The sequence below is a fragment of the Vicugna pacos genome, unplaced genomic scaffold (genome assembly GCF_048564905.1).
Source record: "Vicugna pacos unplaced genomic scaffold, VicPac4 scaffold_19, whole genome shotgun sequence".
Classification (NCBI taxonomy): Eukaryota; Metazoa; Chordata; class Mammalia; order Artiodactyla; family Camelidae; genus Vicugna; species Vicugna pacos.
The window spans coordinates 30274095-30346183 of NW_027328740.1; the positions used below are offsets into that span (position 1 = coordinate 30274095).

The 72089-nt window shown below is 33.7% G+C and overlaps 1 long non-coding RNA gene across 3 annotated transcripts; it reads left to right on the forward strand.

The window, feature by feature from the left end:
* The first annotated feature begins 5925 nt into the window (after nt 1-5925).
* On the forward strand, nt 5926-42562 carry LOC140693055 (uncharacterized). 3 transcript variants are annotated; one of them, XR_012068706.1, is made up of 4 exons: nt 5926-6035; nt 7512-7768; nt 16311-16381; nt 42290-42562. It is a non-coding gene; the product is annotated as an uncharacterized lncRNA (long non-coding RNA). The 3 variants fall into 3 exon arrangements; XR_012068707.1 differs by lacking the exon at nt 5926-6035 and adding an exon at nt 6050-6322; XR_012068708.1 differs by lacking the exon at nt 5926-6035 and adding an exon at nt 6307-6573.
* The last annotated feature ends 29527 nt before the right edge of the window (nt 42563-72089 follow it).

Genomic DNA, 72089 nt, shown 5'->3' on the forward strand with positions numbered 1-72089 from the left:
GAAGGAGTGTTCCAACTCCATTGCTCTGATGCTGTTATCCAGTTTTCCCAACACCAGTTGGTGAAGAGATGGAATTTTCTCTGTCATATTCTTGGCTACTCTGTCAAATATTAATTGAACATAGGCCTGTAGATTTACTCCTAGGCTCTCTATTCTGTTGCATTTGTCCATATGCCTGTTTCTGTACCAATATCATGTCGTTTTGATTATTGTAGCTCTGCAAAAGTGTATGGAGTCCAGGCGGGTTATTCCTCCAGCCTATTTCTTTGTCTTCAATATTGTTTTGGAAATTATGGATTTTTTTTTGATTATATATAAGTCATATAATCATTTGTTTCATTCCTAAAAAGAAATGTTTTGCATAATTTGATAGGAACTCCGATTAAGTCTGTGGATTGCCTTGGGCAGTATGGCCATTTAAACAATAGTATTTCTTCAATTATTAGACCATTGGGTATCTTTTCAATTCTTCAAATCTTTCTTGATTACCTTAATCAATGTTTTCTTGTTTTCTATGTATAAGTCATTTGCTTCCTTGGTCAGAGTTTTGATTAAACATTTTATAGTTTTGGGTGAAGTTATAAAAGGGGATGTTTCTATACTTTGTTTTCCTGTTGATTCAATGGTAGTGTAAAGAAATCTAAATGGTTTGTACATTACTCTGTCTACCTTTCCCATTTCCTTTTATTGCCTAAGTTATATTTTGTGAAGCCTTTACAATTTTCTATATATAGTGTCATGTCTGAATATCGTGACAATTTTACCTCTTCTTTCCCAGTCTGAATTTTTATTTCTTTTTCTTGCCTGATCGTTGTGGGTAAGAATTCCAAGACTATATTGAATTGAAAGTGTGAGAATGGGCATCCTTGTCTTGTCTCAGTTTTTTGTGGGAAGTTTTCCAGTTTTTCACCATTGAGTATTTTGCTGGCTATAAGTTTGTGGTAAATAGTTTTCATTATGTTGAAATATGGTCCCTCTATGCCCACTGTGATAAGAACTTTTATTGCAAATAGTGTTAAATTATATCAAATGCTTTTTCTGCATCTACTGAGATGATCATATCGTTTTTGTCTTCTCTTTTTTTGATATGGTGTTTCATAATTTATTAATTGATTTGCATATGTTAAACCATCCTTGTGTTCCTGGGATGAACCCAACTTGTTCATGGTGAATGATCTTTTTTTTAAATGCTGTTGGATTCTGTTTGTTAATAATTTCTTAAGGACATTTACATCTATGTTTATCAATGATATTGGCCTATAGTATTCTTCTTGGGGTAGTGTCTTTGGTTTTCTTATCGGTTTGATTTTGACCTTATGGTGTGAGATTGGGAGTACTCCTCCATATCAATCTTTTGGAAGAATTTGAGTTGGAATTGTATGGATTTTTCCTTCTATGTTTGGTCAATTTCCTCAGTGAAGCTATTTGGGTCTGAATTTCGTTTGCAGAGATTTTTTATTTAATTGATAATTCTATTCCAGTTTTGGTGATCTGTCTATTCAAATGGTTAATCTCTTCTTGATGCAATATTGCTGGGATGAATGTTTCCAAAAACTTCTCCATTTCTTCCTGGTTATCCAGTTTGTTTCCATACAGTTGCTTATGGTATTCCCTTATGATGTATTGTAAATTTGTTGTACACTTTGTAGTTTCTCCATTTTCATTTCTTATATTATTTTTGTTCTCTCTCTTTTCTTGCTGGTGAGCCTGTCCAGAGATTTGTCTATTTTGTTTACTACTTCAAAAAAGAGTTTGATTGATTTTTTTTCTATTTTTTAACTTTATTTTATTCTTCCTCCCTTCATCTTTATTTTTTCCTTCTTTCTGCTGACTTTTGGTTTTGTTTGCTCTTCTTTTCTTGATTAGTTTACATAGAAAATTAGATTATTTATTACAAAATGTTCTTCTACTTTTAGGAGGGTCTTGTCACTCTGAACTTCCCTCTTAAGAGTGCTGTTACTGTATTCCATAGACTTTGTGTAGTGTTTTGTCATATTTCTCAAGATATTTTTTAATTTATTCTTTTATTTCATCACCTACCCCCCTTGTTTTAGTACCATGTTTTTAATCTGGATGCTGTTATTTTCCTCCCTGGTTTTCCGTGATTGATTTCTAGTTTCATGCTATTATACTCAGAAAAGCTGCTTGAAATTATTATTATCTTCTTAAATTTGTTGAGGCTTCTTCAGTGCCTGAGTTCATAATCTTTCCTAGAAAATGTTCCATGTGCACAGGAAAAGGATGTATATTCTCTTTTGGGGAGAAGTACTGTTTTGAAAATGTCAACCATCTCTAATTATTTTATAATGACTTTTAGTATCTTTGTTCCCTTATTAATTTTCTGTGTGAAAGACCAGTCCAGTGGTGGTAATGGGAAGCTGTAGTCTCCTACTGTGATTGTGTTCCCAGGGATTTCTCTCTTTTTATCTATTAATATTTGCTTTTCTTTTAGGTGCTCCTATATTGAGTGCATATATCATAATGAGTATAATATCCTCATGTTGTATTACTTCTTTAATCATTATGTCATGTCCTTGTTTATCTTTCTCTATGGCCTTTCTTGTAAATTCTATTTTGTGTGAAGTCAGTACTGCTAGTCCTGCTTTCCTGTCAAGTGCATTTGCATGGAATATAATTTTCCATCTTCTGATTTTCAATTGATGTGTGTTCCTCTTACTAATGTGGGTCTCTTGTATGCTTCATAATGTAGGGTCTTGTTATATTATCCCATCTGACAATATATATCTTTTTATTGAAGCACTAAGTCCATTAACATTTGTGATAATTATTGATAGACTGGTGTTTATTTCCATTATGAACTTCATTTCCCAGGTGATTTGGTATTTCCTTTTTGTTAATTTTTTTTCTCCTTGTGGCTTGATAAGTTTTCTTTTACTATTTTGGTTTCTTTTTTCTTTGTGACTTCATTGTTAGTATTTGATTTATGGTTACATTGTTTTGTATTTATATTGACCCGTACTATATCTGTTTATTTTAGCTGAAAAGAACACAAACTCAAATCCATCCTACAGAGAACAGAAACAAGAAGAAAACTCCCTGTATTGTCCTGTTTCACTCTGTGACACTTAAAAATTTTAATGTCCTGTTTTACAACATAATATTTATTCTGTTGTAAGTCATTGAATCTATTGCCTTTCTAATTATGCCTTTCTCTTCTTTATAGTGTCCTGCTTCTATTTTATTTAGAGTAGATCTTTCATTATTTCTTTTTCTCTTGCTAAATTCTTTTAGTATTTGCTTGTGTGCAAGTTATTTATCTCTCCTTCAATTCTCAAAGATAGCCTTGCTTCATAAAGTATCTTAGAACCCAGTTTTATTTTATTGATGACTTTGAATATGTCTTGTCACTGCCTTCTGCCTGCTGTATTTGTGTAGGAAACTAGTTTACAAATTTTATATATATAATTATATATATTTATGTAAAGAGCACCTAGAAATGAAGTTAATATATAAGGTGAAAACCTATACATAAAAAAACAGAAAACATTGATGAAGAAATTAAAATTTATCCAAAGAAATGAAAAGATCTCTTATGTTAACGATGTGAAACAATGTGGTTGAAACAACCATACTACCCAAAGGAATCTACATTTAGTGTGATTCATATCAAAATACCCATGAGAATTTTCCATTAAATAGATCAAATAATTTCAAAATTTATATATAATCACAAAGACCATAAGTTGACAAAATAATTTTGAATAAGAGTATTAAATTTAATGGTGTAAAGTTCTCTGATGTTAAACACTCCTACAAAGCTTTAGTAATTAAAACAACATGTTACTGGCTCAAAAACAGACACCAATCAAAAGAAGAGAATAGATCAACCAGATATAATTCCTCACACCTATGATCAGTTAACCCATGGTAAAGTAAGCAAGAGTACAAAATGAAGACATTCTCCTCAATAATTAGTGCTGGAGAGATTGAACATGTAAAAGATTGATTAGAATATTTCCTCACATTGTATACAATCCATGAGCAAAGAATATCATTCTATTTATTTTGTTTTCTTTTATTTCTTGCACCTGAAATTTATAGATCTATGTTAAGATCTTTTATTTCACATACCAAATGCATTCCTATATTATTCTATTTGATATAAGTTAACACACAATTGTTTTCCTAATTTCTCTTTCTGATAATGTGTTGTTACTATACAAAAATGCAATGAATATTTGTATATTGATTTTGTATTCTGCAAGTTTACTGAGTTTGTTGGTTATTTCTAACAGTCACTGGAGGTGTCTATGGAGTTTTCTATCTATGCATAATTATGTCATCTGTAAAAATTCACTGCTTTTTTACAAGTAGGATGACTTTTATATTTTTCTTGACTGATTGTTCTGGCTAGGACTTCTAGTAATGTAATTTAGGACTTGTGTAAGTGAGCTAGTTTTTCTTATTACTGGACCAGAGTAAAACATTCCTGTATGCTAATATTGAAATTGATGTTAGTCATGGTTTTTTCATATATGGCTTTTATTATGTTTAGTTACATTCTTTGTAGAGCAAATTTGTAAAGAATATTTTTATAAAATAGTTATGATCAGATCTGTCAATAATTTTCCTACATTTTTTGAGATTGTTATTTTTGAGTTCTTTGTTTTTTAAGGGATGATATCACATATATTGATTTGTGTATGTTAAATAATATTTATGTATCAGGACTAAACACAACTTAACTATAGTTTATAATACTTGTAATATGCCATGAATTCAGGTTGCTAATATTTATTTAGAATGGATTTATAGATACTGAAGGAAAAATTTTCTTTGTAGCTTGAGTGTACATTTATTTATTTAAAAATTTTATCACTCATTTTGAATTTGGCTTCAGTTTAACGGAATTTATTACTAAATAAAAATATAAAGTTTTGTAGAACAGCATTTACTTCAGTTTACTGATACAGAACATAGCTATTATTTACAATTAGTGAACAAAACACTTGCCTTAAAATGCCGTATTATACTAACAATGCCAACTGTTTCAGAACTGAGAAATGTACTGCTACCTAAAATGAATTGCCTGGTCTTTTTCACCCCAAACCACATATACTGTTGTTTCTTTGTTTTTGATTGTTTATTTCTTTGCCCCTTAATGGAGGCACTGCTTATTGAACCAAGGATCTTGTGCATAAATGTATTTATCAACATCATTTTGGAACACATAACAGAACCCACAAGAGTATGGATAATAAACATGACAAAAAATTTATTTCTTCTAGCGACTGAAAAACCTCTGAGTGAAAGAATGGCAAACATAAACATTTGTAAATATACAATAATATGTTCTCTTTTGTAATTTTAAAGTAGAATATTAAATTACATTTTTTTTACTTATAGCAATGAAATGAAATTTAAAACAAAAATTCCCCCCTTTGGGATTTCTTAAATTTGATTGCTTATTTTAACCTAATTTTATTTCATAAATATTTACCATTTATTTATAAACATACCAAATAAACAGATATTTATTCTGCTAATATTTTGAATATAGAGTTATTTATTGTAAAGTACACAGATAAATACATACTTCCATTTCCAAATCAAATTATTTTTCACCTTAATTACAACTGATCATGAAAGTGTTATAAATTTTATGTAGAGGTTTTAAACAGTTTTCACTGTAAATTCCAAAATTTAAAATTATTTTATATATTTTCTGCATTATTTATACTCTGTTCCCCAATCTGGTGTAAATTTATGTACAAAAGGATGGATATTGGTTTTATTTCATAGACCCCAAAATTAAATTATTAAAAAGATTTTGTGTGGATAATATTTGCAGATCACACTATAAAAATAAACATCCTACATGTTTCATTTTAACTGGATAAATGAGAAGTAAACACTGACTGAACATTACACTTGAGTTGCTAGGAGACCAGTCGTTTTGTGATGTCACAGCTACTCAGGTTGAGAACCATTGTGATGGCCTAGCAGTTTATCTGTGCAGGCCTACCAAAGCAGCATTTGAAGATGCAGTGCTCAAAATCATGCAGAATAAAAAGGTAGCTGTAGATAAAGTTACTTTAGATGGCATATTTTTCTTCAGAAATTCAAGTTGTGTCTCATAAAGATGGACCAATTGGTTCAGGAAACCCCGGTAGATCTCTATTGTGTAATCAAACATTCCTTGTGGACTTGGACTTGAAGACTATGATTGAAGAAAATGCTGTTCAGTATTTGTCTGAAAGATCCTTGATTAAAAGACCATGTTACATACATTGTGTCTCTGAACCAGATGAAGATAATGATTTTCGTTCTCTGTCATTTCCAAGAAAACTCTGGAAAAAAGGTGCAAGTGACAAACTTAAATCCATCTGGTGGGGTGATAATGGACCTTCCATAGTGATTGATGAAGATGTCTTTAAGAAGGAAGTTTTGGAAAGAAAGCCCCCTTTCAGAATATTTCAAATTCGAAGTATGAAAAGTTTAGTTAGACAGCTTAACCTTTATGGGTTTGGTAAAGTGCAGCAGAATTTTCAAAGATCTGCTTGTCTAGTTGACTTTCTGGCAAAAGAAAAAGAAGTCTCTGTTTTAAGAAAGGTATACAGAAATTTTAGATACCACTTGGTAACTTATATATAAAATTTTATTCTGTACATCATCCTATGGTAATATAAATGTTAAGATAGATTTTGAAAATTGTATTAAACTACTAAGGCTAAAATACTTTATTTTTTCTAAAAAATGAGGACAGTACCTTAAGAAGTCAAAATTATGAGAAACTTTGCTTGAAACTCTGAATCTTAACAGAAATCAAAATAAAGGTATTAATGCTGCTTTTAAAACGTGGCATAAACCATTACTGCAAATACTACGTTCTTAAATTTGATGACTATTCTATTTAAATGTGTAGTTTCCAAACAAGAAACTTAAAAATATCGTCAGCAATGTTCATATTTTGATGATATTATCTTTGCATTGTAAACGTGAAATCTGAGGATTTACAGGTTAGGCTAATTTTTGGCTTGTATTTTGATTTAAAATATTACTAAAAATTTTCACCTTTGGTTGTAGCTGCAGTTCTATCATAATCCAAATTTTAAATGAGGCTGTCCCCAGATTTTACTTAGAGTAAATAGAAGAGTTGGGATTAAAAATGATTCTCTGGTATCTTCATTGGCTGAAGATTTCAAAAAGAATCACTTTAAAGCAGGGGGTAATGTGGATAATCATAATTCTGGTTTTGTGGCTAACGCTAGTGGAGAAAGTGCTTTTTAACCTACTGCAAATTTTAACATGCCTCTAATAAGAAGGCCCTCTACCACCCAGATAATTGGTGATACAACTACCCTTATCAGAGGTGATTTTTCTCCTCCATCATCAAGGTCAGTTAGACCAACAGAACAAATTGCAGTGGATCAACGTGCTATTTTAAATGAGTTGACCACTGTCCACTGGCACTATCAATGCAGCTAAACTGAAGCAAATGGCCGTGTTGTGAACTTCATTACAACTAAATATTCTACTTCTCTGTACAGCATATTGTCTCCCATACAGAGCAATTATTTTGGACTGATGGTGGAGCCTTATACTTTTCCAAATACATATCACAACATATCTGCCAATGAAGGTCGTTTTTATAAACTTCAACCTGGGAGCAACCCACGGATTCTAGTGCCAGTGATAGCTGATACATCAGCTACCTCTCTTTCAAGGCCAACTCATCAGCCATCTTCAGTTTATGAACGTCATCCTAATTACAACTGATCTACCACAGGATTACCATATTATACAGGTAACAAAGATTAAAATGATGTTGAAAAATGTCGACAAATATCTGCCAATTTCTTGTTTGAACGATAAACATAGATGTGTAGCTGTATTTTCGTTTTATTTTTTAATAGAATTAAGAGTTAAATGGGGAGTAAGTTACCATTTAAAAAAAAGAGATATTTGATATGATCATTTTATGAAACAATATGGGAGTAAATTTAAATAATTTCTTGTAAGGAAGAAGAGAAAATGGAAGAATTTGGAATAAGACTAAAACATGGAGAGTGGGAAAAGTACTAAATGGTTTCTGGTTCATACTGGAAAGTATTAAAAGTGTTAAGTTAGGATAGGTTGGAACAGGAGATAAATGCAGGTATCGGCCCAGGGATCATGGTCTCTATTATGTCATCCCTGGAATCATAAAGGTCACATGATGTAGTCTCAGATGGCACATTCAGCACGTGGTAGAATTTAAGAAGTAATTTTATCAATGGTCTTCTTTGCGCTGTTCTCAAAGCATTCGAATGGGTGCTTTCATTCCCTGCCCTCAAGATTCTACACTATATTTTCTAGTCAATAATTTATATTGCTTTTCTGTTCCAGCCAAAGGCCAGCTTACATCCTCAGGGTGGCACTTAATGCTTTTCCAACTCTAAGCCCACAAACTCAACTTAGTTTAGTCAGTTCTTTATAAATTGGCATCTGACTACCTTGGCATATCTTAATGTTTCACTGTATCTGGAGATACATCCAGGCAAATGCTTGTCAACTATTTTAGCTCCAACCTCACCACTTTTGCTCCAGCTCATCCTTGGAAGTTGTGTGTCCTCCTTTTACCTACTTACACTTTTCCAGTCTCAGCACAGAAACCACCTCCTCCAGATGTTTTCTGTCTATCCCACTTTCCTTGTCTAACTTGTATACCAGCAAAGTAAGCACAGCACATGCCAAAGGATGAATTTTACTATTTAGTGAACGAAAAATACATGTTGACTTTAAGCAAAATCTACTTTCCTGAAACAACAAAACTCTCATGGTTTTCAAAATATTTCGTTATGGTCTTTACTCTTCACCACAAACTAGTTCTTTTCATAGTCCAAGGACTAGTAACTCAAGAGAGTAAGTGGAAGTAGGTACAGGAGAAAAAGTATTATTTTCTTCTTAATTCATGCTCCAGAGGCCTAAAGCATTCCATTCCCATTTGCTGGAATTTTTCCTGTCTCTTCATCACCCACCCACCCCAAAATAGCTGATTCTCTTCCCCTTACCAATAACTATACTGACTTCTAATTAATTTACTTCTTAGAATCAGAAATTTACACAGAAGAGACAGTGCCATTGCAAATATTTAATGTATGTTTATACACCCCACATAAATTGTGCCCCTTCTAACTTTCACACAGGAAGCATCTTAGAGGTACTAGCCCGTTGGTTGGAGTGGTCATATTCAGTAACCCAATTGCAATCTAAAATGTGTGGAGTAGGAGGAAGTGAGGGTAGTGGAATTAAAGATTTATCTAACTGCAAGAACACCAAATTTCTGCAGATATTAGAAATATAAAATATTCATGGAAGACTCTGACTTTTTCCCATTATTTTAAAATTAAAGGTGAAGCATTTTCAGAATGTGAAATGCCCTGAAATGCTGGAAAAATTGTAGGCAAGTTCAGGGAGCCTAAGGCTTCTGCTCATAATCATGCAGTCAGTGTCAGCTGATAAGACTGAAATGGCAAGATTCAGTCCTGAAAATGCGTCACCAGTTGTGAAGAAAGCCTTTGATAATCTGGAGAAAAGGCAAATGGGCCAGGGTAAGCTGTAGCAACATCCCACCAATATGAAATTTACCAAGAGAAGAAAATAGCCCACTTGCAGCAGGAGAACTTTGTCTGGACAGCAGTGGTTTTTTCCTACAACAGAAATTTCAAGCTTTTAAGTTTGTGAGCTCAACTCTGATGGTGGCTATGTTTTTGCTTACATTAGCAGTCTGGGGTTCAGATGGGCTGGTTCAGCAGCTAGTTTCCAGCTCTCTTATCAGACAGTGGTTCTTACCACGATCATATTAACAAGGTTCTATAATGAAAAGTGAAAAGCTACAGTTTACTTTCAAAATTAGAAATCCTAAATAAGAATATTGTTTATTTGTCCATCTGTAGTATTCTACCTTGCAAAAGCTAGACTATTGGCAAAAGTAGAAAAGTAGTCTGGTGTTTGAAAACTATTATCTGAGACCTGCCCACTGAATTCTTCCCACTAAGTACAACAAATATGTCTACCATTGTGTGTGTGTGTGTGAAAATGGATTGTTAAGCAGCAACTGTTTGTCTTATTTGAGTCATCAGTGAATTATTCCTCTGCATCTAGCAGAATCTCTGTGAGTTAAGAGTTTCATTGAGCCACCAGATTTCCTTCCAATCAGGGATAGGTAGTTTTTATTTCTCCCAGTATACTAATTGTTACCTGTTCATTGAATCCCAAGATGATATTAGGGCCATTATAATGAACCCTTGAATTGGACTGAGGTATATACATTTTCCTGTCCCCAGAGCCCAGCACAGGACTGTGTCTCCTTTTTAATTTAAGCTTATGTCTAATTTTTTTTGTCTTATTCTCATTGTTGACACAATTTATTATGGCTTTGAACAGCCGTTGTCTTATTTATAGCAACTGAGCCACTGACTTATTCCCGTTCAACTAGAAATTGCAATAACCTTTCTTTCCTTGGACTACCTGGAATAGAGTGAGCGTAGTCATCATTTTGAAAGCAGTCCTCAGTCCTAATAATGCAGAACCTTTACAGTTCTTTGCCCAGCACTTGAGCGAGAATGTTTCTTGTGGATCTCAGGGATTATCCTCACATCCCCTGTTGCAACCATGAGAAAACACCACATTGTTATCCAAAATCAAGTCTTAGTCAGTATTGCATTCCCATTGCAAAACAGTTAAGAATTGTAGGAGTTCTGAGATTTTACCATGCTGAGATTTTTAGCAACCCAGCAGGTTCCTTTATTACAGATGCTGTCGTGGAGATGAGACTTTCGGTCAGAGACAGTGAACTTTATCACTCACAGCAAAAGCAGCCAGGGTTACCATTTGTTTCCATTCTCTAATCTTAGATGAATATACAGAGTGATATTTTGTTGCCTACAGAAGCAGTGGGCTTTTAACATGAAGAAAGTTTAAGGCATGACAAAACACTAATTTTATTAGTATCTTTATGTATAATTTATTAGAATCACTTATTTATTAGTATTTTTACCTAGGATAAGTATATCATGACTCAAGATTTCTTGCTGCAAAAACAATCATGAGAAATGACATGGGAAAAAATGACCATTGGTTTTCCATTTTTTCTTCCACTTTTTTTTGAGATATAATTGGCATAAAACATTGTGTAAGTTTAGGTGCACAGGATAGTGATTTGATTTACAAGTATCATGAAATAAATATCATAGCAACTTTAGGGAGAATTCATTATCTCTTTTAGATACAATTTGAAAGAAATACAACTTGTCTTTTGGTTGTGATGAGAAACATTATGGTCTACTCTCTTAACAACATTCATTTAGCACATAAAGCACTATTAGTTGTAATTTTCATTTTACTATGGGACATCCTTACAACACGTTTATTTTATGGCTGGAGGTTTGTAGATTTTGAGTGCATTAATCAAATTCTCCTTTCCCAACCTCTGCCTCTGTTGACTGCAAGTCTAATTTTTTTCTATAAAAATGTTTCCTTGTTTTTGAAGTGTACTTTAATCTAAACACTGTGTTGGTTTCTCTTACACAACATACTGTTTGCAGTTTTTAATACATTTCAAGCTGCTCACCAGAATATACCTAGTTATGACTTGTTGCTATGTAAAGAAGTTTTATTGTTAATTACTAATACCCATACAGTATATTTCTTGTCCCTGACTCATTTAATTTGCAATTGGAAAATTTTCTCTCTTAATTTCCCTCAACTTTTTCTTTTCCTTACCCCATTTCCCTCCTTCTTGTGAACAACCTGTTGCTTTCTATAACTATAACTCCTTTTCTGTGTTGTTATGTTCATTTGTTTTAAATTCCACATATGAATAAAATCATTCAGCATTTGTCATTCTGTTTCTGACTTATTTCACTTAGCATATTACCCTCTTGATCTACGAATTTGTTGCAAATGACAAGAAATTATTCTTTTTAGAGCTGAGTAATAACTCATTGTATTTTTATGTGTGTGTGTGCATATATATAGTGCATATAAATATATATTGTGTGTATGTATATATAAATATTGATAAATCTGCATTTAAGTTGGGTAGATATATATACTATAAACACACATGTTCTTTATCAATCATCTATTGATGAGCAATAAATATGCTTCTATATCCTGTCTATTGTGAATAATGTTGCAGTAAATATAGGTTTGAATTTATCTTTTCTAATTAGTGTTATCATTTTCTTGAAATAATTATCCAGATATGGAAATGTTGGTATATATTTCATTTTTAATTTTCAGATATATCTCCATGTTGTTTTCCACAGTGGCAGCACATATTTACATTCACTCCAGCAGTGCATCATGGTTGTTTTTCTTACATCCTCATGAACACTTATGTTTGTTATCTTTTTGATAATAGTCATTCTGACAGGAGTGACAGAAAATCTCATTGTGTTCTGGACTTGCATTTTTCTGATGGTTAGTGATGTTGATCGGTTTCATATGCCTGTTGGTTGCCTTTCCCCCACTCTATATTCAATTTTTGTAATGGGATAAATGACCATAAGTGTCTGATTTCATTTTGAAGCATTCTTTGTGTTCCATTATTCTGTTTGTTCTGTGCCACTACCATATTCTTTTAATTCTGTAGCTTTTAATTGTAGTTTAAAATGAGGGACAGTGATACACCCTCTTAGTTCTTTGTCAAAGCGTTTGTGTTTTTAGTTTGTTTTCTTTTCTTTCTTTTTTTAATTGATTTCAACTATTTTGTGTTTACATGTAAATTTTAGATTTATTTATTGTAAATTCTGAAAATGCCCTTGGTATTTTGATAGGCACTGAATTTAATTTGTTTATTTTCTTGGCTAGTACTGTCATTTAAAGAATTTATTTTCTCATCTACCAACACAGTATATCCTTTCATCTGTTTGCATTATCTTCAATTTCTTTTGTAAATATTATACAGTTATCTGAGAACAGGTCTTTTAACTCCTTGGTTGGAAACATTTCTTGATTTTTTTTTGTTTTTTGTAATCCAGCTGTAAAAGTGATATTTCTCTCACTTTCTCTATCTATTAGCTTGTTGTTAGTGTGTAGAAATGCAAGTTTTCTGTATGTTAATTTTACATTCGGAAATTTTACCAAATGCGTTGATAACTCTTAGAAATTTTGTGGCACCATTTTTAGGATTTCTGTTTAAAGTATTTCATCTGCAAACAGATACTTTTACTCCTTTTCTTAATTAGTTATATTTTATTTACTTTTATTTTGGATAGCTATGGCTAGAATTTCCAGTACTATACTGAATAAAAGTGGTAAGAATGAGCATTCTTGTCTTCTTCCTTCTCTTATTGGGGATGCTTTCAGCTTTTAATCAGTGAGTGTCATGTTAGCTGAGTTCTTGTCATATATGACCTTAACTATGTTGAGGTATGTTTCTTTATACCCACTTTGAGGAGAAATATATTCTTAAAAAGATACCAAATTTATCAAAACATTTTATGACTCTATTGATGTGACCATATAATTTTTATTCTTCAGGTTGTTAGTGTGGTGTATCATACTGATTAATTTGTGGGTATTTAATCAATTTTGCATCCCTAGAAAAAAATGGACTTATTCATATTGTATAATCCTCTGAAAATATTGTTTGATTTGCTAACAATTTAGTGATGATTTTGCATCTATGCTTATCAGTAGTATTTAATCTCTAATTTTTTGAGGTATTTGTTCCAGTTTTACTAGTGGTGTGATACAGAAATGTGGGGTAGAAAGCCTTCCTTCCTCTCGAAATTTTTGGAATACTCTGTGAAGTATAGGTGAAACCTCTTCTCAAAATGTTTGGCAGAAATCACCTGAGAATCTGTGTAGGCCTGTAATTTTGTTTCTTGGAAGATTTGGTTTAATTACATATTCAATTTCATTAGTGATAATCTGTTCATATTTTCTTTCTCATTCCATTCTGGAGATTAGTTCTTTCTAAGAAATTGTCCATTTCTTCTAGGCTTTCCATTTTATTGGCATATAATTTGTTGTATCATCTTATGATGCTTTGTATTTCTTTGAAATAAGATGTAACTTCTCATTCATCTCTGAGCTTATTAATCTGTAACTATCTTTTTTGCTCTTGTGTCTGGTTAAAGTTTATCAACTTTATTTATCTTTCAAAAGGCATTATTTAGTTTGATTATATGTTTCTATTTTAATCTTTATTTTATTTAATTATGTTCTGTCCTTTCAGCTGTCTTTCCTTCTAGCAAAAAGTTTGTTTATTATTTTCTACAACATTTGCTGGTAACTATATTTTATAAGAGAGAGATATTTCCTATTTGTATAAGTGGGATTATTTTGCTATAAGCATCCCTATTAATACTGCTTGTGCTATACCCCATGGATTTTGTTTTGATTGTCATGTTTTATATATATTTTTTCTTTCAATTATTCAGCAATCCATTTGTTGTTAATATTGCATGATTTATCCTCCACACTTTAGTATTTTTCTCAGGTTTTTTCTTTTAGCAAATTTTCATTCTCACAGAATCCATACGTTTCTTCAAAAAACAAGGAGAATAATACTAAAATTTATACATAAATCTGAAAGACCCACATTTTCTAAAAGTATTTCGAAAAATGAACAAAACTGTGGGCATTACCCTCCCTGACTTTATAACATACTACAAAGCTACAGCAATCAATACATCAAAATATGGTACTTAAAGAAACACATAGATCAGTAGAACAAAATAAAGAGTCCAAAAATAAACCCGCACACCTAAGGTCAATTAGTCTACAATGAAGAAGGCAAGAGTATACAATGGAAAAAAGGCAGTCTCTTCAACAAGTAGTTCTGAGAAAAGTAGACAGTACATGTAAAATGAAGATGTAAGAGCACTTCCTTCCAAAGTATAAAAAATGAGGTAAAAATGGATTAATTTCCCAAATGTAAACACAAATTTATACAATTTCTGACCAAGAACAGGAGCAGAAGTGACTCTGAGATAAATCATAGCAATGTTTATTTTTGATTTGTCTTCAAATTTCAAGCATAAAGGAAAACTAACAATTACAGTTTTTAGTTTACTGAGGAAAAAATAGATGTATTATGTGACACAGGGATTCTAATTCTTGTATATGTGTGATGTGCAAAACCTTTTCCAGAGCAAAGGAAACCTTCAACAAGACATGATATCAGACAGAATAGAAGGAAAAATTTCAGACAATGAGACCAACAAGATGTTAATATTCATAATATATATATAGCATATTAGACAAAATATTTAATAAACAAAGACCCCAACTTAAAAACAGTTGAAGGATCTTCATGGAAACTTTTCAAAAACAGACATGTGGATGATTTTCATGCACATAAAAAGAAACATATTGTTGCTATTCATTAGGAAATTAAAAATCAAAACCAGAATGAAACATAATCTCACAACAACCAAAACGGCTTTTAATAAAAACTCTACAAATGACAAATATTAATAAGAATATCAATAAGAGGGAACCCAGGTGCACTGTTGGTGGAAATATAAATTGATGCATCCACTATTATAAAAGTGTGGACAGTGCTAAGGAAACTAGAAATAGAAACATTATATGTAGCCACAATTCCAGTTTTTGTTATAAATCTGATAAAAATGAAAACATTAACTTTAAAGGATAAATTACCCACAGAGTTCTTAACATCATCATTTATAGTAGCCAAGGATAGAAGCACAACTCAACTGCCTATCAACAGATGATTGGCTCAAGTAGATGTGAGATATAGATAACATAATAAATACTAAGTCATTGTCATATTAAAAAATAAAACTCTACAATTTGGAAATATGTGAGTGGACCCAGAGATTATTGCACATAGTAAAATAAGTCATACAGAGAAAAACACACTATGTTGTCACTTAAATGAGGAAAATAAAGATATAAGAGAAATAATCATAAAAAAACAGAAACAGAATCACGTATATATGTGTAGTGTACCAAGTAGTGGTTTCCTGTGGGGACAGGGAAGAACGATGGAGAAGACAGAAATGTGCAAGATACTGGTAATAAATTAGAAAACCAAAAGGGCTATATTTACAGCACAGAGAAATATTTTAATAATTTAATTGATTTTAAAGATGTTATATGGATATATTATAGTAAAATGTGTATGTGGGTGTAAAAAACATTGAAGAAAAACCCCAGGAAAAACAAAATATTTTGTAGTTCTATGATATTAAGGGATGTGATTTGTTCACTTTCTTTACTGTTCTTATAATGTCCTTAGTAGAATTTAAGCTTTCATTTGAAAAAGTATATACTTTTAAAAGTGACATAAGTTTAAATTATTTTTGTCTCTCCCCTTACATCTACAGTCAGTAAAGCATTCACATCTGAAGAAAAATAACTACAACACAAAGCAATAATCCAGAAGGCATGTGAACAGGTAAAGTTTGATGGACTAAAATACACAAATGAGGCTGAACTAAGGGAAGAGCAGATTTGGTGTCTGCAACCAAGGCCCACTGACTAAGATATCTTAGTCCACAAGTTCAGAGAACCCAGTAGAAACAGAGTCACAGTGGTTCGCACAGATTCGACCTCCAACTTCACCAGTGCTCATGGTCACATGTAATTAGGAGGGACCCACAATGGAGACAGAATTTCCATCCTTCAGACGCTCAGACATTCATGACACTGTCCCTACTCCCCATTCACAGTGGTGGAGACATGTTACCTTGCAATACTGGACATGGCAAAGGCACTTGCCTGATTCCAAATACCCACCTGTCTTTACATGTTTCCTCACTGAGTACACTGAGTTTCAAGGGATATCAAATAAAAGGAAGGGTTCACAGTCCCAGTGACAAGAGTGGCATTAACTACCAGAGAAGTCTAAGAAGTGACAATGAAAACATATCTTTATCCAGAAAATAGTGACTGCAAAGTGCCAGATTGAAATATTATCACAGGTAGCTCAGGTAAGTAAAACAAAATCTGTGCAATTTTGCAAACAACCAGAAAACAAAAACAAGGACTCCAACTCAAAATCTGTTATTTAGTGTCATCAGAGAAATAACTTATCAAGACCATGACAAATCACAGTAACATTATAGGGCGTGCACACACACAGATAGACACACAAAGTCACCGACACAGACACAGTCAAACACGCACATGCAACTGCACACACACACACACACACACAATGTCAACCCTGCAGCAAACAAACTTAAAGTCATGGTATATTGCCACATTACTAATAGAGAATCCAAATAGGTGTCATACAGAATCTCAATACAAAAAACAAAACTAAGAAAGCAGTTTAGTGAGCTCAGGAATAAATGAAATGATGATAAGGAATACATTATCAAAGAGACTGAATCTATAAAATAACCAAATAGTATTGGAGGACCAGGAGAATTTAATAAATGAGATGAAGAAAGCAACAGAAAGCATTGGAAGTAGACTGTCTTTGTGGAAGAGAGATTAGCAAACTCACCAATACAAAACTAGAAATGATAGGAGAGGGCAGAGATTCAAGATATTAAAAAGTGAGGGAATTCTACAATAGCCATCAGACTTCTTCAGGAAGTACACATTAGACTGGAATCCTGGAGGGAGAAGAAATTTAGAAGGCAGCTAATGGTTTATTTAAAGAAGTAATAGTTGATAACTTTCCGAACCTGTGTAAGAAGCTGATATACATGTCCGTGAGCCAACACCAATAACTATAAGAAAAAGGGACCTCCTTCAAGATATGTCATATGCAAATTGGCAAGTCAATGACAGAGTAAAATTTTAAAAGCATCCAAAAAAGTTATGATAATCTACAAATGAACCCCCATTAGGCTATCAGCAGATTTCTGAGAAGAAAACATAGGCCAAGGGTAAATAAAATTACATTTTCAAATACTAAAATACAAAATGTCTCACCCATTAATACTTACACAATTATCACTTAGAGATACAGTGAAAATAAAGACTTTAACAGACAAACAATACCTGAATGAGGTAAAATAAACAACCGAGATAACTTATAATAGGTGTAAAAAAGAAGCTTTCCAAGAAATATAAAATGGCAAAAATATGCAAAACATTGACCAAAATGCTAAGGAGAGACCACGAGAAATTTGCAACTGTTTCTTTGGGTATGTTTTTAAATGCTACTATAATATATGGATTAAAGAGAGAAAAATAGGAAATCAGTTGCAATAAATATAGATACTTCAAACTGGTTACATGTTCATAGCAGTAAAAGAAATAAATTGAAACAGTAATCATAAAAGGTAAAGATTAAAAATAAAATAATATTTAAGGAAGCTTCTATCAGCTGATAAAGGACTAAATTACACATGAGATGTTTTATTTTTAATTGAAGTACAGTAGATGTAGTATATTGTGTAGTTTCAGAAGTAAAGCATAGTTATTTTTACCAGTTTGTAGATTTTATTGCATTATGAATTATTAAAATGATTGTAACATACAATTATTTTAAGCCATTGTGTATAATTCCCTGACCTATGCAGATTATTCTTGTTGCTTCTCTCCTTTATTTATACTAGTTTGTATCTGTCAATGTCCTACCATTAAATTCTCTTTTCCTTCCGCTTTGGTAAACATAAATATTTTCCCATATCTTTGAGCCTGCTTAAGTCTTGTCTATCTAATCTCTTTACCTCTCCATCATGTCTCTGTCTATTTATCCATGTATCTATCTATCTATCTATCTATCTATCTATCTATCTATTTATCTATCTACCATGTATGTATGTATCTGTCCATCTATTTATCTGTCATCTATCAAAAGATAGCTATAGATTGATGTAAACTGATAATTGTTATTCTTTATATTCCACATATAAATTATGTTATATTCTTTTGTCTTTTTCTAAGTTACTTCACTAAGCACAATATTTACTAGGTTCATTCATGATGCTGAAATAACATAGTGTTATACTTTTTCATCACTGAGTAATATTCTATGGCATATTTATAGAAACATCATATCTTCTTAAGTCCATAGTCTACTGTGGACTCTTGGATTGCTTCCCTGTCTTGTATATTATAAACACTGCTATTGGGAACATTGGTTCCTCTCAATTTAGGGTGTTTCCCCAGATTTTTTTCTATGAGAGGCATTACTGGGTCATATGGTAGTTAACTTTTTAGGTTTTAAAGAAATCTGAATACTGTTTTCCATAGAAGTTGTAGCAATTTACATTCCTGCCAAGAGTATACAAGAGATTTGTTACCACAACATCATCTCCAACACTTACTATTTGTAGACTTTTTGATAATAGCCGTTTGACCTATGTGAAGTGATAACTCATTTCAGTTTTGATTTGCAATTACCTAATAATTAGTTATGTTGAGCAATTTTATCACTTGCCTGTTACTCATCTGTAAGTTTTCTTTGGAAAAATATTAACTCAGGTACTCTGCTCTTGTTATTGATTGGGTTTTTGTTTTTCACCTTGTGTTGTGTAATCTAAATACATCTTACATCTATTAACATACATCTATTAACCCCTGGTCACTTGCATTGTTTGCAAATATGTTCTCCTATTACACAGGCAGTGTTTTCACTTCATTGATATTGTCCTTAGCTGTGCAGAAATTTTCAAGTTTGTTTAGGTCCCACTTGCTTATTTTTGCTTTTATTTCTTTTGCCTTAGGAGATTGATATAAGAAAATATTCCTATGATATATATCCAATAGGGTTTCACCTACATTCCCTTCTAGACGTTTTATAATATCAGGTCTTATATTTAGGTCCTTAATATACTTGGAGTTTATTTTTGTATATGATGTCAGGGAATGCTCTCATTTCACTGTTTTACATGTAGATGTCCAGCTATCCCAACACCATCCATTGATGAGACTGTCTTTTCTCCATTGTGTACTCTTGCCTCTTTTATCATAGATTCATTGCTCATAGGTGTGTGGAATTATTTCTAGGCTCTCTATCTGTTTCTAATTGATTATATCTCTGTGCCAATGCCATACTGTTTTTATTACTGTAGGTTTGTAGTATAGTAAGGTGTCCGGGAGGGTTATACCTCCAGATATGTTGTTTTCCTCAAGATCATTTTGGCAATTTTTAATGGTTTCATGTAAAACTTAGAGTTATTTAATTTCTGGTTCTGTAGAAAATACTACAGCTTCGTAACAAGAATTGCACTTGATCTGTAGGTTTCTTTCTGTAGTACGGCCATGTTAACAAGACATCTTTCAATCCAAGAGCACAAGACATCTTTCCATTTCTTTGAAACATTTCAATCCAAGAGCACAAGACATCTTTCCATTTCTTTGAAACATTTTTAATTTCTTTGTCAATGTTGTGTAATTTTCAGTGTGTAAATATTTCACATATGTTGCTACATTTAATCCAAAATATTCTGGGGAATGGGGTTTTAAACATTATTGCTTTCAATGTCCATTTTATGGTATCTCTTCATTAATGTGTAGAAATGCAAGAGACTTTTTTACGTTAATCTTGTACCCTGCTCCCTTAATGAAATTATTTATTGTTCATAATAGTCAGTGTGGAGCCCTTAGGACACTCTATGTAGATTTTTATGCCATCAGTACTGGTGAAAATTTGGCCTCTTTTTCCATTTTGCATTTCTTTTACTTTTTTTCTTTTCCTCTTCCTTTCTTGTATTAGTGTGGAACACAAGTGGTGACAGTAGGAGCCCTTGTCTTGTTCCCGAATTTACCCAGAAGGCTTTCAGCCTTTCCCCTGAGTATTTTAAATTGTTATAAATGGCCTTTAGTATGTGGAGAGATGTTCCCATTTTACTCACTTTCATGAGAGTTCTGAAGGTTAATGTATGTTGAATTTTCATGTGCTTTTTCTTCGTGTATTGACATGGTCTTGTGAATATTGTCCTTCCTTTATTAGATAATTGTCATACTGATTGAATTGTGTATGTTGAACCATCCTTGTGTCTCTGGAAGGAATCCAACTGATCATAATGTATAATCTTTTCTATGTATTGCTGGATTAATTTGTTGATGTTTTTTGAGGATTTTTGAATATATATTCATCTAGGATATTGGATTTTCATTTTCATTTTTTTTTTGGTATTTTCTTTGACTGGTTTTGTTATCAGTGTAATGGTGGCCTCATAGAATAACTTTGGGAATTTTCCTTCTATCTTCATTTTTTAAAATAGTTGGGGGGAAAGTGGTTTTAGGGAATGCATCCAGGCATTTTGTTCAAGGGGTGTTTTTAAAATTACAGATTTTATTTAACTTATACTGATTGCTCTTTTCAAGTTCTCAGTTTTCCCTTACTTCACTGTTGGCAGGCTGTACATTTCTAGAAAATTGTGCATTTCTTTTAGGTAGTCCAGTTTGATGTCATGTAAAAGCTCATAGTGCTTTCATAACCTTTTTTTTTTTGTATTTCTGAAATATCAGATGTTATTTCTACTCTTTCATTTCTTATTTTGTTTTGGTCCAGTCTCTGTATTTCTTGATAAGCCTGGCTAAATGCTTACATGTTTGTTAAATTTTTAAGAAAAATTAAAGATGTTGATGATATGAATTGTAATTTATTTTTCAACTTTTACTTTATTTATTTTCAACTTAATCATTAAAGATTTCTCTTTCTATTGCCTTTGGGTTTTGTTTCTTTTATTTCTTGTTATTTTTGGTGGTATGCTTTGTCCTTTCTATGAGGTTTTTCTTGTTCCTTGTAGAAGCCCTGGCTTCTTCTCAACTTCCCTCTTAGATTTGTCTTTGCTGCAACCCATACATTTTATGAAGCTGTGTTGTCATTGTAATTTGTCTCCAGGTATGATTTTATTACCTCTTTGATTTCATCATTGAACATGTTTTATTTTATTTTTTTAAAGGATGTGGTTTGACCTCATGTTTGTGCTTTTCCTATTCTTCTTTCTACAGTTGATTCATAGTTTCATACTTTTGTGTATGTAAAAATACTTGCTGTAATCTATATTTGCTTAAAGTTCCTGAGGCTCATTTCATGACATAATGTGTGGTTAATTCCTTAGACAACATCCTGTGCACACTTGAAAAGTTTATGTGTTCTGCTTTTCTGATGCAGTGTCTAACATTTCAGTTAGGTTCAAATGATCTAATATGCTATTAAGACCTCTGTTTTCTTACAGATATTCTTTCTGGATGATCTGGCCATCATTATAATAAGGTCTTAAACTCATCTGCTATTATTGTTTTATAATGAATTAATTCTTTGTTGTCTACTAAAATTTCTTTTTATACATAGGATCTATGGTGTTGGGTCCATATATAATTTAATGAGTGTAATACCCTATTTTTTTATTGATCTCTTTTTCTTTATATAATCTCATGTTTCTTTCATTTTGGCCCTTATTTTAAAATGTATTTCCTATGAGTTGAGCATTGCAATCTGCACTTTCTTGTCATTTCCAGGGAATATCATTTCCATTTATTTCCAGACTATGTTTATCTTCCACCATAAAGTGAGACTTTTTTGGGGGGGAGGCAAAGATGTTAGAGCAGAAGGATGCCCGTAGCTCACCCTTTCACACAAATGCACCAAGACTCACATCCACAGACCCACTCAGCTAACCAGAGGACCTGCAAAACTCTGCCAGAACATTGTCCTCTTCAATAGATAAAGGTGCGAAAAATCTGGTAGGAGAAATGAAGAAAGAAAGAAGAAAAGGCAAAACATAGTGGGACAGATCCCATGGGGAGGGAGCAGCAAAGAAGGACTGGTGCTCATTCACTGTATCTCCCCTCTACAACTTAGAGTTTGGCAGGACAGAAGGGGAGCCTCCAAGGTTTGACCTTTACAAAGTATAATTTGACTGACAATTCTAAGTTAACAGGCACAGAGGATCACTCTGAAACACAGCCAAAAATGCACCCCAGATGCAGGGGGCAGGGCCTTGCTGTCCGAGCTGGGAGGAAGATGGGGATGGCTGCACTGAGGCATCCCAGTGGAATGGAAAAGGCTTTGTGCCATTGCTGTGGGTGCAAAGGGCAGAACAACCTGGGCCTTCCATAAAACGACAGGGCAGATGTGCCCTTTTGGGGGGAAGGGTACTATCCCCATCTCTGGAAATCTGCAAAAAGTTCTAGGTGAAGAGAGTTGGGGCTAAGACACAGCCACCATAACCTCTGGTGTTTTGCACCCAGGTGACAGTGGGGGCAAAACCTGCATCTACACCTAAGAACCTAGATGCCTCAAGAGCCAGATGGAGACTTGCCTACAGCCTGAAGCAGATAGGATACTACTGTCCTGGTTTCTCAGAGATCTTGTCCACCAAGACAAACAAGGAGCTGGATTTTGGCCCAGAACAGGGACAGGGCAGATACTCAGTCTACCCTGAGCCCACTTCTGTTGTGCAAACCCGAGGCAGAAAGTACAGTGTCACAGTGCAGCAGAGTGACCAGCACCCTGAGGGTGCATGTGGCCCCCTACATTTTGGGCTGGAATGCAGCCCCTGACCATGGTGTTGGGAAAGGTTGTGATGCCCAATCCTGCCTTGTCAGTCTGCAACATCTGACTGCAGCATCAGGCAGGGCAGTGATAAGCCAGCCCATAGTAAAGAGAGCTGAACCTGACCCAGTGTTGGGTTTAGGAGCTATCTGCTTGTCGACATGCCCTGGGAGCACCACAGATGGGGGCTCCAATGGAGGGTCTCAGGAAACAGCAGGCTGAGATTCCAAAACAGGATGAATACAGAAAAATTTCACAGTCTCCAGGAGGACACTGACCACCCCCATGTTTTAATCTGTTTTACCTATTCCATTTTCCATTACCCTCCTAATTTTTACTTCTTATGCAATTATATATACCCCCATTTAAATCCCTTTGAAATTTTTAAAAATATTTTTATTATTATTATTTATCAGATTTCTGCTTCAACTTGCTTTTCTATTATTCATTATACAATGTCTTCAAAGCTTTTGTTCTCCCTTCTTTAAAATTCTTCATCTCTCTCTCTCTTTTTTCCATTTTCTAACTTGTATTACTACATAGGTATTAGGTAGATAAACTCTTTTAGGACCGCAGTAGATGACTGATACTCCATAAATCACAGTGCCAGAGAGGTAGGTGCAAGATGAAGAAGCTGAGAAACCATTCACAATTAAAAGAACAAGAGATATCCCCTGAATTAATGATCAGTGAAATAGACATCAATATCCTACAAGATCAAAATTTCAAAAAAATAGTGATCTTATTATTGAAGGAAATTAAAGATAGTGTTTCGAGATATAAAATATGTTTAAAATGAAATGAAAGGTATAAAGAAGAGCCGAGTAGAATTAGTAAACACATTGACTGAGATGAGGAATGATATAAAAGCATCATAAAGCTGACTAGACAATGCAGAGGAAAGAATTAGTGACTTAGAAGACAGGACAATAGAAAGCACACAATCAGAATAGCTACAAGAGAAACAATGAGAAACAAATGAAAAATGCATGAGATCTATGGGATATTATAAAGCATGCCAATCTTGGTATGATAGAAGTCCAAGAAGGGGAGGAAAGATCAAAGGTGATTGCAAAGCCATTTGAAGAATTCATGACTGAGAACTTCCCAAACATAAAGAAGGAATCAGATACTCAGGTACAGTAAGCTCAGAGTGTCCAAAACAGGAAGAACACAAATATACCCACACCAAGACATATAATTAAGATAGCCAGAGCCAAGGATAAAGAAATGATCCTAAAGGCAGCAGGAAAATAGCAAAGAGTGAGATACAAGGGAATCCCCATAACTCTCCCAGCTAATTTCACTACACAAGTACTACAGGCCAGAAGGGGGTGGAAAGATATATTCAAAGGCCTGAGTGAAAAAAGATATACCCTAAGATACTTTAATAAGCAAGTCTATCCTTTTTGGTATAAGGAGACATAAAGAATTTCACAGACAAGAAAATGCTTCAAGAGTTTAGCAACACTAGACCCATGCTAGAAGAAATATTGAAAAGTCTACTCTAAATAGAAAAGAAGCAGGATGCTTCAGAAATGTGAAATTCACAGCTGGAAACGTGATAACTCATGAATTACAAATAAAATATGCACAAAATTTTAAAATAAGATATCCAAATCATTGAGAGTCGGAGAGGGAAGCAGGAAAATAGAACATTTTTTTTTTTAGTCTTTAAAAATTCTTTTGTCTTTGGTTAAATGGGATTGAGATCATGTTACTATCAGTTTAATAAAAGCAGTTATAATAATGGTCTAAAAGACTTATAATGAAGGGTGACAACAAGACTAAAACATATCAGGGAGTCACTAAAACAAAATAAAATTCATGAAAATACAAAGGAAAATGACCAAACCATAAAAGGAAGGTGATATGAACAAAGAGGAAATAACAAATCAACAGCAAAGATAAGGTAAAAATGGCAATAAACAGAAACCTATCATTGATTACTGTAAATGTTAATGGAATAAATGCTCCAGTAGAAAGTCAAAGAGTGGCATGCTGTATAATGAAGCACGAACCTTCAATATGCTGCATACAAGAGAACCACTTCAGATAGAAGGACACATATACATTGAGAGTGAAAGGATGGAACAGGGAATTACATTCAAATAGGAAATCCAAAAAAGCAGGTGTTACAGTACTGATTTCAGACAAAATATTCTTTAAAACAAAGGCCATAAAGAAAGATAAAAAAGGACATTTTATAATGATTGAAGGAGTGATTAAAAAATGAGAATAGCCCACTCGTTAATACATATGCATGAAAAAAAGGAGCACCTAAGTACATAAAATTATTACTTACAGATATAAAGGGGGATAGTGATGGGAATCTAATCATAGTTGGAGAATTCAACACTGCATTAACATCACTGGAAAGATCACTGAGACAGAAAATGAATAAGGCATCAGAGAAGGTAAATAATACAGTAGAAATATTACACTTGGTGGATATTTTCAGAGCATTGCAACCACAAAAAATAGAATATACAGCCTTTTCAAGTGCACATGGGGCATTTTCCAGGATTCATGATATACTTGGGCACAAAAGAAACCTCAGCAATTTTAAGAAGATAGAAATTATCTCAAGCATCTTTACAGACCACAAACCCATGAAGCTAGAAATCAACAACAGAGAAACAAAGGGGAACAAAAGGAAAACACGGAGATTAAAAAATATGTTAATAAAAAACCAATGGGTCAATGAAGAAATCATAGCTGAAATGAAAAATACTTTGAGACAGAAGAAAATGAAAGCAATACCACACATAATTTATGGGTCACATCAAAAGCAGTGCTCAGAGGGGTGTTTACAGCAATACAGGCCTTCCACAAAAAGAAGAACAATTTCAAAAAAAATTTAAACCACCAGCAGAATGCACTGGAAAAAGAAGAACAAAAAACAACAAAAGGCAGCAGAAAGAAGGAAATCATAAATATTGGGGAGGAAATAAATAAAATAGAGATTAAAAACACCATAGAAAAATATCGACAAATCCAAAAGCTGGTTTTTCAAAAAAGTAAGTAAATTCAACAAATCTCTGTCCAAACTCGAAAAGAAGGAAAGAGAGAGACCACAAATTAGCAAAACAAGGAAGGAGAATAGAGAAATAACAACAAATAAAAAATACAGAATATCATACGAAAGTATTATTAAAAGTATATGGATAACCTAGACGAGATGGAAAAGTTTCTGGAAACATACTGTCCACCAACACTGAATCAAGAAGAAACTGACCCCTTGAACAAGCAGAGCACTAGAAATGAAATCAAAATAGCAATATGAAAGCTCCCTACAAATAAAACTCCAGGACAGGACGGATTCACTGCAGAATTCTACCAAACATACAAAGAAGAACTCATACCAGTCCTTCTCAAACTCTTCCAGAAGATTGAAAAGTAAGGAATACTCCCAAAGTCATTCTATGAAGCCACAATCACCCTGATACCACAACCAGGCAAAGACACTACCAAAAAAGAGGATTCTAGATCAATATCACTGATGAACACAGATGCAAAACTCCTCACAAAAATTGTAGCAAATAGAATCCAACAACACAGATGAAAGGTTATACATCATGACCAATTGGGGATTATGCCAGGGACACAGGGGTGGTTCAACATATGCAAATCAATCAGTGTAATACAGCACATCAACAAGAGAAAGGAACAAAACCACATGATCTTCTCAATAGATGCAGGAAAATTATTTGATAAAATTCAACACTCAAGTTTGATAAAAAATCTCACCAACATATCTCAGCATCATGAAAGCTAAAGATAAACCTACAGCCAGCATAGTACTGAATGGTGAGAAAATTAAACCTTCCCACCAAAATCTGAGACAAGACAAGGATGCACACTATCACCACTCCAACTCAATATAATCATGGAATTCCTAGCCACAGCAGTCAAACAAGAGAGAGAAGTAAAAGGGATGCAAATTGGAAAGGAAGAGGTAAAATTCTCAGTATATGCAAATAATATGTTACTATATAGAGAAAACCCTGCAAGATCCAACCAAAAACTACTACAGCTGAACGGAGAATTCAGCAAGGTAGCAGTTTACAAGATTAAGGTTCAAAAATCAGTGGCATTTCTTTACACTAACGATTCAGATAATGCTAAAGAGCTACAGTAAAAATGACAGCACTGTATTGGTAGGAAAACAGACATATAGGCCAGTGGAACATTATAGGGAGCCTAGAAATGAACCCACAAACTTTTAGTCAATTAATCTTTGACAAAGGAGGCAAGAAAATACAATGGAATTGAGACAGTCCCTTCAGGAAATGGTGTTGGGAAAACTGGACAGCAGCAGGAATATCAATGAAGCTAGAACACTCCCAATGAAGCTAGAACACCATACACAAAAATAAACTCAGAATGGGTCAAAGACTTAAACATAAGACAAGATACAAGAAACCACCTAGAGGAAAATATAGGCAAAACGTTATCTAACTTACGTCTCCAAAATTTTCTTGCAGGTGAAATAAAAACAAGAATAAACATGTGAGACGTAATGAAACTTACAAGTTTCGGCACAGTTAGAAATCGGAAGTGAAACAAAAAGACCACCTACGTAATGGGAAAATAATTTGCATATGAAACCTATAAAGGCTTGATCTCCAAAGTATATAAGCAGTTCATCCAACTGAATAAGAAAAAATAAACAACATAATACAAAAATGGGCAGAAAACCTAAACAAGCGATTCTCCAAGGAAGACATACAAATGACCAAAAGACACATCAGAAAATGCTCAATATCTCTGATTATCAGAGAAATGCAAATCAAAACTACAGTGAGGTATCACCACACACTACTCAGAATGGCCATCATTCAAAAATCCACAGATGACAAATGCTGGAGGAGCTGTGGATAAAAGGGAACAGTCCTTCACTGCTGGTGGCAATGCAGTATGGTGAAGCCACTGTGGAAAACAGGATGGAGATTCTTCAAAAGCCAAGGAATAGACTTATCATATGACACAGGAATCCCGCTCCTGGGCATAAATCCAGAAAAAACCCTATTGTAGGATGACACCTGCACCCCAATGTTCATAGCCAGCATTATTTACAATAGCCAAGATGTGGAAAAGTCCAAAATGTCCATCAACAGTTTATTGAATAAAGACGAGGTGGTATATTTATACAATGGAATGCTATTCAGGCTTATAAACTGACAGCATAATGCCATTATCAGCAACATGGATGCTCCTGGAGAAAATCAGTCTAAGTGAAGTAACCCATATATAGAAAGAGAAATACCATATGAGATGGCTCATCAGTGGAAACTAAAAACAAAACAAAACAAAAAACAAAAAAAAACAGAAATTCAAAACAGAAATAGACTCATAAATATAGAATACAATGTTTTGGTTGCCAAGGGGGCACGGGGCAGGGAGAGATAGACTGGGAATTCAAAATTGTAGAATTGATAAACAGGATTGTACTATATAGCACAGGGAAATATATAAAACATCTTACGGCAGCTCACTGAGGAAAAAATGGGAAAACAAATGTGTTATGTTCATTGTAACTGAAAGATTGTGCTCTTCGCTGGAATTTGAGTCAACTTTGTAAAATGAATATAAACGAATAAAAAAAGTTAAAAATAGAAGAAAACATGATCCTAAATATTACAGGTGTAAATATAAATTAGAGAGCATAAACACTATGCAAAAGAGTAGTAAAACACCAGATTTTGTTTTATGTTTTCTTTTTAAGGTAAGCAAAATCAAAAAACCTCTAGCCAGGTGCACCAAGAAGAAAAGAGAGATGCTCCAAAGAAATAAAATAAGAAATAAAAAGAGAAATAATAATTGTTACCTCAGATATACAAAAAAAGGATCATTTTGTCAACACATACATGCCAATAACCTGGACAACTTAGAAGAAATAGGCAAATGTCTAGAAAGAGACAGAGATAAGGAGAAACAAATAATTTGAACAAACTAATTACTAGAAGAAAGTTAGAATCTTCATTTAAAAAAATCGTTAAACATTAGTGCAGATATAAACAGCTGTCGTGGAGTACTGTACAAACATACAAAACAGGACTTATACTGTTCAAACTATTCAAACATAGTGAAGATGTGGGAAACTCCCAAATTAATTCAATGAAGACTTCATCAATGTGATAGCAAAGCCAACAAAGTACAGGCAAAGAGAATTTCAAGCCAATATATTTGATTGATTTAGTTGCAAAAGTTCTACCAAATATCATTAGCAAACTGCATGCAACAATAGCTAAAATGAATCATGCACTATGATCAACTTGGATTTATTGCAGGGTCACAAGAGAGGTTCAACATACACAAATCAGTTTGATACACCAAATTAACAAAAGAAAAAGTGAAAATGATGTGGTCACCCCAATAAATCCATAAAAAGCATTTCAAAAAATTCAACATTTATTCATTAAAACAACAACAACAGCAACAACAACAACAGCAACAACAACAACAACAACAGCAACAACAACAACAGAAACCTCTTACAAAAGTAGGATTCAGGAAATAAATCTCAACATAACTAAAGTCATTAATTACAGACCCACAGAAAATATAATATGTAAAAGTGAAAAACTGAAAGCCAAAATAAGAAATAAGACAAGGATGCCCACTCTCAAGATTTCTATTAAACACAGTATGGGATGCCCTAGCAACAACAATTGGAATAGAAAAAAATGTATTCAAATTGGATTGAATGTAGTACAACAGTCATTATTTTAGATGACATAATAATCTATATAGAGAACTCTAAAGATTCTCCACATCAGAACAACTAAAACTAATAAAGACATTTACCAATGTTGCATGATTCATGATTAATATAAAATACTGTCACATTTCTTTAACAATGAAATATTCCATAATTTAAAAAACCATATGAAATCAGATGAAAAATGAAAAACCTATTAAAAATCAAGATAAAAAATCATTAGGACACTGATAAAGAAAATTGAAGATGATGAAAGAAATGGAAAGAAATCTCAAGGTCCTAGCTTAGAGGAAATAATATTGCTATAATATACATACTACAAAAATGTCTACAGATATAAAGTGATTCAGATCGAAATACATGATATTTTCCATAGAAATAAAAACAGTCCTAAGACTTGTAAGGAACTGCAAGAGAACCAGAACTGCAAAAGGAACAATGTGGGAAAAGAACAAAGTTGGAAGCATAACCCATAACCCTCCCAGATCTCAGACAATATTACAAAAATACAGTAATCAAAACAGCACAATACTGGAAAACAAACATCTATATCACTGGAACGGAACACAGAGGTAGAAATAAAACATCACACCCATGGTCAACTAAACAATGACAAAGGAAACAAAAATATAAAATGCCTAAAAGACAGTCTTCAGCAAGTGATGTTGAGGCAATTAGACAGCTACATGTAAATCAATGAAATTTGAACACTCCCTCATACAGTACAAAAATAAACTCAAAATGATTTAATTATCTGAATCTAACACATGACACAATAAATCTCCTGGAAACTAACATAAGGAAAACAATAGATAAATTGTACTGAGATTTTCTTATCTCACTCTCCCAAGCTGAAAACAATAAAAGCAAAATAATCAAATTAGTCTGAATTAAAATTAAAAGCTTATACACAACAAAATAAACAGAATGAAAACATGAAATTCCAAATGGGAGAAAACATTTGGAAAAAATGCAATCAACAAGAGGCTAATTTCTAAAATACACACATCGTTTATAAAACTCCATTTCAAAAATCTACAAACAACCCAGCCAGAAAATGAGCAGAAGACAATTCTCCAAAGAAGACACACAGATGACCAACAGGAACATAAAAACATGCTCATATTTCTAATCATTATACAAAGGAAAGACAAAAATAAAATAATGTTTTACCTCACACTAGTGAGAAGGGTTGTCATCAAAATGTCTACAAATAATAAAGACTGTGGAGGTTGTAGAGAATAAGGGACTCTCCAACGCTGTTGGTGGGAATGAAAATTAGTGCAACCACTTTGGAAACAGTACAGAAGTTCCTTTTAATAATAAAAATAGACCTATCTTATGACACAGTAATCCCACTCCTGGGCATATAAAACATAAACCCTGAAAACAACGAATCCTAGGGTAAAACAAAAGAAGTACACTTGACTTAATTTGATTTTTCATATGTCTCCTCTGGCAGGGGAAGCAGAAGCAAAATTAACAAAAGATGATTGTATCAGTCTAAACAGATTTACACTGCAGAAGAAATGATCAATAAAATGAACAGTCAACCAAGACAATGGGAGAAAATATATGCAAGTGATATTTTCCTATCAAGTGTTAATATCCAAAATATATGGCAAACTCATACACCACAACAAAATAAAGACCAAACAATTCAATTAAAAAAAGTCCATAGGTACTGAATAGATAGATCTGAATCAATTTTCTGTAGAAAACATACAGTTTGCTAAATGACACATGAAAATATGTTCAGAGTTATAAATTATTAGGAAAGTCATAAACCAAAAATGAGACAACACCTCACACTTGTCAGAAGGCTCCCAACAAAAGGAAAAGAAATAGATATTGGTGAGATTGTGGAGAAAAGGGAACACCATGGAAACTGTTGATAGGAATGCAAAGTATTGATTCCATAACATATAAACATCAAATTTTCTTCATCCAGTTTTCTGTCAAGGGATGTTTGGTTCGTAGGCCCCTGTCTGAAGGCTCTAGAGAATAAGCCCATGGGCTGAACTAATAAACAAGCTGTGAGGAGTGTTACATATCCAGGCTGGAAAAGAAATGGCCTATTCAATGTATCCTGTATGGTTGGCTGGATAGCCTATGCTGGATAAGATACTTATAGGAGGACAACGTAAGACAGGCAGAGCCGGATAAGAGATGGCCTACTTAATGAAGTTCTGTGATGAACTTTAAAACAATCCTTGATCATTTAACATCCTATGCTTACTGCAGGAGCATGGGGACATAAATAGCTTACGATTATTAACATTGTTATAACTTAGATGATATGTGAGGCATTGTGCATGATGTATATAAACCCTTTTCCTAAGAATCAATAAACAGAGAACTGCTTCGCTTATCTCCACACAGTTTTTGTGTGTATATTATATCGTGCCTCTGACAGGTTTAATTTAATTTGTTGGGAGTAACTTAAAAAGATGTTGCATTATATACAATACTCTTTCTGCACCTATTGAGATGATTATGTGAGTTTTATTTCTCATTCTATTAGTGTGGCATGTCATCTTTATTGATTTGAATATTTTGAAGTTTCCTTAAACCCAGGGATAAATCCCTTTACTCATGTATGTGTATGATACATTAAAAGTTTTATTGAATCCATTTTGTTTGTGTTTTCTTGAGAATTTTGGCTTATATGTTCATGAGGGTTATATTATATCTATTGCATATAATGTCCTTTCTAGCATTTTATGCAAATATAGCTGGCATCATAAATCTAGTTTGGAAACTTTCACCCCATCAAATTCTTGGAAGATTTGGGGAAGAATTGGTGAAAAATTGTCTTCAAATATATGACAGAATATACCGGTAAAGACTTTTTGTAAATATTTTCTGGTTTCAGAGGTTTGGATTACTGATTTGCTCATACACAGTTTTGCTATATTTAACTTTCTAATTACTTCTTGATTCAGTATTGGAAGACATATTTCTGGGAATTTGTCTTTTGTTCTAGGTCATTCAAATTGTTATCTAGTGGTCATTTTTTATGATGCTATGCATCTCTACAACATCAGTGTTAATATCTTCTCTTCTATTTCAAATTTTATTTGTCTTTATTTTCTTAGCCAACCTAAACTTTTGTCCAGTTTATGTTTAAAAGAATCACACTTAGGTATATTTTTTGTTATCTTTTCAATTATTTCTCTTGTTATTTGCCTTACTCTCATTCATTCAATTTTCTTCTTCATTCTTTCTGTTTTCTCCTAGGTTCTTGATGTGTAAAGTTAAGTAGTGTGAATCTTTGTATTACATTCATTATTAAATATTATTTATTTATTTATTTATTTATTTATTTATTTATTTAATTTGTCTATTTATTTACGTATTTATTTTCTTATTTACTTATATATTCATTTATTTATCATTGAACTACTTCCATTTACAACGTGTCAATCTGTGGTGCATAAAACAGTGACCCACTTCATGCATATGTTTGCATGCCTATTAAATTTAACTTCACGATATTTAACATACTGCCCTGTGTCATACAATAGACATTTTGAAAATATTTATTTTTATATATAGTGGATAACATTTATAAATCTACAGCTCCCAAGTATATCCTATCCTTGACCATTTCGGCAGTTACCATAAGATTATTATGTAGATCTGCAAGTGTGTTTCATAGTTGTAGATGAAATCATAGTGTTCTCATCCAAATTTTTTTTTTAGGTTTCTCCATGTGTCATGCCATGTATAATTTTTCTTTCTCTTTCTGGCTTACTTCAATTAGAATGACACATTTTGGGAGATATATTTTGCTGCAAATGTCATTGTTTTATCAATTTTTATGGCAGAATATTATTCCATTTTGTAAATAAGGCATAAATTCTGTATACTGTCATCTGTTGATGGACATTTAGGGTGCTTCCATGTCATGGCTTTTGTATATAGCACTGCTAAGAACATTTGTGTGCAGGTGACATTTTGAATTAGGGTCCTCTTTTATATATACCCAGGAGTTGGATTGCTGGATAAGTTAAATATATTTTTATTCTTTTGAGGAATACCCATCCTGGTTTCCACAATGACTTCAACAAACTACATTCCTACCAACAGTGTAAGAGGGTTCCATTTCATCATAGCTTCCCCAGCATTTATTGTTTTTGGACTTTTTATTGACGGCCATTGTGACTAATGTGAGGTGATAATTCATTATAGTTTTGAATTGCCCTTCTCTGATAATGAGAGTTAGCAATTTTTTTTTCATATTTCTATGTGGCATTTGTATGTCTCTAATGGATAATGTATTGTTTAGGGCTTCTGTGCATTTTCAGATTGGGTTTCTTTTTTTTTTGTATTATTATTAGGTTGTATGAACTCTATATTTTGGAAATTTAGCCTTTGTCAGTTGCATCATTTCTAAATATTTTCCTTAATCCTGTAGTTAGTCATTTTGCTTTGTTTATGGTTCCCTTTGCTGTGCAAAAGCTTATAAGTTTAATTAGGTCCAATTTTAATAATTTTGCTCTTACATCCATTACTTGGGTAGACTGTACTAGGAGATCATTGCTGAGATTTATCTCAGAGTGTTTTGCCTATGTTTTCTTCTTGGAGATTTACTCTGTCTTGCCTTACATTTAAGTATTCAAGCCATTTTGAGTTTATTCTTGTGTATGGAGCGAAGGAGTGTTCTAACTCCATTGCCCTGCTTGCTGCTATCCTGTTTTCCCAACACCAGTTGGTGAAGAGATGGTCTTTTCTCAGTCATATTCTTGGCTACTCTGTCAAAGATTAATTGAACATAGGCCTGTAGATTTATTCCTAGTCTCTCAATTCTGTTGCATTGGCCATATGTCTGTTTCTGTACCAATATCATGTCGTTTTCATTATTGTAGGTCTGCAATAGTGTATGGAGACCAGGAGGGTTATTCCTCCAGCCTCTTTCTTTGTCTTCAATATTGTTTGGAAAATTATAGATCTTTAGTGTATCTATATAATTCTTATGATCATTTGTTTCAGTCCTAAAAAGAAATGTTTTGAATAATTTGATAAGAACTGAGATTAAGTCTGTGGATTGCCTTGGGCAGTATGGCCATTTTAACAATATTATTTCTTCCATTACAAGACCATTGGTTATCTTTTCAATTCTTAAAATCCTTTTTGATTTCCTGAAACAATGATTTCCTGTTCTCCATGTATAAGTCATTCACCTACTTGGTCAGAGTTATTTTTAAGCATTTTATAGTTTTGGGTGCAGTTATAAAAGGGGTTGTTTCTATACTTTTTTTTTCCTGTTGATTCAATGGTAGTGTAATGAAATCTAATTGGTTTTTGTACATTACACTGGCTACCTTGCCCAATTCCTTTTTTACCCTAAGTATTTTTTGTGAAGCTTTTACAGTTTTCTATATATAGTGTCATATCTGCATATCATGACAGTTTTAACTCTTCTTTTACAGTCTGAATCATTTTATTTATTTTTCTTGCTTGATCGTTGTGGCTAGGAATTCCAAGACTATATTGAAATTGTGAGAATGTGCATCCTTGTATTGTCTCAGGTTTTTGTGGAAAGGGTTCCTGTTTTTCACCATTGAGTATTTGCTGGCAAAATATTTGTCATAAATAGCTTTCATTATGTTGAGATATGGTCCTTCTATGCCCACTGTGATAAGAACTTTTATCACAAATAGGTGTTAAATTTTATCAAATGCTTTTTCTGCATCTACTGAGATGATCATATCATTTTTGTCTTCTCTTTTGTTGATATGGTGTATCACAATTGTTTGATTGATTTGCAAATGGTAAACCATCCTTGTGTTCCTGGGATGAACCTAAAGTGTAAATGGTGCATGATCTTTTTTTACATGCTGTTGGATTCTGTTTATTAATAATTTCTTAAGGACATTTACATCTATGTTTATCAATGATATTGGCCTATAGTTTTCTTTTTGGGGTAGTGTCTTTTTCTGCTTTTGGTATCAGTTTGATATTGGCCTATGGTGTCAGTTTGGGAGTACTCTCTCCATATCAATCTTTTGGAAGAGTTTGAGGAGGACTGGTATGGATTTTTCTTTGTATGTTTGATCAAATTCCCCAGTGAAGGTAATTGGGTCTGGATTTTGTTTGCAGAGAATTTTATTTTATTGATATTTCTATTCGATTTCTGGTGATCTGTCTGTTCAAATGGTTAATTTCTTCTTGATGCAATATTGGTGGGCTGAATGTTTCCAAAAACTTCTCCATTTCTTCCTGGTTGCCCAGTTTGTTTACATACAGTTGCTCATGGTAATCCCTTATGATATTTTGCAAATTTGTTGTACTCTTTGTATTTTCTCCATTTTCATTTCTTATATTATTTGTGTTCTCTCTCTTTTCTTGTTGGTGAGCCTGTACAGAGATTTGTCAATTTTGTTTACTATTTTAAAAAATAATTAGATTAATTTTTTTCTATTTTTTAATCTCTATTCCAAATCTTCCTTCCATGGTCTTTATTTTTTACATCATTCTGTTGACTTTTGGTTTTGTTTGCTCTTCTTTTCTTGATTAGTTTACATAGAATGTTAGATTATTTATTTGAAATTGTTCTTCTTCTTTGACGAAGGCCTTTTCACTATGAACTTCCCTCTTAAGCCTGCTTTAAGTTTTCCATAGAATTTGTGCTGTGTTTTGTCATATTTCTCAAGATATTTTGTAATTTCTTCTTTTACTTCATCAACTCTCCCCCTTGTTTTAGTACCATGTTTTTTATTCTGGATGGTGTCATTTTTTCTCCCTGTTTTTCTGTTTCATGGTATTATACTCAGAAAAGATGCTTGAAATATTTTTTATCTTCTTAAATTTGTTGAGGCTTTTTCAGAGCCTGAGTTCATAATCTTTCCTAGAAGATGTTCCATGTGCACAGAAAAGAGTGCATATTCTGTTTTGGGGAGAATTACTGTTTTAAAAATATCAACCATCTCCAATTATTTTATAATGTCTTTTAGTATCTTTGTTCCCTTATTAATTTTCTGTGTGAAAGACCAGTCCAGTGATGTAATGGGGAGTTATAGTCTCCAACTCTGATTGTGTTCCCAGGGATTTCTGTCTTTTTATCTATTTGTATTTGCTTTATATATTTAGGGGCTACTATATTGAGTGCATATACATTAATGAGTATAATACCCCCATTTTGCATTGTTCCTTTAATCATTATATCATGTCCTTGTTTATCTTTCTCTATGGCCTTTCTTGTAAAGTCTCTATTGTGTGAAGTCAGTACTGCTAGTCCTGCATTCTTCATATGTACATTTGAATGGAATATATTTTTCCATCTTCTGACATAAATTTGATGTGTGTTCCTCTCGCAAAAGTGGTTCTCTTGTATTCATCATAATGTAGGGTCTTCTTATATTATCCCATCTGACAATATATATCTTTTGATTGAAGTACTAAATCCATTAACATTTGCGATAATTATTAATAGACTAGTGTTTTTTCCATTTTTAACTTCATTTTCCAGTTGACTGGTATTTCCTTTTTGTTCATTTCTTTTTCTTTTTGTGGCTTGATAAGTATTCTTTTATAATCTTGGTTTCTTTTTTGCTTTGTGAATTCATTGTTAGCTTTTGACTTATTATTACGTTGTTTTATATTTATATTGACCTATGATATTTCTGTTTATTTTAACTGATAAGAATATAACTCAAACCCATCCTGCAGAGAAGAGAAACAAGAAGAAAACACTCTGTATTTTCATGTTTCAGTCGGTGACGCATAAAATTTTGACATCCTGTTTTACAACATCATATTTATTCTGTTGTAAGTCATTGTAGCTCTTTCCTTTCTAATTATACCTTCCTCTTTTCTATAGCTTCCTGCTTGTTTTTTATTTAGAGTAGATCTTTCATTATTTCTTTTTCTCTTGCTTAATTCTTTTAGTATTTGCTTGTGTGGAAGCTATTTATCTCGCCTTCTACACTAAAAGGTAGCCTTGCTTGATAAAGTATCTTAGATTACAGCTATTTTCATTCAGGACTTTGAATATGACTTGCCACTGCCTTCTGCCTGTTGTATTTGTGCAGGAAATGTATTTACAAATACAATGTATTTAATTATATATATGTAAAGAAAACCTACAAATAAGTTAACAAATAAGGAGAAAACCTATACATTAAAAAACAGAAAATATTGATGAATGAAATTAAAACTGGTTCAAAGAAATGAAAAAAATCTCTTGTGTTAATAATGTGAAACAATGTGGTTGCAACAACCCTACTACCCAAAGCAATCTACATTTAGTGTGATTCATGTCAAAATACCCATGATATTTTTCCATTTAATAGAACAAATAATTTCAAAATTTATATGTAACCACAAAGATCATGAGTTGCCAAAATAATCTTCAAAAAGTGTATTAAATATAATGGTGTAAAGTTCTCTGACGTTAAATAGTCCTACAAAGCTTTAGTATTTAAAACAACATGATACTGGCTCAAAAACAGACACCAATGAATTGAAGAGAATAGAGCAACCAAATATAATCCCTCACACCTATGATCTTTTAACCCATGATAAAGGAAGCAAGAGTATAAAATGAAGAAAAGACATTCTCCTCAATAATTAGTGCTGGGAGATTGAACATGTAAAAGATAGATTAGAATATTTCCTCACAATGTATACAATCCATGAGCACAGAATATCTTTGTATTTATTTTGTTTGCTTTTATTTCTTGCACCTGTAATTTATACATCTATGCTTAGATCTTTTATTTCACTTATCAAATTTATTCGTATTTTAATATTTTTGGTATTAATTTACACACAATTGTTTCCCTAATTTCTCTTTCTGATAATGTGTTTTTAGTATACATAAATGCAACGGATATTTGTATATTGATTTTGTATTCTGCAAGTTTACTAAGTTTGTTCATTATTTCTAACAGTCACTGGAGGAGTATATGGAGTTTTCTATCTATGCATAATTATGTCATCTGTAAAAATTTTACTGCATTTTTACAAGTTGGATGCCTTTTATAATTTTTCTTAACTACTTGTTCTGGCTAGGACATCTAGTACTGTAATTTAGGACTTCTGAAAATGAGCTACTTCTTCTTATTACTGGGCCAGATGAAAACATTACTGTATGTTAATATTGAACTTGATGTTAGTCATGGGTTTCCCATATATGGCTTTTATTATGTTTAGTTACATTCAATCTAGAGCAAATTTGTTAAGAATATTTTTATAAAAAAAGGTAATATCCAATCTGTGAATAATTTTCCTACATATTTTCAGATTGTTATTTTTGAATTCTTTGTTTTCTAATGGATGGTATCACATATATTCATTTACATATGTTAAGTAATATTTATGAATGAGGACTAAACCCAACTTAACTATAATTTCTAATACTTATAACGTGCAATAAATTCAGGTTGCTATTATTTATTTAGAATGGAATTTACAGATACTGAAGGAAAATTTTACATTGTAGCTTGAGGGTACATTTATTTATTTAAAAATTTTATCTCCCATTTTGAATTTGGCTTATGTTTAACGGAATTTATTTCTAAATAAGTATATAAGTATTGGTAGAACTGGATTTACTACAGTTTACTGATACAGAACATAGCTATTATTACAATTAGTGCACAAGACACTTGCCTTAAAATGCCGTATTATACTTACAATGACAAATGTTTCAGGACTGAGAAATATGTTGCTTCCTAAAATGCATTACCTGGTCTTTTCCACCCCAACCCACATACACTGTTATTTCTTTGTTTTTTGATTGTTTGTTTCCCCCTTAATGGAGGCACATTTATTGAACCCAGGATATTGTGCATAAGAGTATTAATCAACATCATTTTGGAACACATAACAGAAGCCCCAAGGGTATGTATTATATAGATGACAAGAAAATTTATTAGTTCTATGCACTGAGAAACCTCTGAGTGAAAGAATGGCAAAAACAAACATTTGTAAATATACAATAAGATTGTCTCTCTTGTAATTTTAAAGTAGTATATTAAATTACATTTGTTTTACTTATAGCACTGAATTACAATTTAAAACAAAAATGCCACCCTTTGGGATTTCTTAAATTTTAATGATTATTTTAATCTAATTTTATTTCATAAATATTTATCATTTATTTATAAACATAAAAAATAAACATATTTATTCTTCACATGTTTTGAATATAGAGATACATATTCTAAAGTACACAGATAAATAACTACTTCCATTTCCAAATCAAACTAAGTTTCACTTTAATTACAAATGATGATGAAATCATTATACCATTTCTTTATAGTTTTTACACAAATTTCACTTTAAATTCCAAAACTTTAAAATTACTATAGATATTTTGTGCATTATTTATACTCTGTTCACCAATCTGGTATAAATTTGTGTACAAAAGGATGGAGATTGGTTTTATTTCATAGACCCCAAAATTAAATTATTTAAAAAGATTTTGTGGGAATAAGATTTGCAGATAACACTATAAACATAAGCATCCTATATGTTTCATTTTAACTGGATGAATGAGAAGTAAACAGTGGCTGAATGTTACTCTTGGGTTGGTAGGAGATCAGTCGCTTTGTGATGTGACAGCTACTCAGGTTGAGAACCATTGTGATGGCCTAGCAGTTTATCTGTGCAAGACTGCCAAAGCTGCATTTGTAGCTGCAGTGCTCAAAATCATGCTGATTAGAAAAGTAGCTGTGGAAAAATTTATTTGAGATGGCACATGTTTCTTCAGAAATTCAAGATGTGTCTCGTAAAGATGAACAAACTGGTTCAGGAAACCCTGGTAGATCTCTATTGTGTGATCAAACATTCTCTGGGGACTTGGACTTGAGGTCTATGATTGAGGAAAATATTTTCCAGACTTTCTCTGAAGAATCCATGATAAAAAGACCATGTTACACACATTGTGTCTCTGAACCAGATGAAGATAATAATTTTCGTTCTCTGACATTTCCCTGAATACTCTGGAAAATGACTGGGAGTGACCAATTTAAATCCATCTGTTGGGATGATAATGGAACCTCTGTAGTGATTGATGAAGATGTCTTTAAGAAGGAAGTTTTGGAAAGAAAGTCCCCTTTCACTATATTTGAAACTGGAAGTATGAAAAGTTTAGTTAGAGAGCTTAAGCTTTATGGGTTTAGTAAAGAGTGGCAGAATTTTCAAAGATCTGCTTGTCTAGCTGACATTCTGGCAGAAGAAAAATTAGTCTCTGTTTTAAGCAAGATATTCAGAAATATTAGTTACGACTTGGTAACTTATATATAAAAGTTTATTTTGTACATCAATCTATGGTAATATAAATGTAAAGCTAGATTTTGAAAATTGTATAGAACTACTAAGACTAAAATCCTTTATTTTTTCAAAAAAATGAGGACAGTGCCTTAAGTAGTCAAGATTATGAGAAACTTTGCTTGCAACTATGAATCACACCAGAAATCTAAATAAAGGTATTAAAGTTGCTTTAAAAATTGGAATTCACCGTTGCTGCAAATGTTAACTTCTTAAATTTGATGACTATAAAATTTAAATTTGTATTTTCCAAATAAGGAACTTCAAAATATCATCAGCATTGTTTATATTTTGATGATATTTTCTATGCACAGTAAACGTGAAATCTGAGGTTTTATTAGTTAGGCTTATTGTAGTCTTGTATTTTGGTTTAAAATATTACTAAAATTTTTCTCCTTTGGTTGTAGCTGCAATTCTATCATTATCCAAATTTTAAACGAGTCTGTCCCCAGCTTTTAGTGAGAATAAAAAGAAGAGTTGGGATTAAAAATGCCTCTCTGGTATCTTCATTGGATGAAGATTTCAAAAAGAAGCACTTTAAATCAGGTGGTAATGTGGATAATCTTAATTCTGGTTTTGTGGCTGACACTAGTGGAGAAAGTCCATTTTTATCTCCTGCAAATTTAAATATGAATCTAATAAGTAAGCCCCCTACTAGCCACATTATTGGTGATACAAATACCCCGATCAGAGGTGATTTTTCTCCTCCATCATCAATATCAGTTAGACCACGAGTGCAAATTGCAGTGGATCAACGTGCTACTTTAAGTCAGTTTACCACTGTCCACGGGCACTCTCAAAGCAGCTTCAATGAAGCAAATGACACTGTTGTGAACTTCATTACAACTACAACTTCTAATTCTCAATACAGCATCTTGTCTCCCATACAGAGCAATTGTTATGGACTGATGTTGGAGCCTTCTACTTTTCCAAATAGATATCACAACAAATCTGCCAGTGAAGGTCGTTTTTCTAAACTTCAACCAGGGAGCAACCCACGGTTTCCAGTGCCAGGGATAGCTGATACATCAACTACCTCTCTTTCAAAGCCAACTCATCAACCATCTTCAGTTTATCAACGTCATCCTAATTAAAACTGATCTACCAGAGGACTACCAGATTATGCAAGATAACAAAGATTAAAATTGATGTTGTCAAATGTCCACAAACATCTGCAAATTTCTTATTTGAACAATAAACATAGATTTGTACCTGTATTTTCCTTATTTGTTTTAAATGGAGTTAAAATTTAAATGTGAGACTAAGTAACCATTTAAGAAAAAAAATATTTGATTGATTTGATCATTTGATGGAACAAAATGTAAGTAAATTTAAATAATTTCTTGTAAGGAAGAAGAGAAAATGGAAGAATTTGGAAAAAACTAACACATGGAGAGAGACAAATGTACTAAATGGTTTCTGGTTCATCCTTGAAAGTATTAATAGTGTTAAGTTAGGATAGGTTGGAACAGAAGGTAAATGTAGGACAAGCCCAGGGATCATGGTCTCTATTGTGTCACTCCTGGAACCATAAAGTTCACATAATGTAGTCTCAGATGGCATATTAAGCATGTGGTAGAATTTAAGAAGCAATTTTATCTATGGTCTTCTTTGTGCTGTTCTCAAAACATTCCAATTGGTGGTTTCATTTCCTGAACTAAAGAGTCTACAGTATATTAACAAGTCAATAATTTATGTTGCTTTTACGTTCCAGCTAAAGACAAGCTTATGTCCTCAGGTTGGCACTTAATGCCTATCCATCTCTAAGCCCAGAAACTCAACTTAGTTTAGTCATTCCTTAATAAATCTGGTATCTGACTTCCTTGGAATATCTTTATGTTTCACAGTATCTGGAGATATATCCAGGCAAATGCTTGTCAACAATGTAAGCTCCAACCTTACCACTTTTGTTCCAGCTCATCCATGGACTTTAGGTATCCTCCTTTTACCTTCTTAGACTTTCCCAGTCTCAGCATGAAACCACCTCCTCCAGATGTTTTCTGTCTATCCCCCTTTCATTGTCTAACTTGGATACCAGCACTGTAAGCACAGCACATGCCACAGGATGCAATTTAATATTTAGTGAATGAAAGATACATGTTGACTTTAAGGAAAATCTACTTTCCTGAAACAACAAATCTCTCATGCTTTTCAAACTATTTCGTTATGGTGTTTACTCTTCCCCACAAACTAGCTCTTTTCATAGCCCAAGGACTAGTCACTCAAAACAGTAAGTGGGAGTAGGTAAAGTAGACAAAGTATTATTTTCTTCTTAATTCATGCCTCGAGAGGCATAAAGTATTCCATTCTCATTTGCTGGATTTCTTCCTATCTCTTCATCACACACCCACCCAAAATAGCTGATTCTCTTCCCCATACCAATAACTATACTGCCTTCTAATTAATTTACTTCTTAGAATCAGAGCTTTGTCCAGAAGAGACAGTGCCATTTCAAACTTTTAACGTAGATTTATACACCCCACATAATTTGTGCCGCTTCTAACCTTAACACAGGAAGTATCTAAGAGGTACTAGACCCTTGGTTGTGGTGGTCGTATTCAGTAACGAAATTGCAATCTAATATGTGTGGAATAGTAGGAGGTGAGGGTGGTGGAATTAAAATTTGTCCAACTGCAAGATTACCAAATTTCTGCAGATATTAGGAAATATAATATATTCCTGGAAGACTTTGAGTATTTCCCATTTATTTAAAATAAAAGGTGAAGCATTTTCAGAATGTGAAATGCCCTGAAAGGGTGGAAAAATTGTAGGCAAGGTCAGGGTGTCTAAGGCTTCTGGTCATAATCATGCAGCCAGTGTCAGCTGATAAGACTGGAATGGTAAAATTGAGTCCTGAAAATGTGCCACCAGTTGTGAAGAAAGTATTTGATTATCTGGAGAATGGGCAAATGGTCCAGGGTAAGCTCTTGGAACATCCCACCAATATGACCTTTATCAAGAGAAGAAAGAGACCACTTGCAGTAGGAGATCTGTGTATTGACAGCAGTGGTTTTTCCTACAACAGAAACATCACGCTTTTAAGTTTGTCAGCTCAAATCTGATGGTGGCTATGTTTTTGCTTACATTAGCAGTCTGGGGTTCAGATGGGCTGGTTCAGCAGCTAGTTTCCAGCTCTCTTATCAGACAGTGGGTCTTACCGTAATCATCTTAACAAGGTTCTATACTTATAAGCCAAAAGCTACAGTTTACTTTCAAAATTCAAAATCCTAAAGAAGAATATTGTTTGTTTGTCCATCTGTAGTTTTCTCCCTGGTAAAATCTAGACCATTGGCAAAAGTACAAAAGTTGGCTGGTGCTTTGAAAACTATTCTCTGTGCACTGCCCACTGAATTCTTCCCAGTAAATACTACAAATCTGTCTACCACTGTGTGTGTGTGAAGATGGATTGTTAAGTTTGTCTTAGCTGAGTCATCAGTGAAATATTCCTCTGCATTTGGCAGAATATCTGTGTATTAAGAGTTTCATTGAGCCACCAGATTTTCTACCGATCAGGGAGAGGTAGATTATATTTCTTCCAGTATACTAATTGTTAACTGTTCATTGAATCCCGAGCTGAAGCTAGGGCCAAGCCTCTGAACCCTTGAATTGGACTGAGGCAGGTACATTCTTCAGTCCACAGAGCCCAGAACAGGATTGTTTCTCCTTTTTAATTTAAGCTTACATCTAAGTTATTTTTCTTTTAATTCTCATTGTTGTCACAACTTATTTTGGCTTTGAACAGCCGTTGACTAATTTATAGAGACTGAACCACTGACTTATTCCTGTTCACCTAGAAATTGCAATAATCTTTCTTTCCTTGGACTACATGGAGTAGAGTTTGCATTGTCATCATTTTGAAAGCAGTCCTCAGTCCTAATAATGCAGAACATTTACAGTTCTTTGCCCAGCTCTTGAGCGAGAATATTTGTTGTGGGTCTCAATGATTATCCTCACATTCTCTAATGCAACCATGAGAAAACACCACATTGTTATCCAAAATCAAGTCTTTGTCAGTATTGACTTCCCATTGCAAAACAGTTAAGAATTGTAGGGGTTCTGAGATTTTCCCATGCTGAGATTTTTAGCAACCTAGCATGTTCCTTTCTTACTGATGCTGTCATGGAGATGAGACCATCGGTCAGAGACAGTGAACTTTATCACTCAGCAGAAGAGCATCCATTTCCTAATCTCAGATGAATACACAGAGTGAAATTTTGATGCCTACAGAAGCAGTGGGCTGTTAACATGAACAATGTTTAAGGCATGGTAAAACTAATTATATTAGTATCTTTATGTATTATTTATTAGAATCACATATTTATTAGTATCTTTACCTAGGATAAGTATATCATAACTCAAATTTACTTGCTGCAGAAACAATCATGAGAAATATCATGGGAAAAATGAATATTGTCTTTCCATTTTTCCTTCTGCATCTATTGAGATATAAATGGCATAGAACATTGTGTAAGTTTAGGTGTCCAGGATATTGGCTTGATTAACAAGTATCTTGAAACAAATATCATAGCAACATTAGGGAGAATTCATTATCTCATTTAGATTCAATATTAAAGAAATACGATTTGCCTTTTGGTTGTGATATAAAACCTTATTGTCTACTTCCTTAACAACATTCATATATAACATAAAGCAGTATTTATTGTAATTTTCATATTACTACGGGGCATCCCTTGAACACGTTTATTTTATGGCTGGAGGTTTATAGCATTTGAGTGCATTAATCAAATTCTCCTTTCCCAACCCCTGCCCCTGTTAACTACATATCTAATTTCTTTCTAAAAGTATGTTTCTTTACGAAGTGAACATTAATTTATAAACTGTGTTAGTATCTCTTAAACATCAAACTCTTTGCAACTTTTAGTACACTTCAAACTGATAACCAGAATATATCTAGATATGATATGTTGCTATTTAAAGATATTTCGTAGTTATTTACTATTGCCCATACAGCACATTTCTTGACCCTGACTCATTTAATTTGCAACTGGAAAATTTTCTCTCTTAATTTTCATGAAATATTTCTTTTTCCTCACCCCATTTCCCCCATTCTTGTGAACAACCTGTTTCTTTGTATATCTATATCTCCTTTTCTGCTGTGTTATTTTCATTTGTTTTAAATTACAAATATGAGTAAAATCATATATCATATGTCATTCTATTTCTGAATTATTTCACTTAACATATTACCCTTTTGGTCTACAAATTTGTTGCAAATGAAAAAATTATTCTTTTTATAGCTGAGTAACAACCCATTGGAATTTTATCTGTGTGTGTGCATATATATATACATATATATTTATATATACATGTAAATATAGATTAATCAATAAAATCAAAGATAAAAATATAGCTGTGTAGATATATATTATAAACACACATTATCTTTATCCATCATCTATTGATGAGCAATTAATTTGCTTCTATATCCTGTCTATTGTATATAATGCTGCAGGGAATATATGTTTGAATTTATCTTTTCTGGTTAGTGTTTTTATTTTCTTGGAATAAGTATCCAGATATGGAAATGTTGGATTATATTTCATTTTTAATTTTTCGAGAAAACTGCATACTGTTTTCCACAGTGGCAGCACAAATTTACATTCACTCCAGCAGTGCATCAGGTTTGTTTTTCTTACATACTCACCAACACTTATATTTGTTATCTTTTTGATTATATTCTTTCTGACAGGGCTGACATAAACTCTCATTGTGTTTTGGACTTGCATTCTTCTGATGATTAGTGATGTTGACCGGTTTCATATGCCTGTTGGTTACCTTTTCCCCACTGTATATTCATTTTTTGTAATGGTCTAAATGACCATAACTGTCTGATTTCATTTTTAGGCATTCTTTGTGTGCCATTATTCCCTTTGTTCTGTGCCACTACCAAATTCTTTTTATTACTGTAGCTTTGTATTATAGTTTTAAATCAGGGAAAGTGATACATCCTCTTTGTTGTTTATAAAATAAATTTGTATTTATGGTTTGTTTTTTTCTTTTGTTATTTGTTTTAGTGATTTCAACAATTTTGTGTTTACGTGTAAATTTTAGAATTATTTATTGTAAATTATGAAAATGCCCTTGGTATTTTGATAGGCACTGAATTTAATTAGTGTATTTTCTTTGCTAATACTGTCATTGAAACAATATTATTACCTCATCAATGAACACGATATATACTTTCATCTGTTTGCATTATCTTCAATTTCTTTTATAAATATTTCATAGTTTTCTGTGTACAGTTCTTTTACCTCCTTGATTGGATATATTTCCAGGTTTATTTTTTTTGTAATGCAACTCTAAGTGAGACAGTTCCCTCACTTTCTCTATCTGTTAGCTTGTTGTTAGTGTGCAGAAATGCAAGATTTCTGTATGTTAATTTTACAATATGAAATTTTATCAAATGCATTGATAAGCCCTAGTAGTTTTGAGGTGCCATCTTAAGGATTTCTGTTTAAAGTATGTCATCTGCAATCAGATACTTTTATTCCTATTCTAAATTAGCCATATTTTATTTACATTTATTTTGGATAACTATGGCTAGAATTTCCAATACTATTCAGAATAAAAGTTGAAAGAGTGTGCATTCTTGTCTTTTTCCTGTCCATAAAGGAGATGATTTCAGCTTTTAATCAGTGAGTGTCATGTTAGCTGAGTTCTTGTAATATATGTTCTTATCTGTGTTGAGGTATGTTTCCTCATGCCCAATTTGAGGAGAAACTTACTCATAAATAGATACTGAATATTTCAAAACATTTTATGACTCTTTTGAAGTGAGCATATTATTTTTTTCTTCAATTTGTTAGTGTGGTGTATCATATTAATTAATTTGTGGGTAATGAATCGCTTTTGCATCCCTTGAATAAAATGGACTAATCATACTGTATAATCCTTTTACTGTATTTTTTTCATTGCTAACATTTTAGTGATGATTTTTACACCTATGCTTATCAGTAGTATTTAACCTGTAATTTTTTGAGGTATTTGTTCCAGTTTTAATAGTAGTGTGATACAGAAAGTTGGGGTAGGAAGCCTTCCTTCCTCTGCAAATTTTTGGAATTCTCTGAGAAGTATAGGTGATAGCTCTTCTCTAATTGTTTGTCAGAATTCACCTGTGAAGCTGTCTAGGCCTGGAATTTTGTTTCTTGGAAGATTTTGTTTAATAACTTATTCAAATTCATTAGTGATAATCTGTTCATATTTTCTCTTTCTCATTCCATCCTGGAGATTATGTCTTTTTAAGAAATTGTCCATTTCTTCTTGGGTTTCCATTTTATTGACATATAATTTGTTGTATCTTCTTATAATGTTTTGTATTTCTTTGATATAAACTGTAACTTCCATTTATTTATGAGCTTATTTATCTGTATTCTGGTTTTACTCATGAGTCTGGTTAAATTTTATCAATTTTATCTATCTTTCAATAGCCATTATTTAGTATGATTGAATGGTTCTATTTTTAATCTTTTTATTCGTGTATCTTATGATCTTTCAGCTGTCTTTCCTTCTACTAACAAGTTTCTTTCATATTTTGCTACATCATCTGTTTGTACGATTATGTTATAAGAGAGAGATATTTCTTATTTGAATAAGTGGGATTATTTTGCTATATTCATACCTATTAATACTGCTTTTGCTATACCCCATGGACTTTGTTTTTGTTGTCATTTTCTTTATATATATTTCCTTTGATTTATACAGCAATCCATTGGTTGTTTAATATTGTATGATTTATAATCTAAATTTTAGTATTTTTCTTTTGTTTTTTCCTTTAGAAAATTTCTATTCTCCCAGAATCCATATGTTTCTTCACAAAACAAGGAGAAAAATAATAATATTCAAAATCAGAAGACACAAATTTCCTAAAATTATTTTTGAAAAATGAACAAAGCTGTGGGTATTACCCTCCCTGACTTTAGAACATATTACAAAGCTACAGTATTCAAAACATCAAAATTTATCACTAAAAGACACACATAGATCAATGGAACAATATAAAAAGTCCAGAAATAAACCCACACACATATGGTCAATTAGTCCACAATGAAGGAGGCAAGAGTATACAATGGAAAATTGGCAATCCCTTCAACAAGTAGTTCTGGGAAAACAGGACAGTACATGTAAAAAGAAGATGTATGAGCATTTCCTTCCATAGAATACAAAAAAAATGGATTAATTTCCTTAATGTAAAACCTGAAACTATATAATTTCTGACCAAGAACATGAGGAGAACTGACTTTGAGATAAATCATAGCAATATTTATTTTTGATATGTCTCCTAATTAAAAAAAGGAAAATTAATAATAGTTTTAAGTTTACTAAGGAAAAATTAGATTTTCTACGTGATACAGGGATTCTAATTCTTGTATAAGTGTGAAGTGCAAAACCGTTTTCAGAGCAAAGGAAACCTTCTACAAGAAATATGACAACACATAGAATAGAAGGAAAAACTTCAGACAATGAGACCAAGATGGTGTTAATAGCCATAATATATATGTAGCATATTAGACCCAATATTTTAAAACACATGCCCCATCTTAAAAACACTTTAAGGGTCTTCATGTAAACTTTTCAAAAACAGACATGTGGATGATTTTCATGCACATAAAAAGAAACATAATTTTGCTATTCATAAGGGAATCATAAATCAAAACCAGAATGAAATATAATCTCACAGCAACCAAAATGGCTATTAGAAAAGTCTTCAAATGACAACCATCAAAGGATAAAATGGAGCCCAGGTACACTGTTGGTGGAAATAAAAATTGATGCATCCACTTATATAAAAGTATAAACAGTGCACAAATAACTAGAAATAGAAGCATTATATGTTGCAGCAATTCCAGTTTTTGGTATAAATCTGTAAAAACATGAAAACATTAACTTTAAAGGATATTTTACCACCAATGTTCTTTACATCATCATTTTTAATAGCCAAGGATAGATGCACAAATCAACTGCCCATCAAGAGATGATTGGCTGAAGTAGATGTGAGATATAGGTAACATAATAAATAGTCATTGCCATATCAAAAAATAAAATTCTTCAAATTGGAACAATGTGACTGGACCCAGAGAGTGTTGTATATATGAAAATAAATCATACAGACAAAAACACTTTAAGTTATAACTTACATGAGAAAATTAAAGATATAAGTGTAATAATCATAAAGAAACAGTAACATAATCACATATATATGTGTACTGTTCCAAGTAGTGGTTTCCTTTGGGGACAGACAAGAAGGATGGGGAAGACAGAAATATGCAAGCTACTAGTTATAAATTAGAGGAGCAACAGTGCTATATTTACAGCACAGAAATATTTTAATAATTTAAATGATTTTAAAGAAATTATAGGCATATATTTTAGTAAAATGTTCGTGTATGTGGGAAAAATATTGAAGAAAAGAACCCAGGAAAATAAAATATTTTGTAGTACTATGACATTAAGGGGGGTGATTTGTTCAATTTCTTTATTCTTCTTATAATGTCCTTATTATAATTTAAGCATTTAAATGAAAAAGTATATACTTTGAAAAAAGTGACATAAGTTTAAATTATTTCTGTCTCTCCCCTTAAATCTACAGTCAGTAAAACGTTCACATCTCAACAAAAATAACTACAACACAAAACAATACTCCAGAACGCATATGTACAGCTGACGTTTGGTGGGCTAAAACACATAAAGGAGGCTCTACTGAGGGAAGAGAAGATTTGGTGCCTGCAACCAAGGACCACTGACTAGGGTATCTGAGCCTACAGGTTCAGAGAACCCAGTAGAAACAGGGTCTCAGTGGTTCACACAGCTTCAGCCTCAAACTGCACCAGTACTCATGGTCACAGGTAACTAGGAGGGAGCCACAATGGAGACAGGAATTCCATCCTTCAGACACTCAGACATTCATGACATTGTCCTAACTCCCAATTCATATTGGTGGAGACAAGTTACCTTGCAAAACTGGTCATGGGAAAGGCACTTGCCTGATTCCAATTACCCACCTGTCTTTGCATGTTTCCTCAATGTGTACACTGAGTCTCAAGGCATATCAGATAAAAGGAAGTGTTCACCATACCAGTGACAAGAGTGGCATTAACTACCGGAGAATTCTAAGAAGTGACAATGAAAACACATCTTTTATCCAGACAGTAACGACTGGAAAGTGCCATTTTGAAATATTATCAGAGGTAGCTCAGGTAAGTAAAACCAAAAATTGTGCAATATTGCAAACTACCAGAAAACAAAAGCAAGGTCTTCAACTCCCAATCTGTTATTTAGTGTCATCAGAGCAGTAAATTACCAAGACCATGACCAATCACAGTAAAATTATAGGGCATGGTAACATACAGATACACAGACACAGACACCAAAACAGACACAGTCACACACGAGCACACACACGCACACACACACAATGTCAACCCTGCAGCAAACTTAAAGTCATGGTATATTGCCATATAATTTAGACTCCAAATAGGTGTCATACAGAATCTCAATACATAAAACAAAACTCAGATATAAGTTTAGTGAGCTTAGGAATAAATTAAATGCTGATAAGCAATACATTACCAAAGAGACTGAAACTATAAAATAACCAAACATAATTGGAGGACGAGATGAACTCAAAAACTGAGACGAAGAATGCAACAGAAAGCACTGGAAGCAGACTGCCTATGTGGAAGAGAATTTACCAAGCTGACCAATACAAAACTAGAAATGATAGAAGAGGGCAGAGATACAAGATATTAAAAAGTGAGGAAATTCTACAATAGCCATCAGACTTCTTCAGGAAATGCACTTTAGTGTGACATCCTGGAGGGAGAAGAAAGTTAGAATGTAGCTGATGGTTTATTTAAAGAAGTAATAGTTGATAACTTCCCAAACCTGTGTAAGGAACTGATATACAAGTCCGTGAGCCAACAAAACACCAATAACTTTAAGGCAAAGAGACATTCAAGATACGTCAGATGCAAATTGACAACTCAATGACAGAGGAAAATTTTAAACGCAGCCAAAAAATATTATAATAATCTACAAAGGAACCTCATTAGGCTTTCAGCAGATTTCTCAGCAGAAAACATTGGCCAAGGGTAAATAAAATGACATTTTCAAACTCCTGAAATAATAAACCTCTCACCCAAGAATACCCTACCTTGCACAGTTATCACTTAGGTATAAAGTGAAAATAAAGTCTTTACCAGACAAAAAAAACCTGAATGAGATGAAAAAACAAAACTGAGACACCTTATACGGGGTGCAGAAAAGAGCTCTACTAAGAAAAATAAGAGAGCAAAAATATGCAAAACATTGAACAAAATGCTAAGTAGACACCATGAGAAATTTGCAACTGTTTCTTTGGGTATGTTTTTAAAAGCTTCTCTACTATATGTATTCAAGAAAGAAAAATAGAAAATCAGGGGCAATAAATATATATACATCAATCTGTTAACAACTTCACAAGAATAAATGAACTAATTTGAGACAGTAATATTAAAAGTTAAAGAGTAAAAATAAATCAATATTAAAGGAGCTGCTATCAGCGGAAAAAGGGCTAAATTATACATGAGATGTTTTATTTTTAATTGAAGTACAGTTGATGTAGTATATTGTGCAGTTTCAGATGTACAGTTAAGGGATACCAACCTCTTTGTGGATAATATTGCATTATAAATTATGACAATATTTTTAACATTAAATTATTCTAAGTTATTGTGTATAATTCCCTGATCTATACAGATTATCTTGTTGCTTCTCTCCTTTATGTATTCTATATTATATCCCTCAATATCATACCATAAAATTGCACTTCCCTTCCACTTTGGTAAAGATAAATGTTTTCCCATATATTTCAGTCTGCTTCAGTCTTGTCTATCTAATCTCTCTTTCTTTTTACCATATCTCTATCAATCATTCAATCAATCAATCAATCTGTCTATCTGTCTATCTATCTATCTATCTATCTATCTATCTATCTATCTATCTATCTTTCTATCTATCATCTATCTATATATCTATCTATCTCTCTATCATTTATTATCCTTCTATCTATCTATTTATCTGCCATCTATCAATAGATAGCTATAGATAGATTTACATAGATATCTGTTATTCTTTAGATTCCAAACATAAATTATATTATATAGTTTTGTCTTTGTATAAGTTACTTCACTAAGCACATTATTTACTAGGTCCTTTCATGATGTTGAAATAGCAATGTGTTATACTATTTCATGGCTGCATTTTATACCATTGCATATTTATAGAAATATCGTATCTTCTTAATTCCATAGTCTACTGTGGACTCTTGGATTGCTTCCCTGTCTTGCATATAATAAACAGTGCTGTTTTGAACATTGATTCTTCTCAATTTATGGTGTTTTCCCCAGATTTTTCTGAGGAGAGTTATTAATGTTTCATATGGTATTTGTTTTTTAGGTTTAAAGAAATCTGACTATTGTTTTCCATAGAAGTTGTTCAAATTTACATTCCTACCAAGAGAATTCAAGAGAATTCTTACTTCCACATGGTCTCCAACACTTTCTATTTGTAGACTTTTAGATAATAGCCATTTGAGAAGTGTGAAGTGATACCTCTTTGTTGTTTTGTTTTGTAATTACCTAATAATTAGTAATGTTGAGCAATTTTATCACTTGCTTGTTGCTCATCTTTATGTTTTCATTGGAAAAATATTAGCTCAGTTACTCTGCCCTTGTTTTTGATTGGGTTTTTGCCTTTCACATTGAGTTGTGTAACCTAAATGTATGTTGCATCTATTTACCTACATCTATTAAACCCTGGTCATTTGCATTGTTTACCGATATGTTCTCTAATTACACAGGCAGCATTTTCATTTCATTGATTGTGTCCTTAGCTGTGCAGAAGTTTTCAAGTTTGTTTAGGTCCCACTTGCTTATGTTTGCTTTTATTTCTTTTACCTATGGAGACTGATATAAGAAAATATTCCTATGATATATATCCAATAGGGTATCACCTATATTCCCTTCTAGCAGTTTTATAGTATCAGGTCTTATATTTAGGTCCTTAATACACTTGGAGTATATTTTTGTATATGATGTCAGGGAATGCTCTAATTTCACTGTTTTACATGTAGATGTCCAGCTTTCCCAACACCATCCATTGACGTGACATTTTATCCATTGTGTACTCTTGCCTCTTTTATCATAGATTCATTACTCATAGGTGTGTTGAATTATTTCTAGACTGTTTTTATTGATTATATCTCTGTGCCAATTCCATGCTGTTTTTATTCTTGTAGGTTTGTAGTATAGTAAGGTATCTGGGAGGGTAATATCTACAGATTTGTTGTTTTTCTCAAGATCATTTTGGCAATTTTTTAATGGTTTCATGTAAAACAGTTATTTTTTTCTACTTCTACGGAAAACACTATAGCTATCTAACAGGAATTTGCTTAAATCTGCAGGTTTCTTTGTGTAGTACGACTATGTTAACAATACAAACTCTTTCAATCCAAGAGCACAAGACATATTTCCATTTCTTTGAATAATTTTTAATTTCTTTGTCAATGTTTTATAATTTTCAGTGTGTAGACCTTTCCCATATGTGGTTACATTTATTCCAAGATATTCGAGGGGATGGATTTTAAATAGTATTGCTTTCAACGTCCATTTTAGGGTATCTCATGATTAATGTGTAGAAATGCAAGAGACTTCTTTACATTAATCTTGTACCCTGCTCCTTTGTTGAAATTATTTATTATTCATAATAGGCAGTGTGGATCCATTAGGACTCTCTATGCAGATTGTTATGTCATCAGTACTGGCGACAGTTTTGCCTCTTTCTTTCCATTTTGCATTTCTATTACTTCCTTTTCTTTTCCTCTTCCTTTATTGTTTTACTGTGGAACAGAAATGGTGAGAGTAGGAGCCCTTATATTTTACCCTAATTTACCCAGAAGGCTTTCAGCTTTTCCCCCTGAGAATTATAAATTGTTTTAAATGGCCTTTATTATGCTGGGAGATGTTCCCATTATACTCACATCCATGAGAGTTCTGATCATGAATGTATGTTGAATTTTGTCAAATGCTTTTTCTGTGTGTATTGACATGGTCCTGTGAATTTTGTCCTTCTTCTGTTAGATATGTGTCATGCTGATTGACCTGTGTATGTTGAACCATCCTTGTGATTCTGGAAGGAATCCAACTGATCATCGTGTATAATCCTTTCTATGTATTGCTGGATTAATTTGTTGATGTTCTTTTGAGGATTTTTGAATGTATATTCATCAAGGATATTGGATTTTCATTTTTTTTTGGTAGTGTCTTTGGTTTTGTTATCAGGGTAATGGTGGCCTTATAGAATAAATTTGGGAATTTTCCTTCCTCCTGCATTTTTTGAAAGAGTTGGTGGGAAAGAGGTTTCAGTGAAGGCACCCAGGCATTTTGTTCAAGGGGTGTTTTTAAAATTAAAGATTTTATTTAACTTATACTGATTCTGCTTTTCAAGTTTTCTTTTTTGTCTTTATAAAGTGTTTGTAGGCTACACGTTTCTAGAAATGTATCCATTTCTTTAAGGTCGTCCAGTTTTTTGTCACATAACTTCTCACAGTGCTTTCATAATCTTTTTTTGTATTTCTGTAATATCAAATGTTATTTCTACTCTTTCATTTCTTATTTTGTTTGGGTCCATTCTGTGTATTTCTTGATAAGCCTGGCTAAATGCTTACCAGGTTGCTAATATTTTGAAGAAAAAAACTCTTGATTTTAGGACATTTAATTTATTTTTTGATTTTTATTTCATTTATTTTCAAAGTACTCATTAAAGAATTCTTATTCTAATGCCTTTGGGTTTTGCTTGTTTTTATATCAAGTAATTTTGGGTGTTATGCTTGGTCCTTTGTGTCAGGTTTTTCTTGTTCCTTGTAAAAGGCCTTAATTGTTCTAAACTTACTTGATAGATTTGTCTTTGCTGCATCCCATACATTTTATGAAGCTGTGTTTTCATTGTAATTTGTCTCTAGGTATGATTTTATTACCCCTTTGATTTCATAATTGACGTTGTTTTATTTTTTTAAAGGGTGTGGTTTAATCTCATGTTTGTGCTTTTCCTGTTCTTCTTTCTAGAGTTGATGCATTTTTTCATAATTATGAGTATGAAAAAATACTTGCTGTAATCTATATTTGCTTAAAGTTCCTGAGGCACTTTTCATGACATAATTTGTGGTTAATTCCTTAGATAACATCCTGTGCACACTTGAAAAGTTTATGTGTTCTGATTTTCTGATGCTATGACCAATAAACCAGTTAGGTTCAAATGATCTAATATACTATTAAGACCTCTGTTTCCTTACAGATATTCTTTCTGGTTGAACTGGCCTTCAGAATAAAGAGGTGTTAAATTCATCTACTATTATTGTTTTATAATCAGTTAATTCCTTCATGTCTACTAATATGTCTTTATATAATTTGGATCTGTGGTGTTGGGTCCATATATAATTTAATGAGTGTAATACCCTATTTTAATATTGATCTCTTTTTCATTATATAATCTCATATTTATCTTTCGTTGTGGCCCTTATTTTGAAACGTATTTTGTATGAGTTTATCATTGCAATATGCACTTTCTTGTAATTTCCATGAAATATCTCTTCCATCTATTTCCAGGCTGTGTTTATCTTCCACCATAAAGTGAAACTTTTTGGGGGCAGAGGCCAAGATGGTGGATTAGAAGGATGCTCGTTACTCACCATTTCCCACAAATGCACCAAGACTCACACACACAGACCTACTCAGCTAAGCAGAGAACATGCAGAACTCTGCCAGAACATTGTCCTCTTCACTATGTAAACATGTGGAAAAGCTGGTAGGAGAAAAGGAAGAAAGAAAGAAGAAAAGGCAAAACAGAGGGGGTCAGGTCCCCCAGGGAGGGAGCTGCAAAGAAGGGCTGGTGCTCATTCACTGGGTCTCCCCTCTCCAACTGAGAATTCGGAAGGATGGAGGGTGAGCCTCCAAGGCTTGGGTCTGTACAGAGTATAAGTAGGCTGACAGAACTAAGTTAAACAAGCAGAGACACCCAGATCAAAATGCAGCCCGGAAGCTGCGGGCAGGGCCATGCTGCACAAGCTGGGTGGTAGATGGGAATGGCTGCACTGTGGCAGCCAGGGGAAATGGAGGGGGCTGTGTGCCATGGCTGTGGGTGCACAGGGCAGAAAAATCTGGGCCCTCCATAAAACAATAGGGCAGATGTGCCCTGTGTGGGGAAGGGTGCATAACCATGTCTGAAAACCCACAAAAGTTTCTAGGTGAAGATAACTGGGGATCAGATACAGCCACCATACCCTCTGGTACTTTGCACCCAGGCAGCAGTGGGGGAAAAATCTGCATGCACCTCTGAGGACATAGCAACCTTAAGGGCCAGACGGAGACTTCTTTACAGCCTGAGGCAGATAGGACACTTCTGTCCTGGTTCCTCAGAAAACTTGATTCACCAAGACAAACAAGGAGCTGGGATTTGGGCCAGACCAGGGACAGGGCTGTTCCTCTGTCTTCCTGGAGCCAACTTCTGGTGTGCAAACCCGAGGCAGACAGTACAGTGACACAGAGCAGCGAAGTGACCAGCACCCTGAGGGGGAGTGTGGCCCCTCACTTTTTGGGCTGGACCGCAGCCCCTGAACATGGTGCCAGGAGATGGTGTGATGCCCACTTCTGCCTGGTCAGTCTGGAACAGCTGACTGCAGCATCCGGCAGGAGAGTGACAAACAAGCCCAAGCCAAAGAGAGCTGCTCCAGATGCAATGTTGGGGGTAAGAGCGATCAGCTTGCCGACAGACACTGGTAGCAGCAGAGTGAGGGCTCCAATGGAGGGCCTCTGATAAAATGAAGATGAGATTCCAAAACAGGATGAATACAGAAAGATTTCACATTAAATATACACAGTCACCAGGAGGACACGGACCACCCCAAAGTTTTAATCTGTTTTTAACTGTTCCATTTTTTATTAACCTCTTAATTTTTACTTCTAAGGCAATTATATACACACCCATTTTAATCCCTTTGAAATTTTTAAAAAATAATTTTATTATTATTGTTTTTCAAAACTCTGCTTCAACTTGATCTTCTATTATGAATTATACAATGTCTTCAAACTTTTGTTTATCCCTTCTTTAAAATTCTCTGTCTCTCTCTCTCTTTTTTTTTCTAAGTTGTATTACCACATAGACATTAGGTAGACAAACTCCTTTAAGACCACATTAGATAACTGATACTCCATACACCACAGTGCCAGAGAGGTAGGAGCAAGATGAACAAGCAGAGAAACCATTCCCAATTAAAAGAACAAAAGAAATTCCCTGAAAGAATGATCAGTGAAATAGACATCGATATCCTACTAGATCAGGAGTTCAGAAGAGGAGTGATCAAATGACTGAAGGAAATAAAGTATTTAGAGATACAAAATATGTCAAAAATGAAATGGAAGCTATAAAGAAGAAATGAGTAGAATATGTAAACTCATTGACTGAGATGAGGATTGATCTAAAGGTGTTGCAATGTTGACTAGATAATGCAGAGGAAAGAATTAGTGACTTAGAGGACAGGACAATTGACAGCACCCAATTAGAAGAGCTACAAGAGAAACAATGAGAAAAAAATGAAAAACGCATAAGGAATATATGGGATAATAGAAAGCATGCCAATCTTGGCATGATACAAGTTCCAGAATGGGGGAAAGATTAAAGGGTATTGCTAAGGTGTTCATAGAAATAATGACCGAGAACTTCCCAAATTTAAATAAGGAATCAGAAATCCAAGTATAGGAAGCTCAGAGTGTCCCAAAAAGGAAGAACCCAAATACACCCACACCAAGACATATAATTAAGTTGGCCATAGAAAAGGATAAAGGAATGATCCTAAAGGCAGTAAGAGAATAGCAAAGAGTGAGTTACAAGGGAATCCCCATAAGGCTCCCAGCTGATTTCACTACAGAAATACTACAGGCCAGAAGGTACTGGCAAGATATATTCATAGTCCTGAATGAAAAAAATGATATATTGTAGGCTACTTTAACCAGCAATGGTATCCTTTCTGGTAGAAGGAGATATAAAGATTTCACAGACAAGAAAAAGCTACAAGATTTTAGTAATACTAGACCCATGCTAAAAGAAATATTGAAAGGTATACTCTAAAATCAAAAGAAGTAGGATACTGCAGGAATGTTAAACACACAGCTGGAAAGGTGATAACTCATTAATCATAGCTAAATTAAACATAAAATTTTTAAAAAAGACATATAAATAATTGAGAGTGGGAGAGAGAGGCAGGAAAATAGAGAATTTTTTTGTCTTTCTTTTAAAATTTTTCTTTCTCAGTAGAATGGGTTTGAGATCTTGTTACTATCAGTTTAATAAAAGCAGTTATAATAATGGTATAAAAGACTTCTATAAAAGGGTAACAAAAAGACAAAAACATATCAGGGAGTCAGTGAAACTAAATAAAATTCATGATAATTCAAAGGAAAATGACCAAACCATAAAAGGAAGATGAAACGAACAAAGAGGAAATATCAAATCAACTGCAAAGATAAGGTCAAAATGGCAATAAATAAAAACATATCATCGATTATTGTAAATTTAATGGACTAAATGCTCCAGTCAAATGTCATTGAGTGGCAGGCTGCATAATAAAGCAAGAACCTTCAATATGCTGCATACAAGAAACCCACTACAGGGAGAAGTATACATATAGATTGAGAGTGAAAGGATGGAAAAGGGTATTCCATACAAATGGAAAAGCCAAAAAAGCAGGTGTTGCAGTACTGATTTCTGACAAAAGAGTCTTTAAAACATAGGCCATAAAGAAAGATAAAGAAGGACATTTTATAATGATTGAAGGAGTGATACAAGATGAGGATAGCACACCCGTTAATACATATGCACCAAATAGAAGAGCACCTAAGTACATAAAATAATTACTAACAGATGTAAAGGGGGATTGTGATGGGAATCTAATTATAGTTGGAATTTACAACACTGAATTAACATCACTGGACCTATCACTGAGACAGAAAATGAATAAGGCAACAGAGAAGTTAAAAAATACAATAGAAATATTACACTTTGTGGATATTTTCAGAGCATTGCCCCCCCACAAATTAGTATATACAATCTTTTCAAGTACACATGGGACATATTCCAGGATTCATGATGTACTTGGGCACAAAAGAATCCTCAGCAATTTTAAGAAGATAGAAATTACCTCAAGCATCTTTTCTGAACACAATGCCATGAAGCTAGAAATCAACAACAGAGAAACAAATGAGAACAAACGGAAAACATGGGGAGTTAACAATATGTTACTAAAAAACGAATGAGTCAAAGAAGAAATCAAAGCTGAAATGAAAAAGAACCTTGAGACAAAAGAAAAGGAAAGCAATACCACACAAAATTTATGGGATACAGCAGAAGCAGTGCTGAGAGGGGAGTTTAAGGCCATACAGCCCTTCCTCAAAAAAGAAGAACAATCACAAATTAACAATTTAACCCACCAGCAGAATGAACTAGAAAAAGAAGAACAAGAAACCCCAAAGGGCAGCAGAAGGAAGGAAATCATAAATATTAGGGAGGAAATAAACAAAATAGAGATTCGAAAAATAATTGGAAAAAAAATCAACCATTCCAAAAGCTGTTTTTTTGAAAAAGTAAGTAAAAGCAACAATCCTCTGTCCAAACTCAAATAGAAGAAAAGAGAGGGAGCACAAATTATCAAAATAAGATAGAATGGAGAAATTACAACAAATAAAATACAAATACAGTATGTCATACGAGAACATTATGAAAAGTTTATGGAAACAAACTGGATAACCTAGAGGAGATGGAAAGTTTTCTGGAAACATACTGTCCACCAAGACTGATTCAAGACATAACTGATCCCTTGAAAATGCAGAGAACTAGAAATTAAATCAAAATAGCAATATAAAGCCTCCCTAAAAATAACAGTCCAGGACCGGATGGCTTCACCGAGGAATTCTACCAAATATAGAAAGAAGAACTCATACCAGTTTTTCCCAAACTCTTCCAGAATAATGAAAAAGAAGGAGTACACCCAAAGTCATTCTGTGAAGCCACAATCACCCTGATACCACAACAAGGCAAAGACACTACCAAACAAGAGAATTATAGGTCAATATCACTGATGAACACAGACACCAAAATCCTCACCAAAATAGTAGCAAGCAGAATCCAACAACACAGAAAAAAGATTATACATCATGACCAAGTTGGGATCATGCCAGGGACACAGGGGTGGTTCAACATATGCAAATTAATCAATGAACACAGCGCATCAACAAAAGAAAGTAGCAAATCCACATGATCATCTCAATAGATGCAGGAAAATCATTTGATAGGATTCAACACACACTTATGATAAAAACTCTCACCAAAGTGGGCATAGAGGCAACATAACTCAGCATCATGAAAGCTATAGATAACAAACCTACAGCTAGTAGAGTACTCAATGATGAGAAAGTTAAAAACTTCCCACTAAAATCTGGGACAAGGATGCACAGTAACACCACTCCAACTCAATATAAACTTGGAAGACCTAGCCACAGCAATCAAACTAGAGAGAGAAGTAAAAGGGATGCAAATTGGAAGGGAAGTGGTAAAATTATAACTATATGCAGATAATATGTTATTATATATAGAAAACCCTGCAAGATCCAGACAAAAATTACTACAACTGATGGAATAATTCAGCAAGGTAGCAGGTTACAAGATTAAGGTTCAAAAATCAGTGATATTTCTTTATGCTAATGATTCAGATAATACTATAGAGCTACAGTCAACATGACAGCACTGTATTGGTAGGAAAACAGACATATAGGCCAATGGAATAGAACAGAGAGTCCAGAAATAAACCCACAAAATTTTGGTCAATTAATCTTTGACAAAGGAGGCAAGAAAATACAATGGAAAGGAGACAGACTCTTCAGCAAATGATGTTGGGAAAACTGGACAGCAGTATGTAAATCAATGAAGCTAGAACACTCTCAATGAAGCTAGAACACCATACACAAAAATCTCAGAATGGATCAAAGACTTAAACATAAGACTAAATAAATAAACTTCCTAGAGGGAAATATAGGCAAAACACTATCTGATATAAGTCTCGAAAATTTTCTCATAGAAAAAATAAAAGCAAGAATAATCAAATGAGACCTAATGAAACTTACAAGCTTCTGCACAGTAATGAAACCAGAAGTAAAACAAAAACACAACCTACGGAATGGGAAATAAAATTTGCATATGAAACCAACAAAGGCTTGATCTTTAGAGTATATATGCAGCTCATCCAACTGAATAAGAAAAAATAAAAAAAACAATCAAAATGGGCAGAAAGCCTAAACAAGCAATTCTCCAAGGAAGACATACAAATAATCAAAAGGCACATCAAAAAATGCTCAATATCACTGATTATCAGAGAAATGAAAATCAAAACTACAGTGAGGTATCACCTCACACCAACAACTACAAGAACAACATTAAAAACGACAGAATCCTCTTAGCAAATTATTATTCAGGAAATATATGTCAACATAACTAAAGTCATTAATTACAGACCCACAGACAACATAACATGCAAAAGTGAAATACTGGAAGCCAAATTAAGGAATAAGATAAGGATGCCCATTCTCACCATTTGTATTAAACACAGTACGTGAAGACCTAGCAACAGAATTCGGACAAGAAAAAAAGTTATTCATGTTGGATTCAATGTCGTAAGTCTGTTATTATTTTAGATGACATGATAATCTATATAGAGAACCCTAAAGATTCTCCACACCAAAACAACTAAAACTAATAAAGACATTTAGCAAAGTAGCATGATTCATGATTAATATACAATAACTGTCACATTTCTTTACACTAAGAATGAAATATTCCATAATTTTAAAAAATCCATATGAAATCAGATCAAAAATTGATAAACCTATGAAAAAACCAAGATAATAAAATCAATAGGACACTGATAAAGAAATTTGAAGATGATGCAAAGAAATGTAAAAAAATCTCATGGTCTTAGTTTAAAGGAATTTATATTGTTAAAATATTCATACTACAAAAGATGTCTACATATATAGAGATTCAGATTGAACTACATGATATTTTCCACAGAACTAAAAACAGTCCTATGATTTGTATGGAACTGCAAAAGAACCAGAACTGCAAAAGTAACAATGAGGGAAAAGAACAAAGTTGGAGGCATAGCCCATAACCCTCCCAGATCTCAGACTATATTACAAAAATACAGTAATCAAAAGAGCACAATGCTGGAAAACAAAGAAATATCTATATCACTGGAATGGAACACAGAGACAGAAATAAAAATCACACCTATGGTCAACTAAACTATGACAAAGGAAACAAAATTATAGAATGCCTAAAAGACAGTCATCATCAAGTGATGTTAAGAAAGCTAGACAGCTACATGTAAATCAATGAAATTAGAACACTCCCAGAAGAGGCAAGATGGCGGAGTAGAAGGACGCTCGTAAGTCACCATCTCCCACAAATACAGCAATACCCACATCTACAGACCCACTCAACCAACCAGAGTGCCTGCGGAAATCTGACAGACATCGCCCTCTTCAAAAGATATAGACGCCAAAAATCTGGTAGGGGAAAAGGAAAAAAGAAAGAACAAAAGGCAAAGCAGCACGGGACGGGTCCCGCGGGGAGGGAGCGGCAAAGGAGGGCAGGAGCTCGCTCACTGGGTCTCCCCTCTCCAACTGAGAGGCCAGCGGGACGGAGGGGGAGCCTCTGAGGCTCGGACCTGTACAGAGTAGACCTTGTCTGACAGAACTAAGTTAAACGGGCACAAAGCGTTCTCCCGACACCCAGCCTGAGACGCGGGCAGGCAGCGGTGGGCAGGGCCAGGCTGCACAAGCCGGGCGGAGGACGGGGGCGGCTGCACGGAGGCAGCCCCTGGGAACTGCAAGGGGCTGGGGGTCGTGGCTGTGGGTGTACAGGACAGAAAAACCTGGGCCCTCTTAAACGGCAAGATTGATGTGCTCTCGGGGGAAGGGTGCCTACCCCCATCTCTGAAAACCCGCAGAAACTTTTCAGGGGAAGAGAGGTGGGGCTCAGGCACAGCCGCCAAATTCTCCGGTGCTGAACCCTCAGGCGGGGGCGGGGGCGAAACCTTCATCCGCATTGAAGGGTTTAGCAGCCTCAAAGGCCAGACTGAGACTCGCCTACAGCCCAGGGCAGATAGGATCCTTCCATCCTGGACCCTCAGAGAACTTGCTCCACAAAGACAAACAAGGAGCTGGGTCTTGGCTCGGAGCAGGGATGAGGCTGTCCCTCAGTCTTCCCTGAGCCACCCACGGAGCGCCGACAAGGGCGGAGCGCGCAGCCGCACAGAGCAGCGGAGCTACCAGCGGCGCAGGTAGAGGGAGAGCAGCCCCCGCCTGTCGGGCAAGAACACAGCCCCTGACTGAAGTGCTGGGAGGGGGCACGACCCGCCCTCCTACCTGTCCAGTCTACAACATCTGACTATGGCATCCGGAGGGGCAGTGACCCGCCCGCCCACAGCAGAGGAAAGCTGCATCTGACCCTGGGTTAGGAGGCGGAGCGATCTGCTTGCTGACAGGTGCTGGGAGCAGCACAGATGAGGGCGCCAACAGAGGGTTTATGAAAACAAGCTGAGCTACCAAAACAGGACGAAGACAGAAAGACTTCACATTAAAAGCACACAGACTCCAGGAGAACACCGACAACCCCCTTTTTTTTAAATCTGTTTTTACCTGTTCTATTTTCAATTACACCCTTAATTTTTACTTCTTAATTCATTTCTATTTCTCTTGGGTTTTGATGTCCTGTTATTGATTAGACACAGGTTTCAAATACATCTATTCATTTCCCCACCGCTTCTTTTTTTTTTTTTTTAGGTTTTAAAAGGACGTCTCAACCCGATTAATACTCTTCTTCACCTTGCTCTTCTATTATTCATTATACACTGTTTTCAAACCCTCTCTCTCCCTTCTTTTAAAAATCTTTCTCTCTCTCTCTTATTTTTTTTCTTTTTTTCTAAGTTCTATTCCTAAATAGGCACTAGACAGATAAAATCCTTAAGATCCAAAATAGACAACTGATACTCCATAAAGCACAATACCAGAGAGGTATGAGCAAGATTAAAAAGCAGAGAAACCTTTCCCAATTAAAAGAACAAGAGGAATCCCCTGAAAGAAAGATCAATGAACTAGACATTGATAGCCAACTAGATCAAGATTTCAAAAAAGGATTGATCAAATTGCTGAAGGAATAAAAAGAGATAGTGTTTAGAGATATAAAATATGTCAAAAATGAAATTGAAGCTATAAAGAAGAGCCAAGAAGAATGGGTAAACTCATTGACAGAGACAAAGAATGACCTAATAGCTGTGCAATGCTTAGTAGTTAATGCAGAGGGACGAATTAGTGATCTAGAAGACAGAGCAATAGAAAGCACCCATTCAGAAGAACTACTAGATAAGCAAAAAAAAAAAATGATAATAGCATAAGGGACCTATGGGATAATATAAACAATCCCAATCTTCACATAAGAGGGTTCCCAGAAGGGGAAGAAGAATCAAAGGGGATTGAAAAGGTTTTTGAAGAAATCATGACTGAAAACTTCCCAAACTTAAAGAAGGAATCAGATATCCAAGTACAGGAAGCACAGAGGGTCCCAAACAGGAAGAATCCAAATAGACCCACACCAAGACATTTCATAATCAAGATGGCCAGAGTGAAGGTTAAAGAAATGATTCTTAAGGCAGGAAGAGAAAAGCAAAGAGTGAATTACAAGGGAACCACCAAAAGGCTCTCAGCTAATTTCTCTACAAAAACACTACAGGCCAGAAAGGAGTGGAAGATATATTCAAAGCCCTGAATGAAAAAATGATGCAGTCTAGGATACTTTATCCAGCAAGGGTATCCTTTAGGATAGAAGGAGAAATAAAGAGCTTCACAGACAAAAAAAAAAAAGCTGCAGGAGTTTAGCAACACTAAACCCACGCTAAAAGAAATATTGAAAGGGCTATTCTAAATAGGAAAGCAGCAGGATGCTACAGAAATGAGAAACTCACCACTGGAAAGGTAATAATTCATGAATTACAAATAAAGAAAACATACAAATCACTGAGAGTGGAATAGAGAGGCAGGGAAATATAGAATATTTTTTCTTTCTTATTTAAATTTTCTAAAGCGTAAGATGGGATTGAGATCATGTTACTATCAGTTTAATAAAAACAGTTATAATAATAGGTTAATAGATTTATAAAAAAGGGTAACCACAAGTCAAAAATTTACAAGGGAGTCACAAAAATTAAATAAAATCCATGATAATACAAAGGAAAATTACCAAACCACAAAAGGAAGAAGAAAGGAACAAAGAGGATATACCAATTCAACTGCAAAGATAAGTTCGAAATGGCAATAAACACACATCTATCATTAATTACTGCAAATGTTAATGGACTAAATGCTCCAGTCAAAAGATATAGAGTGGCAGACTGGATAATAAAGCAAGAACCTTCAAAATGCTGCCTACAAGAAACCCAATTTAGGGAGAAGGACACATATAGATTGAGAGTGAAAGGATGGTAAAGAATATTCCATGCAAATGGAAAAGCCAAAAAAGCAGGTGTTGCAGTACTAATTTCAGACAAAATAAACTTTAAATCAAAGGCCATAAAGAAAGATAAAGAAGGACATTTAATACTGATTAAAGGAGTGATACAAGATGAAGATATTACACTCATCAATATATATACACCCAATATAGGAGCACCTAAGTTCATACAAGAATTACTAACAGAGATAAAGGGGGATATTGATGGGAATACAATCATAGTTGGAGATTTTAACACTGCATTAACATCACTAGACAAATCTTCCAGACAGAAAATAAACAAGGCAACAGAGAAATTAAATACTACAATAGAAAAACTAGATTTGGTGGATATTTTCAGAGCATTACACACCAAAAGAATAGGATATACATTCTTTCCAAGGGAACATGGAACATTTTCCAGGATCGATCATGTGCTTGGGCACAAAAGAAACCTCAACAATTTTAAGAAGATACAAATTATCCCAAGCATCTTTACTGACCACAATGCCATGAAACTGGAAATCAACAACAGAGAAACAAAGGAGAAAAAAAGGAAAGCATGGAGATTAAACAATATGTTATTGAAAAACCAATGGATCAATGAGGAAATTAAAGCTGAAATTAAAAAATACCTTGAGACAAATGATAATGTAAGCACAACCACTCAAAACCTATGGGACACAGCAAAGGCAGTGCTAAGAGGGAAGTTTATAGCGATACAGGCTTTCCTCAAAAAAGAAGAACAATCTCAAATAAACAAGTTAACCCACCAAAGGACAAAAAGCCCCAAAAAGCAGCAGAAGGAAGGAAATAATAAAGATCAGAGAGAAATTAAATACAATTGAGATTAACAAGACCATAGAAAAATCAACCAAACCAAAAGCTGGTTTTTTGAAAAAGTAAATAAAATCGACAAACATCTGGCCAAACACACATAGAAGAAAAAAGAGAGAGCACAAATTACAAAATAAGAAAGGAAAACTGAGAAATTACAACAAACAAAATAGAAATAAAGAATATCATACGAGAATATTATGAAAAACTATATGGAACCAAACTGGATAACCTAGAGGAGATGGACAAGTTTCTGGAAACATACTGTCCACCAAGACTGAATCAAGAAGAAACTGAACACTTGAACAATCCGATCACTAGAAAGGATATAGAAATAGCAATTAAAAACCTCCCTACAAATAAAAGTCCAGGACCAGATGGCTTCAACGGGGAAATCTACCAAACATACAAAGAAGAACGCATACCAGTCCTTCTCAAATTCTTCCAGATGATTGAAAAGGAGGGAATACCCCCAAATACATTCTATGAAGCCACCATCACCCTGATACCAAAACCAGGCAAAGACACTACAAAAAAAGAGAATTATTGGCCAATATCACTGATGAACATAGACGCCAAAATCCTCACCAAAATTTTAGCAAATTGAATCCAACAACACATAAAAAAGATTATACATCATGACCAAGTGGGATTCATCCCAGGGACACAAGGCTGGTTCAACATACGCAAATCAATCAATGTAATACATCACATCAACAAGAGAAAGGACAAAAACCATATGATCATCTCAATCAATGCAGAAAAAGCATTTGATAAAATTCAACACTCATTTATGATAAAACTCTCGCCAAAGTGGGTATAGAGGGAACATATCTCAACATAATAAAAGCTATATATGACAAACCTACAGCCAGCATAGTACTCAATGTTGAAAAACTCAAAAGCTTCCCACTAAAATCTGGGACAAGACAAGGATGCCCACTATCACCCCTCCTATTCAACATAGCCCTGGAAGTCCTACCTACAGCACTGAGGCAAGAGAAAGAAATAAATGGATCCAGATTGGAAATGAAGTGATAAAAGAGTCATTATATGCTAATGACATGTTTCTATATATAGAAAACCGTAAAAGGTCCACACAAAAGCTACTAGATTTGATTGAAGAATTCAGGAAGGCAGCTGGTTACAAAATTAACTTTCAAAAATCAGTTGCATTTCTTTATACTAACGATAAATCAACAGAAAAAGAAAGTAAAGAAACAATGCCCTTTAAAATAGCACCCAAAATAATAAAATATCTGGGAATAAATCAAACCAAGTAGATGAAAGAATTATACACAGAAAACTATAAACCGTTGATGAAGGAAATAAAAGAAGACTTTAAAAAATGGAAAGATATTCCATGCTCCTGGATTGGAAGAATCAATATTGTTAAACTGGTCACACTGCCCAAGGCAATCTACAGATTTAATGAAATTCCTATCCAGTTACCCAGGATATATTTCATAGAAGTAGAACAAATCATAATAAAATTTATATGGAACCATCAAAGACCTAGAATTGCCAAAGCATTGCTGAAGAGAAAGAAAGAGCCTGGAGGAATAACTCTCCCAGACTTCAGACAATACGATAGAGCTACAGTCATCAAGACAGCATGGTATTGGTAACAAAACAGACATATAGACCAATGGAACAGAATAGAGAATCCAGAAATGAACTCACAAACATTTGGTCAACTCATATTCGACAAAGGAGGCAAGAATATACAATGGAAAAAAGACAGTCTCTTCAGCAAATGTTGGGAAAACTGGACAGCAGCATGTAAAACAATGAAGCTAAAACACTCCCTTAAACCACATACAAAAATCAACTCAAAACGGATTAAAGACTTAAACATAAGACAAGATAAAATAAACCTCCTAGAGGAAAATATAGGCAAAACATTATCTGACATGTATTTCAAAAATTTTCTCCTAGAAGAAATAAAAGCAAGAATAAAGAAATGGGACTTAATGAAACTTACAAGCTTCTGCACAGCAAAGTAAACCAGAAGTAAAACAAGAAGAAAACCTACAGAGTGGGAGAAAATTTTTGCAAGTGAAACTGACAAAGGCTTGATGTCCAGAATATATAAGCAGCTCGTACGACTCAAAAAGAAAATAATAAACAACCCAATCCAAAAGGGGGCAGAAGACTTAAACAAGCAATTCTCCAAGGAAGACATACAAATGATCAAAAGGCACATGAAAAAATGCTCTATATCACTAATTATCAGAGAAATGCAAATCAAAACTACAATGAGGTATCACCTCACACCAGTCAGAATGGCAGTCATTCAAGAATCCAAAAATGACAAATGCTGGAGAAGCTGTTGAGAAAGAGGAACCCTCCTACACTGCTGGTGGGAATGCAGGTTGGTGCAGCCACTGTGGAAAACATTGTGGAGATTCCTCAAAAGACTAGGATTAGATTTAACATATGAGCCAGGAATCCCACTCCTGGGCTTGTATCAACAAGGAAATCAACTTCAGGATGACACCTGCACCCCAATGTTCATAGCAGCACTATTTACAATAACCAAAACATGGAAACAGCTTAAATGTCCATCAACAGGTGACTGGATAATGAAGATGTGATATATTTATACAATGGAATACTACTCAGCCATAAAATCCAACAACATAATGCCATTTGCAGCAACATGGTTGCTCCTAGAGAATGTCATTCTAAGAGAAGCAAGCCAGAAAGAGAAAGAAAAATACAATATGAGATCGCTCATATGTGGAATCTAAAAAACAAAAACAAAAACAAACAAACAAACAAAAACAAAGCAAAAATACAGTTCAGAAATAGACTCATGGACAGAGAATACAGAATTGTGGTGAGGAGGGTGGTAGATGGTGGGAAGGGATAGATGGGGATTTCAAAATTGTAGAGTAGATAAACAAGATTACACTGTATAACACAGGAAAATATACACAAAATGTTATGCTAAATCACAGAGAAAAAAATGTGACAATGAGTGTGTATATGTCCATAAATGACTTAAAATTTGTGCTGAACATTGGAATTTGACCCAAAATTGTAAAATGATTATAAATCAATACAAAATGTTAAAAAAAAACCCAAAAAAGAACACTCCCACACACTGTACAAATATAAACACAAAATGATTTAAATATCTGAATCTAATATATGACAAAATATAACTCCAGGAAACTAACATAGGCAAAACAAGACATAAATTGTAGCAAAATTTTCTTATGTCCCTCTCCCAAGCTGAAAACAATAAAAGCAAAATAAACAAAAAGGTCCTAATTAAACTTAAAAGCTTTTACGCAGCAAAGTAAACAAAATGAAAAGATGAAATTCCAAATGGGAGAAAACATTTGGAAACAATTCAATTAACAAGAGGCTAATTTCAAAAATACACACATCGCTCATAGAACTCCATTTCAAAAATCTACAAACAACTCAGCCAGAAAATGAGCAGAAGACAATTCTCCAAAGAAGACACACAAATGACAAACAGGAACATAAAGTTATGCTCACATTGCTAATCATTATACAAAGGGAAGACAAAAATAAAATAATGTTTTACCTCACACTAGTGAGAAGGGCTGTCATGCAAATGTCTACAAATAATAAAGACTAAGGTGGCTGTGGAGAAAAAGGGACTCTCCAACGCTGTTGGTGGGAATGAATATTGGTGCAACAACATTGGAAACTGTATGGAAGTTCTTTAAAAAATAAACATAGACCTATCATATGATGCAGCAATCCCAATCCTGGGCATATAAAAGATGAAACCTGAAAACAAAGAATCCTAGGGTAAAACATAAGAAGTACACTCTGACATTGGACTTAATTTGATTTTACATATGTTTCCTCTTGCAAGGGAAGCAGAAGCAAATCTAACAAAATATGATTGTATCACTGCAAACAGATTTACACTGCTGAAGAAATGATCAATAAAATGAAAAGTCAACCAACACAATGGGAGAATATATTTTCAAGTGATATTTTCCAAACTAGTGTTAATATCCAAAATATATGGCAAACTCTTACCCCACAACAACAACAAAAAATACCAAACAATCCAATTAAAAAAAGTTCATAGCAATGAACAGATAGATCTGAATCAATTTTTTGTAGAAAACATATGGTTGGCTAAATGACACATGAAATTATATTCAGATTTATAAATTATTAGGAAAGTCATAAACCATAAATGAGACAAGAACTGAC